At 40.9% G+C, this 72,089-nt stretch overlaps 1 protein-coding gene and 2 long non-coding RNA genes across 3 annotated transcripts in view; all 3 read right to left on the bottom strand.

The window, feature by feature from the left end:
- Positions 1-729, bottom strand: part of LOC107380401 (uncharacterized) — a 13,021-nt gene extending 12,292 nt beyond the window's left edge. Inside the window, exon 1 of the long non-coding RNA XR_001572323.3 lies at positions 1-729. This exon is cut by the window's left edge and continues 643 nt beyond it. This is a non-coding gene — a long non-coding RNA (uncharacterized lncRNA).
- A 2,798-nt stretch (positions 730-3,527) lies between these two features.
- On the bottom strand, positions 3,528-5,876 carry LOC139062576 (uncharacterized). The gene is made up of 3 exons (XR_011516137.1): positions 5,107-5,876; positions 4,788-5,016; positions 3,528-4,715 (listed from the first exon to the last, which is right to left on the bottom strand). It is a non-coding gene; the product is annotated as an uncharacterized lncRNA (long non-coding RNA).
- Positions 5,877-37,272: 31,396 nt separating this feature from the next.
- On the bottom strand, positions 37,273-51,157 carry abhd15a (abhydrolase domain containing 15a). The gene is made up of 3 exons (XM_015951643.3): positions 49,846-51,157; positions 40,341-40,693; positions 37,273-39,493 (listed from the first exon to the last, which is right to left on the bottom strand). The coding sequence occupies exons 1-3, from the start codon at positions 50,359-50,361 to the stop codon at positions 38,872-38,874; spliced, it is 1,491 nt and encodes a 496-aa protein (XP_015807129.1). The 5' UTR covers positions 50,362-51,157; the 3' UTR covers positions 37,273-38,871.
- Between the last annotated feature and the right edge of the window lie 20,932 nt (positions 51,158-72,089).

Genomic DNA, 72,089 nt, shown 5'->3' with positions numbered 1-72,089 from the left:
GTCTGACTGAATCATTCAAGCGGACCTGGCTACCGTAAAGTTGCCACGTCCGTTTTATGTCACACCAAACCAAAACGACCCGTGAAGCGGTCCAAATCCGACTCCTAAACTGCGCAGCAGTCTCATTAATCACAGCCACAGACGATGGGGGAGTTAAGTAATGAGGCACGCGGACAAACACGTCTAATTCATATTTGTTAGGCCCGTGGTGCCTAATAGTCCTTTATGAAACGACATTTCAAAAGCCCCGACACGTGTCGTCCAGTTTCCAGCCTCAAAAACTCGGTTTTGTAACAATTTCAGTCCCAGAACCTTACAAAATCCTCTGCCACACCTTAACTCTGTCATTCTGTTTCGTGTCACTCCCTGAGGTTTCGACGTGACGCAGAATTCACGTAGAATGAGACAGCGGCTTTAGCGTAGCGACCCACTCCGGCGTTAGCCTTTAAAACCTGAGAAAAGGACCGGTAAAAGCGCTCCACCGTGTGCATCCGGTTGTCCGGTCCCACCCCGTGTGTGTGTGCTCCTCGCGCACAGCTCGAGGTTCTTCCCCGGTCTCTCTCCCTTCGGTTCAACTCCGCTCTTCAAACCGGCTTCTCACTCCGATCAGCTGGCAGCGACGTGACGTAGATAATCACCGGCGTCCAATCAGAGACAAGCTTGGATAATAGTCGCTGAAACTCACGATGACGATCAGCCAAACTGGCCAATGACAATGCGCAATTCTGTCAGATGAGGGTGGGTTTTAAAAGCACTGACCAATCAAATCACAGCCGCCCTTGGGAGGCGTTGCATCCTCGGACCTATTAGGTGTTATGAGTGTAAGTGCTGGGAACTTTTCAGCAGGACACAGATGAGAATATACTTATACAAAACTAGCTAATATATTTAATTGTGCTTGATTATAGATCACTGGTGAACACTTTAAGTCACCATTGTGACCAGTTTGGTGCTCTGTTCTGTTCTGGCCACAGTTTATCGGATCTTTGGACTATTGCAATATGTTTAGCTGTTTATTCCTCACCTTTGTACAACTACAGGAAATTATATTTTCTGATTAAAAAGTAAAACAACTGCCTCGCTCCCACTCTCTAGGTTAATAATAAGCATGTCTCACCATGCTCGTTTAGTGTTTTTGAGAAAAAAGCTTGTATGAGTAAAAACAGATGACAACTTCCCTGTTAAGTGAAAAATGCATTTAATGTAAGGTTATGTGATCCAGTGTGGTAATTTACTAATCCCTGAAACAATTCAAAACAAACAAACAAAAAAGATCTGTAGGGGGGGGGGGGGGGGGGGGGGGTGCCTTTGGAAAAATTTCAAAAGGGGCCAGTTGGGGAACGCTGGTTCTCTTGAGCTGGCACCACCAAACCAAAAGCCATAGCAGAACTTTAGGAGTTTAGTCACACTTTCACACTCAGACTATAAATATTACAGTAATGTAATTAGGAAATCACATTCTCTTTCTTTAGGCGTTTGGGTTGCTGTGATGGGCATTGTTGAATTGATTTAGTCTTTTCAAGTTAATTTAAAAGGTCTCTGGTAATTTCCCTCAAATTAAATTCAATTAGGAGCTGAAATGCTGTTTTTTCTGCCCTCAGACACAATAGATTGAAAGCCAGGTCAGACAACATTCCCACTAATCAGATCAGCTCTCCTAAGGGACTCGTACAACGTCTCTATACTGAATTTAAAATGTTCATCACCAACATCTGGACAACCAAAGATCCTTAAGCATTTTTCAATTGTTTTCCAGGGTTTAACTTTGCATTTTTTTTTACCCAAAAAACAAACACAGCATTCCTGAGGTTTGGAGCAGAGAGAGTCGGATTTAACCACCACAAAAGTGATGAACTTCTCATGAGTGGAAACCTCAATTGGAGGCTTGCTCATTGAAGTCACAGTTCCATGTTTAGAAAAAAAAGACTGGAATGTGCAAAAATTTCCTTTCAATTCTGAAAAAAGCACATTTGTTCCACAGCTGTGGAAGCAGCTCTCATCATGACTGATGGTGACATGAAGATGTACATGATGTGATCCACATAACAAGGCCCAAACACACAACTGTCTGCGTTTTTTGTAACAAAGCAAAACAATTGAGGATTCAGCGTGACATGAATCCATGAGCTATGGATTTATTTCCCAAATGGATATGCTTCTGAGTTTCCTCTGGCCTCTTTAATCCAATGCCATCTTGTGCTGTTAGATCTGCTGTTTACCCACACATTGTCATCCTTCGTCTGAGGCTCGGAGCAGCGAGGAAACAAAATCAAACGCACCTAACCGTCAAACCCTTTTGTAACATACTGGATTGTGTTGTTGCTTCAACGCGGTGACACAGCTTTAATTCATTGCCTGAATATGTGTGGAAGTGTTCACAAAGCAAGGCCAGGAATGCACCATAAGCACACATCAATCAAGAAACCAGTCCTCCCTCCCCTCAGCCTGCATGCTTACGGATCCAACCGACACTGTGAAGTGGCCGTTTCCTCCTGGAGCAGACTGCTACCATCACTTTTCTTTGCCCTCTTCTTCTTCCTTGTCTGTTAAATCACCAGGGTAAGCTGCATCATTCAGATTAAAGCATGATACTCACAAATGTAAAACTGCAAGGAGAATAAACCAAGAGTTGAAAAATTCAACACATGACTCATGAGCTTAGCTAAAGTCTAAACATGTGTGCAGATAATTACAATAATGAAACTTGTTTGTGTTTTTATAAGAATACATACGTATAGGCAGAATTCACATTAGAAATGTTTACATGGAAAATAAACGCTGCAGTTTGGACAATTGTTCAGATTTGTTTAGGAAAAATACTGAATGTGGTTAAATGTGCAGTTGGACATGGTTTGATTGTACTTTTTGAAACGTGTAGATATCGGCGTAGCAAAGAAATCAAGATGTTGACTTGATGTTGATGAATTTCTCATCAGCTTCAGAGTCAATAGGGTTTAGAGGTAAAATTTTTCTTCAGTATTTAGAAATTCATTTTGCACAAACATTCAAAACTGCTATAGCGAATTTACAGAACAAGCTAGGCTTTTAACGCAAACACAGTCAACACCCACCCCTCCCCTCGGGTGTCTTCCCTGAGATGCCTCTGGCGGAACCGGAAACCTGCCTTGCCGGAGGAAACGAGATAGTGCTAAACACCAGTCACCGTTTTCTAGGTCCAAACATCTTTAGTTGTCCATGACTTCAAATGGTGTTTTTGAGACTCTGGTAGTTTGTCCTAAAGTTGAAGTGGTAGCAGCCGTCTGTTTCTCCTTCTCTGGTGTTATTGAGGGGAGAACCTGACACCAGTGGTGTTCTGTTGCTAAATACACAAGTGCGTAATGAACGGAGGACCCAGGGAAGTGCGGCAGATCGGTGAGACGGACAACCATGTGGTCCAGTAGTTGCTTTTGGTCTGAGCTGTGAGACACCCACATTATGATCATATTTCATCTTTTAAAAAGTTTCCACAATTATAGTTATACTATGTTCAAATGTTGTTAAGATGAATGAAAAATAAAGTTTTAAGCTAATTTTCCACATTTTATTTGTGTAACAAAACTTAAACTATTTGAAAATGAATCGGCGAATTTGGTGGACATGAAATGCTATAAACATGAGATGCCAAGAAAATAAAATACAGAATTTGTTGTAATAAAAAATATAATTTGCATTGTTCCAAGGTTTCCATTTTGAAGAAAAACAGTGTTTGAGATCAAAATGCATCTCATACTGGCAGTAATGTGAGGCTGTAGGTGTGAAAACGCAGAAATCCTGGCTTCTGAAACCTAACTGGCTCTATTTGGATTGTTGTGTTTATGTGAAACTTGGAGCTTAGTCTATTTTCCTCCTTTTTCTAACTACTTCTCAGGTGGCTCTGTGAAGTAAACTATTTTCAAAGTTAAATATTGCCGGGCTGTTTTGTTCAGGCATGTAGCAAATAAAGAATTTTTACCATAACTTGGCATGTTTGGACAGTCAACTGCAGTTTTTCCTCAGAAGTTTCTCAGGTGTTGTGTGACGCATCTTCATCAGCTGCTTTTTCCTCAGGGTGTGACCAACCCAGCCCACATGTCAAGTCTTCCAGGTTGGCCACGCCCACCTCCGTCAGATGCTCACTGAAGAGGGAATTCCAGTTATGTGAAAACTGGTAGATCCCATTGAGCAAGGTCGATTGTTCATAGGGAAAAACAGTTGACAAGGACATGTCATCCCTACATCTACGAGAATTCTAATGAAGACCGCGCCAAAACAGGTCAAGTGAAACTAAAATATACATATTTTCTACAAGTTAGAACAAAATAACCTGACAGCAAGTACTTGAAGAAGAGATTCTGAACTTAATCTAAGTTAGTGGACTGACCACAGGCAACCCCACATTTAGGGTTGGATGCTGTCCCTTCAAGGCCTAGTTGTCTTTGACCAAGGTGTTTCTTTAATTACCAGAAGTGAATTGATGAAAACATACAAAGACAAAATGCACATCTAATGGTGATGATAAGATTTAAGCTTGTACAGTTTGTTCTTCATCACTAAAACACAAAAACATAAAGAGAATACATTTGTCATGGTTTGGGGGATGAGTCTAACCCAAGACGTGCAGAATCACAACTCCATACACAGAATGAAGGCAAGTAAAACAGAATTTATTATTTAAGGTGAATTTAGGGCGCGCTGAGAATTCCAGCGGATCAGGGGGAGAAAACGGGAACCAGGGTCTGAGGGAGAGCAAACCAGAGGTGAGTCCAGGAGATAAACAGTCCAGGCAGGAATACTGAGAGGGGACTTACGGGAGATGATTGGGGAATGAGGGGAGGTAGAGAGCTGGGGATGATCCAGAAGGGAGATCCTCTGAGCTGGAAAGGGAGCGCAGGGTTCGAGAGTGAGAGCGGGTCGGTCGGGAGGAGGATGGTGTGAGCGGGAAGGTCTGGGAGGAGGAGGATGATGATGAACGTGGCTGAATGCGGAGTCCAGGAGTCCTATGGAGTTCGAGTGAGTAATTCCAGATGAGCGAAGAGCCTGAGGTGGGTGAGCCCCAAAATACAAAGATTACACAAGTTCCAAAAACAAACAAGAGCCAAAAATACACTGAGATTAATCATGAGAAACCTAGAGCGCTAGAGCGAGGGCCAGGCACTACCAAGTCGTAGTAATCATCCTGTGTCGAGCTGTGTTCACATCCTCCTTTAGTAGTAGACCCGCTGAATCAGCTGATGCGATGCAGCTGCCGCTCCCTCAACCCGCTAATCATCCGATGTGGTGCAGCTGCCGCTCCCTCGCCCGTGAACATACTCAGAGATAGTTTGTGAGAGCGAGTACTCACCCCGGCTCACAACAACATTTAGCTTCACCCCAACTCAGAGAACCCAACGTTACCCCTTAAAGAGCAAGTCACCCTCAAATCAACTTTTTTTGCTGATAAATACATAAATGAGTTTAATCATGCTGTAGACAATTTGGCACTTTAGTGCATCTTAGTTAAAATAAAAAAAAATCTGCCTAAAACTGTCAGTGTTGCACCATCTTCAGGTAAAATACTCTGCACTGCACTTGAATTGAAATCTGCCATTGCTATTGGCCAAGAGGTACACTATGACGTTAGCTGGTACATTAATGATGTCCCAATGTCTTTGTGAGCCTGTGTGTGTGTGTGTGTTTGTTAGCGGCTCCACCCTCTCAGTGTGCCAGGTAACAGTATTTGTTGCATTTTTCAAACAGGAAGTGGGAGTGGAATAGGACTCTGGTAGGGGGTGACTTACTCTTTAAAAACCCAATAGTGGAGCCTCTATCTACATTTCTCATGAGATGGTGTTTACCAAAGGTCCCTGTTGGCTTCACAGAATTTAAGACTGTGCAAAGTTTCACAGTGAAACAAAACAGTTTTCACCTTACATCGCTAACATAATTATAAATGCTGTCCTAGAAATCAAGACAAACTTGCAAAAGCAACTAGATCTTTCTCTGCAGGTCGGTCTAGCCACGCTCCCCTGTAGCCTCAGCAGCTCAACCACTGGCCCAAACAGGTTTGTGTGTTGCCAATCACAGTGCTCTACGTTTGTGCACCACAGTGCTCTGGTTGTGCAGCGCACCAGGCTAAAGATCAGAGGTGACAGATTATTGGCTGGCTTTTGTGTGACCTTCATCACCATCCTCTCCTTAATCTGCTCTTTCTACCGATTCTGCCTTTGCCGGGATTCACTGATTTCCCTCCTTCAAATCCATTTTCTCTTTCCCTTTCTTTATATTTTTATTCACAATTTTTTATTATTATTGTTTTTGTCATTTTAACCATATTTTTAAATGACTTAAAAGAATTTAATTTTAGAAATGTTTTGTTCTTGTGATTTTTATCTTGAGAGGCACTAAATAAAATATCGTTTTCTTTCTTTTTTTCTGTGTACCAGAGCTGCAATAGACAAAATTACAAAGATGGTGTCGGCTCACAGGTTCGGCATCAGTTTTGTACAAATAAGACATGGCCTTTTCTTTGAGATATGATCATTTAGAGATACTCGTGTCATTTATTCCGAGAAGAGATGCATTTGCTTCTTCGTGATCTGTTTTATTCTTCAGTGGTATACGCCAGACTGTCTGATTTCCAAAGGAATGAATGCGTCACTTTGTCTGTTGCTCTGATTGGTCCTGGCATTATGTGATTATGTAGATATGTCTCTGTGTAATGTAATCAAACTTTATCACCCACTTTATCATCATTTAGGAGTTGGTGATAATGTTTTTGCCTGTGTATGTGCATGTGTTCAGTTGTGTGTGTGCAATTGCAAACTATCTCACGCAACTGAGTGTATTTAATAGAAAAATTCAACATTTGGCATGTCATCTTATACATTTTGGATTTAATTTGAGTCAAGATTAATGTCTTGTCCACATCACTAAAGACAACTCAGTCTACGTAACAGATATTGTGCAAATTTATGGTATCACAATGAAAGCTCACTAGCTCCGTTTACATGGGCACACGTAATTGGAATGCGTGCCCTATCATATCAAAAATTCTTCATATAAACATATCAATCGGAATGAAATTTCATTCTGATTGAGAGAGGTGGTTGCCATATGGCTGCCACATGGTGCCCTTTGAATGCACCGTGGTGGCATGGTGAGGCAAGAATAATCATCCTCTCATGCTGCTAAGCTTGATAGTAACATTGCTGCAACGTTGGACTTTTGAATGAAGATCACACCTTCCCTGGTGGTCCTGATTTTTGGACATCTCGCCTCGGATTGGCTAACAGCAACATGACTCTACCACTGACACTGTTTGCTTTGCAACAATAATGCTTTATCTCCGCAGATAACAAAAGCCTGGAAGAGCTTTTCTGTGTGGAGTTGCAGCTTCTACTAGCCGAGATGTCCTCCACTTATTCCTGGATGTTAAACCAACAACAGCCTTCCCCGCCACGCGTCAAGATGGGTGAGTCCATGAAAGTTACGTGACAGTGTGACGTAGATCCGTCAGGCTTTCTACTCCTAGAATTTTACCGTCTATTTTCTATCAGAAGCTAATGCAGGAGATAGTTGTAGGAGACTATTTTATGTTCAGCCTGAATGGAAAAACTCAGAGTGACCAATTATGGTCAGAAATAAGATAAACAAAAGGTTTATTAGTGTTTCACACTTTTAAAATGCATGTAAACATGTAAAGTCCATTTTGCATTTAGGACACACAGAGACAAACAATCATTTGTGAACTCACAACCTAACATGTTTTTGGTCTGTGGGAAGAAGCCAGTTTGCCCAGAGAGATAACCCATGCAGGCAAATTCCATGGAGAAAAGCTGCAGCCTGGATTTGAACCTGTCACCTTCTCACTGCAAGGCCACCAACTGTCCTGTCGCACAGCCCGTGTTATTCATATTTTACGTATAATTATGATGCATTTAACAATAATCAAAAGCCTGAGAAAGCCCTTGTATATCCTTTGGTTTTTGAGTAATTCCCAAGTCAATCAGCCATGTTTAAACGATCGACAGCACATACTTTTACCCTGAATGTACAAAATACTTCTTTATGCTTTTTGTCATCTCTTAAAGCATCCCAGAAACAGCACACCCCTCAAACTGCAATCATGCTTTGAACCTCTAAATACTTCTTAGATAGATTTCGGGAAGCAATAGGTCATCTCTGCATGCAAGCAGCAAATCAGGTAAAGGAATAAATTCTCCAGGGCAGAAACACTGCTTTGTCCCACAGTCAAACAGGTGACGGCACTTTTTACTTTGAGTGAGCTAAACTGTGTCTCAGGGATGAAGCCGAGTGCCCAAGGCTGGGAGTCAGACTTGTCCAGCGACGGACTGCAGAGGATATTACCAAGACCATCTTGGTCACGCCGGATAAACGTGTTTTGGTACAAAGATGAGTGGCTCAGACAGAAAGAAGTTTTAGGTAGGATCTCATGACTTTAACAGCAACTGATAAGAATATCGCTTCAGTAAACGATCAAAGACCATATAGGATTGTTTTGTGTTGGAGAGGTGTTGAAAACACGTCTGAAAGACTCCTGAGTGTTTTTTATAAGCATCACAGTAGTCAGGCTGTTTTCGTTAAGAGGTTAGATGGGCAAACACCCAAACACACTCACTCATGTCACTGTTTTACCTTTATCAGTGATTGATTTGATACTTTTTTTCATCTTCCTGCACCATTCTGTCTCCCTTTGATGTTGCACAACACACAGTTTTTCCACATCCCAAAGAGCCAAACACCTAAGCCCCTTTTGACATTTTTGGGATCTCGTCTTCTGAAACACACAACTGCCAGACGTCAGTGACAGGGGAGCAAGGGAAGCACCTCTGGCTCTTTAAGAAATGCTTGTGGGGAAAAAAAGAAACTGATTAATAGTGCTGGCTGCCGCCTGCGTGCAGTGCCGTGTGGAGACTGAAGCCAATGAGAAGCCCTGCTGGATGGAGGTTACAAAAGCAGTCAGAACCCAGTGACTCAGCAAAGTTAGATGCATGTGAGATGACGCTTTACAGTGTTTTAAAGGGCCAGCGTACAAACTCGCTGCACTCTGAAGGAAATGCACTTTCAGAACAAGGCCAAGTGCTCATGCCCTCCCTGTAGAACTAATCAGAGTAGTGTGTGACCCTTACCGCTTTGTCAAGAAACCTTTTTGTTGTCAAAATGTCTTCTTGTGAATATTTTTGTGGTTTTTACCTAAAACTGAATGTATTCTACATGTGATTTATATCTATATATGATGCAAAACTTAAAAAATATAAATCAAAAACTATTAAACCTCATGAAAACTGGAAAATAAAGCAAACCGTGAATAAAAAAAAAAGCAAAGTTTAATATCAGTTTTAAATCATCCAGGTGTTTATTTTCCCCATAAAGAGTTAAAAAGCAGTGGTTCTTTTTGCACATTTCTATATTTTATGGTGAGTCTGGATTTGTTTCTAGCACCAACTGAATCAGACAGCAGAGTCGAACTGCTAAATGTTTCACACTATGAAAAAATTAAATTTGTTTTGCAAACCATGGAAAAGAGAAAAGAAATCAAGTCGGATTCAGCTTTAACTGAGCTTTACTTGGTTTCCACGTGTTGCATGTCTAAAGAAATTCACCCATCCTGTTTTGACCTGATTTACTATTTAATTCCATTTTCTTTAATAGGAGTCGTTTCAACCTGTTCTGCGTTTAATCTGTTCCCTAAGCATTTGTGTCATCCTCACATTGGTACATATAGATCTGCAGCTGATAATGAGGTGGCTCTTTCACATCTATTAGGGATTGAATGACCCACATTATGGTGCAGCCAGGCTCTGCTCAGCCTGCCTCTTTGTACAGTAACGGAGGGCTGCTCTCTGCAGAAGTCAGGCCTGTGAGCAGCAGTGGAAAGTTCCATTCAGCCTCCGGGGGAGTTGACTCCTGAGTATTGTTCTGGTCCTGCCTGAAACTGTAAAAAGAACATCATAGAGCCCTTCTGTATGTGTGTGTGTGTGTGTGTGTGTGTGTGTGTGTGTGTGTGTGTGTGTGTGTGTGTGTGTGTGTGTGTGTGTAGTGATCAGATATGCAGAAAAGGCAGAGAGCTCCCCAGCTTCTTCATTTGAAACATTACGATGAGTTTTATATTTTGGGAACTTCTCAAGCATTTACGAAAAAAAAAAAAAAATAAACTGACTACTAAATGTTATTTGAAAACTAATAGATATCTTCTTCCGGCTCTTGGAGGGTACAGACACTTTTCTTCTCCTCTCCTCCATATCTTATCCTCAAGGCCTTTGTCTGTCTGTGTGTGCTGGGTGCACGGCTGCTTCTGCATTTCTCTGGAAACTGGAAACTGAAATTCACTAAAATGGATCTCGTCAGTTGGTCGCTCAACGCGGTTGATACAATTTTTTCAACGATGAGAACGGGAGAAGGGGCTCCCGGATGCCCCTCCGGGACAGACCAGCTGTCTGTGGAGGACTCTGAAGATGTGTGGATATTCGTGGTGTTGGTGTCGGGTTTCCTGCTGATCGGCATTGGAAGCTACCTGGCTTACCGGAAAATTAATGAGCTGTCGAGGAATATTGGCCTGATCCCCGAGCTCAGAGATGGATTGCACCGCTCTGTGAATTCACAGACTCACACAATTGTCGAGATGAATCTTAAGCTTGGAACTTTGGCCGAGATTCATTCATTGGCACAGAAGATGGATGCCATCAAGGATAGAGTGAATGAATCAGCACGGATTGGGATAGTTTAATGTCCATTATTGGGATTTTGAGAGGTTGAGGACCAACAAACTGTAAGACAGAGAGGAAATTATCTCTGTCTGGCCCCAAAACAATTTATAATCGGAATCTGGCACCCTTGAGCCTGCAAGGCTAGAACGAAAACTCCCCCCTCAGAAGATATGGGGAATGTGCCGTCGCTATGGCAACTCAACTCTGTCTCCTATCCTAGCCTGGGCGTGACTGCGGAAAGGCCGCTGAAGCGTTCCAGGGTCACTGCAACCCTCCAACCCTCAATGCTCCTCCCTCTATCCACACTGAGGTGACATGCGCTGCTTCATCGTGGCTGCAGGAACTGAAGTAGGGATAGTCCCAACCCACCACCCCACCTAGTGGACACTTATGTTGTGTTGTCTGAAGTCTGTTGCATATCTGTTTGAGGTGTTTTTTGCAGAGCAAAGCTGCCCTCCCGGTGGAGGGTAACTCTGAAGTGCCTTTTTTTCCCTCCACCTGAACCAATCCTCATGTAACCCTCTTATCTCTATTAAGGTAGCGCGACTCAGGGTTGCGAAGGACCACAGTCACCAATTCTTGTCATGTGTCTTGCCCATGTATGTCTGATCTCTGAATTGTGTGTACTGGAACTCTAATTTCCCTCTGGGATTAATAAAGTATCTTTGATTTGATTTGGATGATAGAAACTCAAATTTTGTTTGACTACCTTAATTTACTTTAGCATTACCCCATAATCAAAAGGTTGTAGGTTTGAGCCCCACTCAGTCCGTCGCTGTCGTGTTGTTGTGTTCTTGGGCAAGACAGGAGGGACGGGTGGCGCCTCTGTCAGTGCACCCTGGGGCAGATGTGGCTACAGTAGGTCATCACCACCAATGTGCTTTTTGTACACTTCTGCTGTCAGTGAACTGTAACCACCGCCCTCTGCCTCCGTCACATCTTTACATTGAACCTGTTTGTTCCAGGAAATGTTCCCACTTAAACTCTGAACTGTCATTGTTTGTGTCTTCACAGTCAGAGCCAAAGCACATCAGCTGTTTCCTCATTGCTTCATGTGATCCAGCTGTTATGGCAGCCTCATTTATTCATGTTTCTGTAACCAGGAAACAGCACAGGGAGGGCATTTATATGCCGACTGTGCTAATCCCTGAGCTGTAGGTGTACATTTTTTTAAATAGAAATGTGATATTTGTTACTATTTCCCTAAGCAGACAATTCAGACCTGTTGGCATGTGAGGACGAAGAGGCCATGGTAATGTGCCGCCGTGCCTCTGGGATGGCCGCGTTTTCAAAAGGTTTATCTTGGTTGCCACATCCAGGGCCAAGGCCTACTTACTGATATGATTAGCCTTGCTGGTGGAAAAGGAACACATCATCCTCAGACAGTCTGATCCAGCCTCTTTCCAACTCTTCTTACTTATCCCATCCTTGGAAAAGCTAATTATGATTATAAGTAAAATCTATTCTTTTAAAATGTAACGCAAAAAAGAAGAAAACAAAACAAGGGCAGAAGTTTTGAAGCTGATGCATGTGGACATCTTGGTTGAACTGTGGAGGCTCAAAGTGATGACATCACTCCTGTTGGGAGACTAAAGATGTGTTTGTGACAAGTGGGTGCTATTAGAGCTGACAGGCCGCTCTCAGGCAGTTTCTGTTTTCCTGCATCAAAGTGCCAGAGCTTGCACTTTTTTACTTGTGCTAGTTAAAATATTAATATCATAAAAAAAACCTCGTGTCATTTAGGCTCAAAATCTTAAGCTCATTGGATCAGTTTGTGCCGGTCAGGTCACCTCCAGCAGTACCCTGACCATGTGACGTTATTGCAACAGACAGTGCAGAGAGCAGCCCCAGCCCCGACTGGCGCTCTGTTTTCCAACGCTCAAGGATCAATAACTTCTTACATAACATTCTGGTTTGGACTGGAGGCAAGATTCCAGCTGACTGGAACATGTGACAGGACTTTAACTCCGTTGACCCACATTCTCCCTCCTTTCACTCCTTTCACTCTCCATTTGCCCTACCCGCTCAGTCTGCCTTCGCACCCTTTAGGAGAGCTTTCAGGCTAGGGAGGGTCCAGCGGTTTTTTGACAAGCCCAAACGTGCACCCACAGAGACATATGATGGGGATAGTTGGTGGCTAAACAACCGAAGACCTCTTATGATGAATTATATAAATGGAAACCGTGTTCCCTCGCCTGGACGTGGGTCACCGGGGCCCCCCTCTGGAGCCAGACTTGGAGGTGGGGCACGTTGGCGAGCGCCTGGTCGCCGGGCTTTCAGCCATGGAGCCCTGCCGGGCACAGCCCGAAGAAGAAACGTGGGTCCCCCTTCCCATGGGCTCACCACTCGTGGGAGGAGTCGAAGGGGTCGGGTGCAGTGTGTGATGGGTGGTAGTCGAGGGCGGGGATCTTGGCGGTCTGATCTTCGGCTACAGAAGCTGGCTCTTGGCACATGGAATGCCGCCTCTCTGGTGAGGAAGGAGCCTGAGTTGGTGTGTGAGGTTGAGAGGTTCTGACTAGATATAGTCGGACTCACCTCAACGCATGGCTCTGGCTCTGGAACCAGTTTCCTTGAGAGGGGTTGGACTTTCTACCTCTCTGGAATTGCTCACACTGAGAGGCGCCGAGCAGGGGTGGACATACTAGTTGCCCCCCATCTTGGTGCCTGTACGTTGGGGTTTACTCCAGTGAATGAGGGTAGCCTCCCTCCGCCTACGTGTGGGGGGACGGGTTCTGACTGTGGTCTGTGCTTATGCACCAAACTACAGTTCAGACTACCCACCCTTTTTGGAGACCTTGGAGGGGTGCTGGAAAGCGCTCCTTCCGGGGACTCCCTCATTCTACTGGGGGACTTCAACGCTCACGTGGGCAACGACAGTGAGACCTGGAGAGGTGTGGTTGGGAGGAACGCCCCCCATGATCTGAAGTCGAGTGGGGTTTTGTTATTGGACTTCTGTGACAGTCATGGATTATCCATAATGAACACCATGTTCAGACATAAAGGTGTCCATATGTGCTCTTGGCACCAGAATACCTTAGGCCGCAGCTCGATGATCGACTTTGTTGTTGTTTCATCTGACCTGCGGCCGCATGTCTTGGAGACTCGGGTGAAGAGAGGGGCGGAGCTGTCAACTGACCACTACCTGGTGGTGAGTTGGCTTAGATGGTGGGGGAGGATGTCGGTCAGACCAGGCAGGCCCAAACATATTGCGAGGGTCTGCTGGGAACGTCTTGGCAGAGTCTCCTGTCAGAAGGAGCTTTAATTCCCACCTCCGACAGAACTTCCAAAATGTTCCAGGGGAAGCGGGGGACATTGAGTCTGAATAGACCCTGTTCCGTGCCTCCATTGTTGAGGCGGCCGACCGGAGCTGTGGCCGCAGGATTGTCAGTGCCTGTCGTGGTGGCAACCCCCAAACACGTTGGTGGACACCGGCGGTTAGGGATGCTGTCAAGCTGAAGAAAGAGTCCTGTCAGGTCTTTTTGGCCTGTGGGACCTCCAGAGACAGCTGACGGGTACCGGCAGTCCAAGCGGAACGTGGCTCGGGTGGTCGCCAAGGCAAAAACCCGGGCATGGGAGGAGTTCGGTGAGACCATGGAGCAAGACTTCCGTATGGCTTTGAGGAGATTCTGGTCCACCATCCGGCGCCTCGGGGGGTGGGGGTGGGGGGGAGCAGTGCTACCAACACTCAGCGCCGGATTAATGCAAAGGCAAAGTAGGCACGTGCCTAGGGCCTGATTGGTTGGATGGGGCCCAGACAGAGGGACAAAATTAAAAATAAATTAATTAAAATAAAATATACAAATGTCCTATGACAGCATTTGTGGATAGGACTCCTATCTACAATTTATTTCAATATTTATTAATTAACTAAAAATAGTGAAAATGTTTATCTTAACCATAAACTGTTACATTAGCTATGTCACATTAACGCCAGGCCATGACTGTAGTCTACAACTTGGGCACCACCCAATTAAGGACGTCAGAGAAGCAGTCAGAGTCAGAGCGGGACACAACAAAGCTAGCAGGTGTTTTGGAGTAGGCTCACTGTCACGATGCTTTCGGGTGTGGCAAGACGTAAAAAGAAAAAAATAAAGAGGAACAAAAGAAGAGACAGCGGGGGGCTTTACAGAAGTTTCTGTCGGGCTGCTTGGGCAGCCGTCCAACAGCTGTGAACCTGCTCGAGTCAGCAGAGCCAGGGGCTGAGCCCGAGCAAGACCCGGAGCAGACACGGCCCGAAGATGCAGCGGGAAATGCGATGGAAGACGCTGTGGCGCCAACGCCGTCAACATCAACGCTGTCACAGAAGGACGAACTGGAAGAACAGCAGCCAGCCAGAAGTGAGCCCAATATAGTCTTACAGCAGCCTGCTGCAAGGGTCAGCAGAGGCTGTCAGCAGGAGCCTCTAGACCCAGAAAGGGTATTAACAAGCTACCCATCTGATCCTGCAAAGTGGTACCAAATTGATGACAGGATGCATGACTACTTTGCACTAAACCATCCCTCTCAAAATATTGGATATTTCTCTGCATCACAGAGGAAATATGGAGACATAAACCGAAGCTTAACCAAGGAACATTTCTTTAGACGTGTTTCTGCTGTGACTGAGGTCTGTGATGCTGGAAGGCTGAAGATTATCCCGGAGTGGAGCATGGTAAATTGTTTCCTAGGTAAGTGTTGCCGGTTTTATTAATTATTTTTCTAATATGTTTTATTAATGGTCAAACAGCAAAACAAACAATAAGTTCACATTCAGAAAATTCACACAGAATTTCTGATTCAGCAGAGGCAATAACAGCCTGAATGATTATAAAGCAAGATCAAAACTTAAGATAATGTTTTCATTTTATTAAAATACTTTCTTTTAAGATTATAGATTGTATAAAATTTATACTGTAATAATTTAAGCTGCGTCTTTATAGTTTGTTTTTGCGCCTTTAAACATGCTTCAGTACATTCAAATTGATCTATTTCTTCTTGAATGTCTTTCAACCATTATGTGATTAATTTGTCAACATTTATAAATGTTGTACGTTATTGTATTTTGCAGAAAATGTTTTTAATTAAATGTGTTGATTAATTTAATGACAACTGGTGGTTATTTACTGGTACTACTGCCTTAACAATGACACTCCCAATAGATAAGATGAGGATAATTTATTAGCATTTAATACAGATGGATAATGACGTATAAATTATTAATATCAAAAAATAGTCTGATAGAATGTTTAACATACAACACATGACTTATTTTGGCATACAAACAAAAATATGAATGAACTTTTATTAGTAACTTTGGTAAGTTTCAGATTTCATTTCATAAAATAACATCGATGGAGGGGGGGAGGCCCAAAAAATGCAGCCTGCCTGGTGTAGTCCATTTATTTAATCCGGCTCTGCCAACACTATCTATAGTGGGGACGGTATGCTGCTGACCTCTACTCAGGACATTGTGGATCGGTGGGCAGAATACTTCGAAGACCTCCTCAATCCCACCGACATGTTCCACCGGAGTTCCTTAAGATTCTGGATGTCGTGGGGCTGTGTTGATTGACGCGGCTCTGCAATATCGCGTGGACATCGGGGGCAGTCCCACTGGACACAACATTGGCTTGTCGTGCCTTCAGTTGAGGAGAGGTGTGTGTTTGGGTGGTGCTTTATTTCTGCTACATACTGAACACACCTCCAGTCGATGCAGCAAGCCTGCACAGTGCATTGCTCTTGCAAACTGTTAGATCATAATGCCTCTAAAGTGAACACCCAGACAGTACCACAAACACTACGAGACTGAGGTTAACCTTGTGCTGGTTTTCTGTCACAATTGTCTGCCTGACTTCACGTCACAGTAAGACGATTAGTTCACCACAGGTGTCCTCTTTGAGTGCTTGTTTGACCACAACATCCTCTGGAACAGAACCGTGTTAGTTTTTCTGATTAATCATCATCAGCAGCTTTAAGTTACATAGAACTGTCTTTAATGCGGCTCCAGGAACAAAACAAGCCAGTTATGGCTTGTTTTGTTCAGCGACTCATCCTGCACAAAATTAAAATCAGGAGGGGTTCTCATTACTTGACATACAAAAACAAGAACTCATGCCGGTTTGTTTCTTGTTTCCTCTCCTTGGTATCTGCACCGATTCTCTGCTGTGAGTAACTGGAACTTTGACTTGCACAAGGCGTGCTTTCAGCTCTTTAGGTAACAGTGACTCATCAGAAACGTACTTCCTGTTTCTATAAATACCAAATTACTCACAAGCTTGAACATGTGTATTCCTGTTTTCAGTAAATCTAAACACCAGTCCGAATCTGTGGTTGGTCCGGTTCAACTAGACTTTGCTTCTCAAATTTAAAAGGATTGCAAAGTTTATTTTTATAGTTGAAAATTGGGGAATTTAAATTTAGGTTTTTGTGACATTGGGGAATTACTTGATGGTGTTTTTCAGGTTTGTTTGTACCACTTACATTTTTTCCCTTAAAAGGTTCTGAAAAATAAAAATAATAAAAATAAAAAAGAAAGAAAACATTTTATTTTACTGTAATGGAATTATAAAAGAAATAATACTCTTTTAAAAATTTTTATTAGTTAATTATAATCTAGAAAACAAAGGCAGGCGACTTGGATTCTCACTGTTATTTTACTCGCGGGGCTCAAAACAATTGCAGACTCAGCAGCTGGCCTTTGCATTTTTTCAGCCTCCACCATTTAGACGTAGATTGTTCGGTAGTTAAATTTTAAGCTGTGTGATATCACTGCATTCCATACCATTAAATGCAGCTGACGTAAGCGGCATAGTTTGTGCCATGTTAATTATGTGGAAGTTAAAAAAAAGATGGAAAAGCACAGTCAGAAAGAGAGTGCCATAAAATATAAATACTAATCATGATTTTTAAAAAAGTCTTTATGAATGAATTCTCAGCCTGTTTGCTCATAAAAGCAAATTAAGCACAGCTTCATCTATAGACTCGATGGTTTCTTGTTGACTGAGCTTAGGACTGGGTGTACCCAGGAAAAAAGGCTGGTACTTTTCCAGGGAGGCTCACGCTACACAAACTGTTCAACCACACCCCATTTTCCTGTCGGCGGTTTTTGATTTTACCTGTCATTGAATCTTTTTTTTCTCCATTTCTTTCCACAGTTTTTCTTCCTAAGTTTTTCAGTGTTTTTTCCCCAATTGAAGCCAGCGTTGTTTTCCTCAAACCTTGATGCTACAGAAACAAATGTTTCCTAAGCGATCATTTAATTTGTTGATCAATGAGGCAAAACTCTGTAGCGATGAAGCCAGGCATGTAGGCAGGACTATAAAGCTGTCATACAGGAAATAGAGGCATGGAGCATGTGTGCAACTTTCACAAAGACATTACGATGAGCATTTTGTAGACAGGTTAGGTTAGAGGTGAGGCCATGACATCATCATTTTTAAAAGGTGCTGTTTTACCTGTCTACATAAAACCACAAGAGTTGCAGTTCCGGATTTTTTTTCCTATCAGGAACTTGATTCATAATACATAATTTATAAATGGTCGATGGGTAAATTTTTCTGCATATTTTTGTAGTGCTGTCCTCATGGGGCCGGCACCTCCAGGGCTCTCAATCTCCTCAGCTGTCCTCTGCTCACATCTCTCCTCCCCTCCTTCCCTTCAGTCTGAGGCATCTATTCCAGACAGCCTCCAAGGGCAACAAAACGTCCTCTGGAGAAGCCATCCTGTTGCACACTCTACAATAACACACCAGATTGTGCAAAGAGGGAACTTTTATGTGAACAATGTATCTTGAGAGAATGTTGGAACATTTGTGTATGCATTCTTGCACATGATGCATTTTGAATCACTTGCATTGTGATGTGTTTGATTTCGTGAGTTGGTACAGATCAAAGCCTCCGTCCTTCCTGCTGCATCGAATATACAGGCTAACAACAGGTAAACAATAAAATAATGAGACTAACAGCATAAAAGAGGTAAGTCCTTTGGAAATGAAATTCCCGTGGGGTCATACAGCGGTGAACTGGAGGGCAGCAAATGAAGGGAAACATGAGTCTCACTGTGCCCCGATGACCCACTTGACCCACAATCCCAGATGTGACTCTATCAGCATGGAGAACTCAGCTGGGGGAGAAAGTAGCTTCAGACATCAGGATTTGGACTCTTTCCTGATATTTGGAGAGCTCGCATCGGATTGAAGCATAGCTACACGACTCACTACCACTGACTTGCAACGTTGAGGTTTTATAACAAAAGAAGTTCTGCTCGGTGGAGTTGCTAATGGTAACGGTTAGCTTAAACAAGTTCAAACAAATCAAACTTTATTTATATAGCACTTAATGATACAATGCATGTAACTCAAATTGATGCCTTAGTTCATCATGTTAATTCCTCTTTACGTGTGGCTTTAGATGATGTTGCCCCTTTAAAAAAGAAGGTAATTAGGGACAGGAAGTTGGCTCCCTGGTTTAATTCTCATTTACGAGCCTTAAAACAAAACTCTAGGAAATTGGAGAGAACATGGCGCTCTACGCACCACGAGGAGGCCTACCTATCCTGGAAAAATAGTCTTGTGCTTTATAAAAATAAGCTTCGACAAACTAGAACTGCTTATTTCTCAGCATTAATTGAGGAGAATAAGCATAATCCTAAATTTATTTTCAGTACAGTTGCTAAACTTACACAGAATCATAGCTCTGAGCCATCTATTCCCTTAGCCCTCAGCAGCAATGACTTCATGGGATTTTTTACAAGTAAAATTAATTCTATTAGAAACAAAATCATTAGCATCCTCCCTAATGCGATTTCTTCTTCCTCAGTAAGTAAGGCCGCATCAGAGGTGACTGTAGAACCTCATCTGTGCTTGAACCATTTTGATACAGTTGAGCTTTCAGAGTTCAAAAATATTAGCTTCATCTAAACCTTCCACTTGCATTTTGGATCCAGTCCCAACCAAATTATTTAAAGAAGCATTTCCTTTGGTTACTGCCCCCATTCTAGATATAATCAATCTATATTTACTAAATGGATATGTACTACAGGATTTTAAGGTTGCTGTAATCAAACCTTCCCTTAAGAAGCCTTCTCTGGATCCAGATGACCCAATGAATTATAGACCAATATCTAACCTTCCATTTTTATCCAAAGTCCTGGAGAAAATAGTGGCCATCCAAGTATGTGAGCATTTAAACTCTAATGCTCTGTTTGAGGAATTTCAGTCTGGTTTTAGAGAGTATCACAGCACTGAAACTGTGTTAGTGAGAGTTACAAATGATATTCTCATGGCCTCAGATAAGAATCTTGTGTCTGTTCTAGTCTTGTTAGATCTCAGTGCTGCCTTTGACAAGGTTTGATCACAATGTTCTTTTAGAAAGAGTTGAACATGTTGTAGGGATCAAAGGAACAGCGCTAGGCTGGTTTAAATCCTACCTTTCTGACAGATTTCATTTTGTAAATGTACATGAAAAATCGCCTTCATACTCCAGGGTTACTTGTGGAGTACCACAGGGTTCAGTGCTTGGACCAATTCTTTTTACTATATATATATGCTCCCAATTGGTAAAATCCTTAGACAGCATGGGATAAACTTCCACTGTTATGCTGACGATACTCAGTTATATTTATCCATTAACCCTGATGAACCTAATCGGTTGGGTAGATTACAGGCTTGTCTTGAGGACATAAAAAATTGGATGACTCTAAACTTTTTGCTTTTAAATCAAGACAAGACGGAAGTTCTTGTCTTTGGACCAGAAATCCAGAAAAGGAAATTGCTTAGTCAATCACCTGACCTGAATGGCATTACACTAATCTCCGAGAACAAAGTAAGGAACCTTGGTGTTATCTTTGACCAGGACATGTCATTCAAATCCCAGGTTAAACAGGTTTGTAGGATTTCCTTTTTCCACCTTTGAAATATTGCTAAGATTAGAAGCATCCTTTCCAGGAGTGATGCTGAAAAACTAGTTCATGCATTTATTACATCAAGACTGGATTACTGTAATTCATTACTCTCAGGAAGTCTACAGAATGTAGTTAAAAGTCTTCAGCTTGTCCAAAATTCTGCAGCTAGAGTTCTGATGATAATTGAAAAGAGAGATCATATCTCTCCTGTCTTAGCTTCCCTACATTGGCTACCTGTTAAATTCAGAATAGATTTTAAGATCCTTCTCACATATAAAGCTCTTAATAATCAAGCTCCATCATACATCAGTGATCTGATTGTTCCATATGTTCCTAACCGAGCACTTCGCTCTCAGACTGCAGGTTTACTGGTGGTTCCCAGAATATTTAAAATTAGGATGGAAGGCAGATCTTTAAGCTATCAGGCTCCTCTCCTGTGGAACCAGCTCCCAGCTTTAGTCCGTGAGGCAGACACCTTGTCTAATTTTAAGACTATGCTTAAAACATTTTTATTTGATAGGGCCTATAATTAAAATCTGATGTTAGCCTAAATCTGGACAAGTGGGGGAGTAGAGGGAGGTGGAGTGTACAGTCGGTAAAGATGGCTCTCCCTTGCCCTGCCTACAACATGCCTCCATCTAAATAGGATAGATTATCCAGAGTTATCTCTGTAGTTATGCTGCTATAGGCTTAGACTGCTGGAGGTTACACTGACCACTTCTACTCACTCTACTGCTTTCTTCTACAATCTGCTCTTTAACTGTATTATTTTTCTGCAATTTCAGCTGTTAACTTTATTTTCTCTGTGTGTTTTTCTCCCCAGAAGAAGCTACAACGATGTTCTGCTGAGCTGTGGTGGCCTCATGGAGGGGGCCATCGTCTAGAACACTGCTGCTAACCCTAACCCACTTAAACATTCTCACTCTCCTGATAATAACTTTTTGCTTTCCTTGACTTTTGATGTGCTACTACTAGTTTATCCGTTTAATTATAGATCCACTAGGATAAATACAATAAAGTTTATCTCTCACCAAATAGAATACTTACTAAGAAATCACAGTGTAACTATAGACACATTACTTTGTCTTTGTGTGTGTGTGTGTGTGTGTGTGTGTGTGTGTGTGTGTGTGTGTGTGTGTGTGTGTGTCTGCTCTGTCTTCACGATCCCCAGTGAGTCGTGGAGGATGGCTGCTTATACTGAGCCAGGATCCTCTGGAGGTTTCTTCCTGTTAAAAGGGAGTTTTCCTCTCCACTGTCACTTTATTGTGCTTGCTTAGTATGAGGATTGCTGTAAAGTCACTGACACTAGTCAGTGACTTGATGCAATTTGCTGGGTTCCTTATATAGGAAACATTATTTCTGATTGGCTTAATGAACTGACCTGAATTGGAATGTTTATTATGTGAAGTGCCTTGAGATGACTCTTGTCGTGATTTGGCGCTATATAAATAAAATTGAATTGAACTGAATTGAATTCACAAATTAAAAAGGCCCTGCATACCCACATTCCCATCCCCAGAATTTTAAAAACAGCCTGAGAATAAAAACCCCTTCACAACACCCATCCTCCGGCACACACACACACACACACACACACACACACACACACACACACACACACACACACACACACACACACACACACACGCGCGCGCGCACACACACACACACACACACACACACACACACACACACACACACACACACACACACACATAATAAAAACTGTTTAAAAATAGGACGTATAAAAGAGAATCATAAAATAAATAAACAAATAAATATATAAATAAATAAATAACCAAATTAATTAATGAATTTATTTAAAAAGTGACTTTAAGATAGTAAGTTGAGACGTTCTCTGCCATTTTCTTGACGTTAAACCAGCAAAAGCCTTTCCTGTCATGAGTCAAGATAGGTGAGTCCATGAATGTTAAGTGACAGTGTGATGTAGATCTGTCAGGTTTTTCTAATCCTAGATTTTCACTGTCTTTTTTCTATCAGAAGCTAAAGCAGGAGATAGGTGTAGGAAACCATTTTCATTTTTAGCCTGCATGAAAAATTCAGAGTAACCGATTATAACCAGAAATAATAAAAAAAATATATATATTTTTTCAGTGTCCCACAACTTTAAAAGATGTTTTAAAACTGCAATAATCTACTTTAAAACTGGCCTCACTATGATGGCCATTCCAGTTTTTATTTTTTATTTTAAAGCTAGTCACTGTTTCTACAAACTGATGTTTAAAAAGCTATCCTTCATTGGTAAAAATTCATTTTCATATATGAAACTCACATCAAAAGACCTGAATTATGTTTTTAAGCTTAGAAAACTCAACAGTAGCCTTTTGGTGACACTTGTCCTGTAATCCTGTCAGGACGCTTTGCTTTTAGTCACTAAGGTAGTCTAGACAGTGTGTAGAAACAGTTGGTTGGGCAGACAAGCCTGACTGTCACGTTGCATCAGATATCCGAGCATTAGCTGACTCCAGTTTAGCCTAAAGGTGAGGTGGTTACCTAAAGCAGCACATAATTGCACAAAGACAGGCATGCACATGCAACATGTACAGAAACTCAAACAGCAGTACAAAAAATTAATGCAGCGTCCCTTTTCCCTCTCTGCTTCACCTAATTGTCTTTTTAATGCTTCTGTGTTTCATGTTCCTGTCAGGCTCTCAAAGCCTGAAGTTGCACATATTAGCAAGAACATGTTTTAAACTTCACTGTTCTTGCCAACAGAGCGTGACCACGCCCGGGGTGACCCAGGTAACCATGACAGGTGAGGAATTCAGCTGCAGGCGTGTTTTAAATACTTTCAAGCTGAGTCTCAGCTACGTGTACGTAACTGCTGTGACTCGGAACACGGGAATGTTAGAAACATCTTTTAGCATGTTGGCTTCTGTAGGATTTGTGCAGATTCTTGACATTCTTGACATAAGAATTCATGAGAACTGAGAAAGTTCAAAGAAGAGAACAGAGTTTGCCTTCTTCTGAACAAAGACAAAACCCAAGAGATGACGAATTTACTTTTAATTCATCTTCAGCTTTCAGATTTTAATGTTTTTACTTTTATACAAATGTAAGCATTGGAATCATGCAGGTTAGTTTGAAAGAACTCCATGCCACAATATTTGTAATTAAAAAAAATCTGAATTAATCATTTTTATTTAATCTATCTTCAACCAAAATGCAACCAATTAGTATTTTAGTGAAAAGAAAAACTTATTCAGAATTTTCTGATTTTGGTCAAAGGAAGATTTGTTGATCCTTATAGATCCTGTAATATGCTTCAGTGGGAGCACGGGCATATCATCCGGCCCTCCAGCCAGAACCCGAAAACAGTACCAGCAGGCCATCCAAAAAGAGCCTCCATTTACACTGGCAATAATAAAACAATCACAATCAACAATAAAACACCAGTCCTTCACCTTAAAAGCCAGCTGATCAGCACAAAGAAAAGCAAGCAGAGGTACCCAGCTGTCCCAGCCATCGACATATAAATATTGGACAATGGGTTTCCCTAGACTCCATTAATATGTTTTTGAGCTAAAATGGGAGGTGGCCACCACCGCCATTTTGACCGTGTCACAGGTTCCGTCAAGCCCAGACAATTCCACAAAAGGGAAGAGAGGTGGAGCTGAGGGTGGGGCTGTAAGGCTGGGATCAACTGACGACACCTGGTCGAAGTAGCTACAAGCTAACCTGAAGCTAACCCAAAGCTTGTTTTATTCAGGATTAAATATACATGAAGTAACTCAAGTGATAAACAGTGAATTGATTAAAGTTAAAAAATGGTTTGATATAATTAGACTGTCACTGAACCTGAACAAAACAAACTTTATACTGTTTAATAACAGAAGAAGCTGTGATGCATCTTTAATGATAGATAGAATGGAAATTCAAAGAGTAAAAGAAACCAAATTTCTTGGAGTCATGTTCGATGAGAGTCTCACGTGGAAATCACATGTAGGTTATATAAAGGGGAAAATCGCCAAGGCCATAGGTGTATTATATAGAGTCAAGTTTCTACTAAATTTGTCGGGGTTGTTAACATTGTATCACTCACTGATTGAACCATATTTATTTTATTGTTTAGAAATTTGGGGAGCCACTTGCAAAACTTTTACACAACCGTTGTTCATTTTGCAAAAAAGAGCATTGAGAATCAGTAACAACAGTAACTATAGAGATCACACTAATCAATTATTTATTAGATACAAAATACTGAAATTTCCTGACTTGGTAGAGTGGAAAATATTGCAAATAATGTACAGAGCGAATACGAGTAATCTACCAACTAATATTCAGAAAATGTTTCATAAGAGAGTAAGTGGGTACATGTTAAAAGGAACTGATGTCTTTGAGAAACCTAGATTCAGAACCAAAGCGAGGGAATGTAACATTTCTGTAAAGGGTGTAAGATTGTGGAATGCCATTAACAAGGAATTTAAAGAATCAACTACACTTGCTACATTTAAAAAATGTATCAAATTTAATGCATTTAGTAATTATGAAAAGGTGAATTATAATGACAAAGATTAGACATGAAAATATTAGAAAGTGACTGAGGTTATATTGTGTTTGTTTGACGGATAATTTTATTTCGTAAAAAGCGGCAGAAATCATAAGTTTTTTCTTCTGTCTGCTCCTTTTCATTCAAAAGTTTTTTTTCAATATGTTAATGTATGCTGTATTTGTTTGTGTTTATTTTATACATTGTGAATGAAAAAAAAAAACTAAGCTAACGGAGGTAGCAACCTAGCTACAACCGGAGTTAACTGTGCACAACACCAGAGCTTCTGAGTCAGAGATACGCCGGGCTGACCACTGGGTAAAACCGGGTGGAACACAGAGGTCTCCCGAGAGCTCCACAAGCCGGCAGCCGCACAGCAGACAAGCGCCGCTGCGATCTGAGATGCGCAGAGCTGCCGCTGGGGAGAACCGGGTGGAAAGGTTTCCATCCCAGAGCTCCACAAGCCAGCAGCCCGCGCAGCAGACAGAAGCCGCGATCAGACAGAGATGCGCTGAGGGAATAAGGATGGAAAACATCGGTCTCCCGAGAGCTCCACAAGCCGATAGTCGGAACCCAGCTCCACCAACATGTTATATTTCAACCCATTTTCTAAAGTGCAGCATTATGTTAAATGCACTGGGTTTTACCCTGTTACATTTAAATTTCATGGTTAAACAGTACATGTTAAAACCTAAGCTCAGCTCGGCAGTGACCTAAAATACATAAATATAATTTTACTTACCGAAAAAAAATGAAGTGGAGACTCCTTGGATGCTCTATTAGTGCAATTAATGCCACATCAAGTCATTTTGTCCAACAATTGCACAAATAATATCCAAAAAAGAACGCACAAACGCTACAACTAATGGTCTAAGTTGAGAGACTGAAAATGGCGGAACAGTTTTCAGGCTCAGACTAAGGCCTTTCCCCGGAGCTAGCTCTGTGGTCAGGTGGGTCAGATGCTCATTAATTATACAGCATTTTAGGCTTTTAATACACTTAAACAGAAGAGTGAGAAAAAAATTCACCCCCCTCAGAGTTGTCATGAGTGTAAACTAGATCATTTAAACAAAAAACATGTTTTGGTACCAGGCTGTAAACATGTTTATTTCTGCTGTGAAATTGGTATTTTTTACATGGGAGCCAATGAGGATTTGCTCGCTTCTGACACCAGCCCCCAGCGGATGAGGGTGGAAATGCAATTTATTTCACTTCAGCATTGGCCTCAATTTTTCACTCGCATTGTGGGGGCTTGGTCCCAGCCGATGCGACCCCCTCCCTGCGGTCCGAGCCTCCGACGCCGCCCAACGCCCCAGGGCTCAGCCCGCGAGGACGGCGGGCAAATACACAACCCAGGTCCGGCTGCCAGAGTCCGCGGCGGCAGATGTCGGCGTGGTCTCGACACCCAACTACTCCCAGCCCTCGCTACCTAAAGAAGGTGTTGAGCCTTCTCTCCCATCTCTGGAACACTGCCACCTGCCCAACTATCTTCATCGCCGGCAGTCTCAAACGACTGCGAACGATCCCACCCCCCAGGATCTGGCGCCACAATGACAGGTCGAACACACACACCACCTTGGTAGATCTGCCACCCTTTTGTTCTCTCTTGCCTCATTACCCATAACAAGGACCAGCCGGCATCCAATCACCACACCCTCAGAATCCGGCAACTCCCGTCTTCTGTCTTTCGCAATCCGAAACGTGGAACAAGTCTAACGCGTTTGCTTCTTATGTGCAAAACAAGCACATGTGATCCCATGTGGAAAAACATGTGACCACATGGAATCATGGGCAAGAAGTTTCAAAATCACTCAGAAGACAGGTGGAGAACACACACGTTCAGCAACCTGTGCATGTTTATTTAACATGTTTTCACTTGTCTTTCACATCATATAACATGGCATTTGTTCACATGTGAAGTTCAAGTGGCACAAAATCACTGAGGGCCACAAATGGCCCACAGGCCACACTTTGAACATAGTTTTGGGTTAAGATTTGGAAATGTCCATCAAACAATAAACCCAAGAGCAGCAGATGTAAATAAAATATGCATTTCCCCAAGTTTCAACAGCAAAAACTAAACGTCTTATGTTTGAAAAACAACCAAATGTATAAAAATTACAGTTCTGATTTCCTCTTGATCAGCTTCTAATGCAGTCTTTTCATTACTGTATTGCTAACTTTTCACCCCACCATCATGGCATTTTTGGTAATTTAATCGTAGTTATGGATTTCCTCTGCCATGCTGACTGACAGGTTCATGTGTCTTACTGTCATCAGCCCATCAGCCATGGACGTAATTTTCACTTTAGAAGTGTGTGTGTGTGTGTGTGTGTGTGTGGGGGGGGGGGGGATCTTTACAGTATGCTCTAATGGGAAACAGACTTCAACACAAACGGTTGTTTTCCGCTTGGTCCTAGAGCTCAACCAGTGTCAATTTAATATAGCGCAATATTGTTTTTGGATGGTAAAAAGTGCAGGGGTCAAAACTTGACTTTGGAAAAAGTGTGTGTGTGTGTGTGTGTGGGGGGGGGGGGGGCATGTCCCCCCATCCCCCCCAAAATTACGTCCATGCCATCAGCTATCTATTGATTTGTGGATAAAATGGAAAAAATAGTGACTGATGACTGCCACATTTTTGAACTCCACGGAACTCATCTGTCCTGGACAACAGTAAAAATATAGCTGTCATTTTAGTATTAGGAAAACAAGTTAAAATAACACAAAGTGGTTTCCTGTTCCTCCGCCCTACTGGTTAAAAGAGGAATTACAACTACCGGAAACAATCCCGCTGCAGCCTGCTGCAGCTAGCGCTAATGAGCTAACACTAACATGAGCCAACTAATACTAAAATAAACCACAAAGTAAGAAGATCCACACTGTTGGACAAAAATATTATTACTTACAAGTCCAGGAGCAACAAAACCAGGTCACCATCAGTCCATGATTTTGTAGCCTCATTTAACTCCCTCAAAGTAGTGTAGGCCTGGCTGATGTTCATTTCGGTTTTAGCTCTTTGCTTTGTTTCAAATTCATTACTCTCTTACTTTTACTTCCAGTCTCCACCATGATGCACATCATCTTTTTCTTCTTCTGCTTTTTACTGACAATCAGCAAGCTGAAAATACTAACAACTAGCATAACACCTAACAACCACAACACAGGTAAAGAGTATCCCCTAGGACATCTACCCGCTTCACTAAACTGTTAGTGTGGTTTTTGGTCAGTAAAGGGCTGCAGAGTGGTATCAGATGTGTTAAAACTTTAGCTCAAAGTTTACAAAACTACCTGTTTTAACTTTAACACTAAACCATTACCTAAAACTAAGTGGTTTGTGATTTTTTTGCTTAGAATATGTTAACCTTAGAAGTGAAACATCAGTGCACAAGAATACTTGTTTTCTACGACAAATGATCATTAGAGCAAAGCATACACAGCCAGCTAATGTCCCTGGTTTTCCTTTTAATGTTACCTTACACTTCTTACCCTTTGTCAAAAAAAATCATCTCAACATAATCAGTAATAAACTCAATCTTATAATGTACTCATCATTGCAGGATATACCACTGAAACAATGGAAATAACCTCTCATTTTGTTTTTATTTTTTAATTTTCTGACATGAATTTACCGTTACCAAGCGTTTCACAAAACACATTTACTGTTGAAGACATCCCATTGTTTGCTCACAAGCACTACCAAGCGTCTGTGCAGAAATAGCAACAAATTGAAAACTTGTTCTCACACTTTTACATTCAGGCTTCCCAAGTCGACTCCTCTTTTTGCTTGTCACGGACGCACTTTATTAAGGCTGTGTCCAACTTGTGTGACTCAGCAGACATCTATTTAAAATTATGGCTAAATATATTCCCCCGTGTGGTGAGCTCCTTTAAACAAGGTGCTAAATATACAGAGAGTTTCCAAGCCAAATGCAGAGATAGCTGCATCATTGTATCTGTCAGAGCCGAGTCTACCCCCGAACAAGTTGTAGCGTGGAACATTCCTGGAGGTAAACTTAAGGATGCTGCCATCTGCTGGCTACTGTAGCAACAAGGGAAGAGGGAGCTGGGTCTCCATGGTGACATCACAGAGCTAATGGCTCATCATTTTGAAATCAGGTCACAGGGAGGAACGTAAACCTGTTTAAAGGGTTGAGAATTTAAAGCTGCGCTACATGATAGTGATGATGACGTCAGTTTCAGTCGGACTAATCTTAATGAAAGCCTTGTTTTCAAATATGATTATGTTGTGAAATGCAAGAATGTCTTAAAAGTAAGAAAATAATTACTTCATTGCACACTTAAAATATCTTTATGTTTGCAACAATTAACATGATACAAACCCTCCTTATGCGTAACTTCTAGATTATATGTTAAAGACATGTGAGTAAAAATGTGACAATATCACAAAAGCAAAGATTAAAGCACTCAAACCTTCATGTTAGAAATCTAGTCGTTCTTAAGCAAACATCCACAAGATGGCACCCCTGCTCAACACAAAACTTTACAACACAAGTGTTTTCTAATTTCTAGACATATTCAACAACATGGAAAATATTATGAAACAATGAATTAAACGTGTTTTTAAATAATCAGTTCATTTAAATTAGTTGTTTAGGAAAATGTCTACCATTTTGGGTTATTTTCTACTTTTTAATGCCAGGTTTAAATGTTTCACATTTGCTAAACCTAACATGATACCAAGGATTATCCTGAGCAACCGTTCAGCTATGCTAGTGATGTTTTCTTTTGAACGATTGACGACAACTTTTAGGCTCACAAAGTCGGAATGTTTTACAGTCTAACTGTGTTGCTGCTCATCCTGTGAGACATTTATCTACCTGATGACATTTGAAATGTTCTGGTCACATGATTCAAAGAGGACTCCAGGCTGCTGTTATTGATTTTAGATGGCTTCCTTCACTTCCCTCTCAAATCATCTGTCTTTCTTGTCCAGATTGGGTGAATTTCTGTCCTCAGAGGACTGTTTTCCTTATCTTTGAAAGGCAGGTGGACTGGTGAGTCATCACCCAAGGAGCAGGCTCTCCTGTGCTTCATGTTTCAAGAATGCCCTCCTCGTGTAATGGTCCACCTGACCTGAGGGTCATCTTCTATTCTTTAGAGGGTGGATGTTGTGTTTGAAGATGACTGATTTTTAGATTATTTGTGTTTGATTTATTTTTCCATTTGTTTAGCTGCATTTTTCTGTTTTCCAGATTTTTTAGAAGACCTGACAAAGTCTCACTCTGGGCTCAGGGCTGAGTAAAACATCTTTATGAGCAAAGTGACAAAATACAACTTTATTCATTCAGTTCAATGCAGTTAAATTGGACATACTTTAGCAGCTAATTTAGTTTATTTTGGACCTGAAATAGTTCAAGGTTTAAATTGTTGTTATTTTTGTTGTGATGTTTGTTATGTTTAAGTCTGACTTCGAAATTTGCTGTTTTCATGACGAGGTCAGAAAATAATTTCTGGATTAGCTGTATCAGTGAAATCTTTTTAACTCAGATTAAAGTCTTGTGTCTGCTTGATGTTGTGCCTCTGATTTGTGAGGATGCATTTGGGTCCCAAACCACGACAATTCTAAAAATACTTTTAGCAGTAACATACCAGTGGGCGTGTCCTCCTGTTTCCCAGGCAACAGTCAGATGTGGCTGGAATCTGTTCTCACATCATCAGTCTGTCCTCTCCAGACTCCTCTGCAGTGACTGCCAGATGAAGATAAAACAACTTAGACTGGGATGGTGCTGTTGGTCTGACTGTCTCCTGTCCAGATTTTAGTCTGATGACATCCCAGTGCAGCTGTGCAGGTAGGAGGAGGAGGAGGAGGCAATGCACTGATATTCGTCTGCAGAGTCAGCTTTCTGGGACAAAATAGCAACAGCTGTCACACTTCCTCCCTTAAAAGAAAGAAAAAATTAACACAAGTTCAACCACAATTTTTTTTCTTTCACCTTTGTCCTCCATGGCTTTTAATCAAACACTGCCAGGCCTTTTGTCCAACAAGAATTCCCTCTAGCTTAATCTGAGGAGTCCTAGCTGATCTCCACCCTAGTCTTCATGGAGCGTAGAGGTGGGCCGATTAAGCACAAATGGACCAGCGGACAGGAGAGCCCATCTCTCCAAATTCCTGAGGTGCTCTCGAGATGGTAGAATTTCCACCAACGCTAACCTCCATAACCCCAACTCTAGAAAAACAAAAACCAGAACGCATCCTAAAGAGGGTGCGCTCCTAGAGCCTATAGAGCTCCAGGAGTTTATGTCACTTCTCCCGGCATGCAACAGTTCAAATCGAAACGGCGCCATATTGGCAGGTAGAAGCCGGCAGCTGGGCTATTTGTTATTGTCAGAAAACTCAATCAGACAGGAAATATGGTAGATTCCTGTTGTGCCCCAGGACGCAGAACAGACACGGACGACATAAGGAATGAGCCATCTACAGGATTCCCCAAGATCCGGAGCGCCGCAAACGTTGGATCATTGTAATAAAACGCGCTAGTGACCGGGCTGAAATGAAACTGTGGGATCCCGAGAGTAAAGGTTTTCGCTTATGCAGCGACCGCTTCATATCAGGTACTTAAACCAACGTTTCCTCAACTGTGTATGGTATTTATTTTAAATGCTTTCATTACGATTCTTAGTGGGCTTCCTAAACTTATTTTGGCGTGGCTTTTTCTGTCTTATTACTCATAGCAACAAGTAAACATCACGTAAAATGTTGCCTCATGAGTTCTGCGTGCTGCCGTTTCTGTGTTTTATGATCACAGCAATTAACCGGCTAAGCTGTATTTAATTTTTAAGCAATGGTTGATCAATTGTCAGATCACACATAAAAAGCACTTTGGATTGCTATTATCTGTCTCACCGAGACAGATCTCAGACAGATCCTGAGACGCTCCTGCCTGACATATTTATTTTATTCACGGAAAAAAATCAAACTAGTGATTTCTCTAGGTGTTCAGTTTATACATTCAAACAGCACAGCACTCTATTTAAACTACTTACGTGTAAATCTGTTATTTGTCCATCCATCCATCCATCCATTTTCATCCGCTTATCTGGAGTTGGGTTGCGGGGGCAGTAGCGTCGAGAGGCCCAGACTTCCCTCTCCCCAGCCGCCTGAGCCAGCTCCTCCGGGCAAATCCCAAGGGGTTCCCCGGCCAGGTCCGGTAAGAAGTGCGCTCCGACAGCTTCTGGCGTTTTTAAAAAGTATCCCATTGGCACGGTAAGGGTCGGAGATGTTTAGTCTATTTAATTTCTGACTATATGAAACGATTTCTTCGGTTTTAAAGTGTGAAGTAAACTCCGACGAAGTAAAATCCAAGCCGATCCTGTTCACGTTCATGGTTAAGATCCGTGTTTGTTTAGCTTCTTTTACCTGCCAATATGGCGTCTACTAACTGAGAGTCACGTGGGGTCCGGAAATCTATAGGGAATTCACTCGTTTCACTCTAAACTTTCACAAGCACAACAGAATAAAACAAAAAGGACATACTCACAATACCTGAGAGGACACAGCTGACCACACATATTAAAATCCTCTGAAAACCTGTTTGCAAAAAGCACATGCCATTAAAAGTCCTTCATGGTATGGTTGATAATCCCGGACGAGCCCCCATTGTGTTAAGTCCTCATAAACCCATAATGATCCTTTGAACATATTAGTTTGCAATGCATATATTTGTCTGAAAATTTGTGTGAGGCTTTTACATTCTCCAGGGGCCACAATGTAACAAAAAGTGTCTCATGAGATTAAACTATGAAGACTCTGCATTACCCTATTTTTCTTTTGATGAGCCATAGTCTCAGAATACTGCAAACAAGGCTATTTAATCTCCCAGAGGAGTAAGAGCAAGCAATTGAAGATTTATTTGACTTATTTATTTTCCCTGATAAGACAAGTAGATAGACACAAAACTGACCCGGATCTTTACAAAATGAAAGCTAGTAATACTCCATCTTGACTCCCAGCTGTCTTATTCACACATGTAAACACAGGAGAGACAGGAAGTCCTCCACACAGCCCTGCTGTATGTCTCTTTTGGGTTTTTTGCAGAGACTCAGAACCAATAAGAGGATAAAACGAGACTCTCATTCCTTTCTTCTTCGTTACATCCAATCTAAGTAAATAAACATCTGCCGCATGTTCCTGTTGGCTCATATCAGCCAGATCACATTTGACTGTCTTGGCTTCAGAGAAGCTCTGATAACGTAATACTTGTAGCTGAAACAGATTGAAACCATTCCGACCTCAAGCTTGGGCATAGGTGCTATTTTCTTTTAAAACTAGGAAAACCTAGCACCTAGACGTTATTAGTGTTCCAAACATTTTCTTATTTTAATAAAATCATGTTGATTCTGATGTGATCGGTCAGTTTTAATGTCCTATAATCATCTGCCTTGTTAGTATAATTGTGTAGGAGTTGATAAATTGAGTGCTTTAAGAGCTTAATATATTACTTTTACTTATGACCAATAAGCTGTGATACTCTATAGAATATCAACCTGCTTGGTCTTTGGATGTTTAATCAGAAGATTCTAGGATTCTTTGTTTATTCAGGGATTGTAAACACTTCGTCTTGATTCAGGAAAGAGTCAGGTTTACAAAAGTAAGAATTTATTTTCCAAACAACTAAAACATGACAAGTTAACTAATATGTACTGGATCTAGGTGGATGGAATGTGATGTATGGTGCCTATGTGTGAATATGATGTTATCAGAACTTTTGTATCTAGTAGAACTCAGTTCTGGGTGTAAAAGGGAAAAAAATTGGTTTGCGTTAAGCTATGAGGTTGATTCTTATCAAAAATGCATCAGAGACTATCTACATTTCTACCTCTCCCTTTGGAAGACCCTCTTCGTGGATCCGAAGGTCAGAGAGGTCGGATGACCTCTGGCACCGAGGTTGTAGAATACCGTAGCACCAACCATTCAGTCCAGGGATGTTTTCCGGGTCACAACAGATGGATGGAACCGTGGCGTCTAGATGGACTCTTAAGGAGTCTGAACAATATAAGCTTTGTTCTGCCGTGTCAGCGGTAGGCAGCTTTTAGCAGGGTTTTGGTGGCTTGCCAAAAATGCTCAGGGTTAAATCGTTTTTGCTCCGGACGGCCGTTCTGGAGCCGTTTCTCTAGAACTGAATGCTGAGTGATGAAAGCTTGAATGCGACCCAGACTGCTGAATCACAGTAAGTGAGTCTGTTTTAATATTATCATATTATGATTTACTTGGCCAATTGGAGCGTGCCATGTTAAGGGATATTACCAAGACCACCTCAGAAAACACGCCTTCTTGAGATACCGGATGCTCTGATCTGGGGTAAAGAAATATCTATGTCATGAGCTTAACTTAACTTTAATTTGTCCTTGTGTCTGGTGCAGGTATATCACAGATTACCGATTACCATATATACATAAATCAGTGTAATACTTCATTTAATTTCTTTCAGTAACTCAAGCACAGATCACTCAACCTTATTGATTTAAGCACACATTAATCAAAACATTATTAATATTATTATATGAATGATTAACTCACATAAGCTGAAAACAGCCACTTTTATAACAGTCCAGTCCGGCCTAGATAACCAGGCAGGCTTGGCATAGAATGGCCTTGAGAAGGGAACGCTATTGTTGATACTTTATCATGTGTTCCGAGCTGTAGAGAGGACCCAGCTGATGGAATAGCAGGACCTGGTATATTAAAGGCAACACATGCAGACTCCTGTCTCCATGTCGATCAGATGCTGAAGGGGTCAAACTGAACATGAAAACTGACCATTTCTGGACAATACAATTGCTTTATTCAGTTTCTGATATTTAATTCACTTTGCTTCACCTTCCTTTTAATGCTTATTTTATGAACTCAGAGACTTTTGTTTGGTTGCTTGAGTTTTTGTCGTATTCTGATGACGCTGCCCTGAATATATATATATATATATATATATATATATATATATATATATATATATATATATATATATATATATATATATATATATATATATATATACATATATATATGTATATATATATTTTTTTATATAAATAAACTTGTTGTTAAACTCTTCTACAAATTGAGCTTTAGGCAAGAAAAATTTGTTTTTCTAAATACACTTTTAAAAACGCACCCATCAAAGGTCAAACTACCCAGGTAACCAGTCCAGGAGGGAAGCTCAGACCCCCCCTTACCCCAGCAGCACTCTAGAACTCCTCCTGTGGGATCCCAATGTGTTACCATGCAAAATGCATAAGCATAATAACATCTAAGAAGTATCATAAAAGATAATTCTGTTATGGGGAAATCGCTCTATGTCTGAGTCCTGAAACGTAATGCTATTGAATGCACCACCACCATCATCTCTGCAAAGCAAAACTGTAATATCAATACTTCACGTGCATCAAGTCGTGTGTGAGGTTATATTTTGGCAGGAAAGCAGTAACTTTGAGGATGTTGCTAGGCAACCAGCAAAGTCCCAAAATGTTACTGTATGTAATGGTGACAGTCCTGCACCTGAGCACAAAATAGCCAGTTTAGACTCCACCTGTCAGTGAAAAAAAAGGTGCACAAACATACATACATATATACATACAAATGACCTCTTAACAATATTAGTTTGTCCTTCTAAATGAATGTTTAACGCTCATAAAATAAAAATTAAAGCCATACGTTAACTTGTGCATACATTTGGGTGAAAAAAAATTGTCTTCAACGACTAAAGCAAGAACGTTCACTAAATAAAAGAGCTGAGCATCTTCTTGTCTCTGTAATGTTCAGCCCAGCTGTTTCGAGTTAAACCCCTAGCACTGCCTTCTTCCCTGGTCGGTGTATCGAAGCCCCTTTGGTTCAGTTCTCCAGAGTCAGTTTCAGCTTTGTTTTGCTTCTGCTAGCATCCACCTTTCTTTCAGTCGTATCCCTGTTGTGTTTGACCTAGTTATGTTTCTGGATTTCAGCTTCAGTCACCTGTTTCAGATTCCTTTGCTTCTTTACCTTTGACCCTTGCTGCCTGGATCTGCCTTTTTCCTGTTTAGCTGACCATCTGTGCATCCTACCATGCTACCCCTCTTCTGTAATGAAGGGTTAAACTGATTCTTGTTCCCATGTCTTTTTATTACATTTTGTGAGACATGACTTAGTTTCAGCATATGTTGTAGATGACTCTTGCAGCTTTCAGGCTTAATGAACTTCTCTCAAAGATGCTTAAGATCTGAAAAGCCTGTTTTCCCAGGACTACTGCACCAAGAGATGGTGCAAAAGTGTATGTATAGATGTTTCACTTACTTTCAAGACACAGAATGTTCTTAATGAGAATACAAACAGAATATCTGCATTAGAAAATTTGATCTTTTCCTACCCTATTAGATCTATGGATCTTTCTTAATTAAGTATCAGTCATTCTAATTAAATCAGTCTCTGATCAATGAGGACAATCAGGTCTGGATTGAATAAGCAGGAGAAAGGGCAAATCAACCTCAAGGGTTTCATTTTGTGGCCGATGGAAACAATCATTTATCGAGGGGAAAATGTGTCTGATCTCAGCAATCAATTCTGAGCCGAACTGTCAGTAAGAATAAACTATTGTACCCTTGTTAGTTTGCTCTTAGGACGGGAAGTTGACTCTTTTATTCATATTAAACATGAACATAAATGTTCCTGATGATGATATCTGAGACACATTAAAATTAAAATGTTACAATATAATTGTTTCATGCATACACACACACAGCAGTTTTTTTTTATTTTTTTATAGTTTTGCAACAATGATGAAAACACAAGTCAGACGCATCCTTTAACAGGATGTTATCATCACGCCAGCCTTTGTTCTCATTTAAGGAAACACCAATTCTCTTTTTTAAACAATCAGTCAAAACTTTTCTCTCCAGCATGGATGGAGTTTCTTCAATATTAACGGCAGGGAAGGTCGTCTGTAGACCCAGATTTTCCAAAAAAAAAAAAAAAAAAAAACCTTTCAAAGCAGAGTTATTCTGGATGAGGTCAAAACTTTTGTGTGAATAAAAAAAAGGATGTTGTGTGTGTGTGTGTATGTGTGTGTGTGTGTGTGTGTATGTGTGTGTGTGTACATAGCCATGTTCCAGCTGTCTGAGTGGATAAGGCTCAGTGGATGGATAAACACTGCAGTGAATAACACACACACACACACACACACACACACACACACACACACACACACACACACACACACACACACACACACACACACACACACACACACACACACACACACACAGCACGGAATGGCTGTGGGGTCTGTGCTATAATAAGGAGCCCCTGACCGAGACGAGGTCTGACACAACCACTGATCTCAGCCACAGTGACGGCTGTTTTTCTGGTTTTCTGGTTTTCCTCACTCAGCTAAATAAAACAGAAATCACAGCTTCTGGAAGCTTGAAACATCATGAGATGTTATCCCCAAATACGCAAATTTTGTAACATCTTTGTTACGTTCGTTCTGTGTTTTCCATCCGATTTCCTTTTTTGTGGTTCATCATATACAGAGTAAACAAAGCTTGCTTATACCTTTGCTGACATGTTTTGCCGTCCACTGCCGTCAGAGCACCGCCCGAAACATGTCAGCAAAGATAAAAATAAGCTTTGTTTACTCTGTGTATGACGAAGATCCACAAAAAATGAAATTAGTAACAAAGCATAGCAATAACACTGAGCAGTTGTGCTTTTTCACAGCTACTTGAATAAGAATATATGAAAAAGAAACAATAAATATCAAGTTTTTGAATCATTATCCTTTGTAACTTTTTCTAATGTGCTCCTTGTTGATATTTTCATGTGAATGGGTAGCTTTATGATTAGATGCATTGCCCACCCTTCCTTCATAACAACTCTTGTCAGTTTGAGTTTGTGTGTACAGTGATTGTCCATCTGGACTTTGTGTCTTTAGCACTGACTCTTCCAGTGTTTCAAATAGAAATATTAAAAATGATTTATTAAATAATTTTCCAAACATTGGTTGTAAAAATACAACCATTCATCATTTGACAGTTTTTTGGTCAGAATTGAAACTTTTTATTACAATAAATGACAGTACAGCTGAGAATCTTATTCACTGATAAACCATTAAGCTCTTTCAGTATTTCCTGAACTTTTTGGTTTCACAATTTACTTTTCTAATTCACAGGGAGTGAAATAAATTATTTAACATTACATTTCCCAGGGGATACAATATACAATTTTATGAGTAAATAAACAAAAATATTAAGCTAAATTTGTCTTGCTTTATCCAAAAATGCTTTTGATTGAATGATTAATGCAAAAAAGCAAATCAAAATTGACCTCATCACAGTAAAGAAGCATGAAAAAGTAAAACATTGTCAAATGTAAGAAACAAACTAAAGGAAAAAAAATAACACTTTTTTTGTGAGAAACTAAAAAGCTGCACAGATTTCTCAAAATCAGAATTTGAACATGAAAACATAATTTCTCCCTTAGCTTAGCACTTTTCATATTCTGGTTGCAATATTCCAGCTGAGTTAGATTTTTAAGTCCTTGTCAATTACACACAGTGACATGGGCCGAGAATGGTGCCCTGCGGAGCTCCTGACTCCTGAAAGTGTTTGAACAATGCATGCATGTGTGTAACATGGAAACCGAAACAATGATGCTACTCTGTTTATTTAATATTCAGGCAGTTGTGATGCTTCAGGCATAAAACCACAATCCTACCTGCTACTAAACAGTGATAAAAACACAACACAGGGTTATAAAGAGCCAGGCGTTTGCTGAGGATGGAATGCTTTAAAAAAACATCCATTAATCAACTCTCAGCGTGTGTAGGACCTCTGCCAATTATAAATGGCATGAATGTTATGGGAACAAGTTGGCACGCGTTTACATGTGCTCACACTCCGATTACGGAAAGCCCTCCCTCCAGCACCTCCTCCGAGCCCCCTCCTCCGCGCAGCGAGCTGCTTTGCTCTCTCTTCAGCATTAAAAAAGTCTGTGTTGGCCCTGAAGAACTCCAGAACCACTTTGTGGCTCCAGTTAATGTTGCTGCCCTCTAATGTGCTGTTTGATGGAACCGCAGAGAAAGCTCTCCTCTCTGACTGGGTGGCAAAGCCACAATGACCTCCACGGTCAGTTAGAAGGAGGAAAAAGTGTGGGTTAGTCTCGAACAGCTCCAGGGGTATAGTGGACTGGGCATCTCCTCTGACTGGGTCGTCCTTAGCGCACAGGCTCAGGACAGGAATGGCCACTTCATCCACATCTCTCAAGGGTTCATTTCGTTCCCAGTAAGCATCCCAGACAACAGAAGTCCCTGACGGCGCTGCTGTGATAGAACCAGCAGGTCTGGACTGACAGAACAGAGCTTCTTCTACACCACGCAAGGAACAGCTAGAAAACACAGCATCTGTTTGCATGATCTCCCCCAGTGCTGTCCTGTACCTACAGTACACACACACACACACACACACACACACACACACACACACACACACACACACACACACACACACACACACACACACACACACACACACACACACACACACACACACACACACGCGCGCACACACACACACACACACACACACACACACACACACACACACACACACACACACACACACACACACACACACACACACACACACACACACACACACACACACAAAGACAATGAAAAACAAGTGAAAAATAGTAAATCAATTTTAAAGAGCTGTACAGGTCTCAGATTTCCCAGTGGCTCTGATCTGAAAAACCTAACTCAGGTCACGATGTCCCTCAAAAATCACTAAACTGACAACAAGTTGACCATTTGTTGCTATGGTAACCTAATTGCTTCTTCAGTAGCCTGTGCTTTTTCAATGAACTGTATATTGGTGCTTGCATCCGTTGGTCTTGTAAGCCACAGTTTTCCTCGCTGGTAACCTGATTATGTTAAAATGTGTGAGTACTGAAACACACACACACACTGGCCACTTCATTAGGTACACCCATTCAAATGCTTCCTAACACAATAGCTTTTTATATAAAAGCAACTCAGTGGACATCTAGATGTGGTAAAGATTACTTTGTAAACTTTAAACTGAGCAATGGCGAAGATGGAAGATTCAAATTACTTTGAACATAGAATCATAGTTGGCATTTCAGTAAACACAGATAAACTGAGGTTTTCACCTAAAACCATCAATATGGTTGACAGAGACGAATTAATTATCACCAAATAAAATCCAGCAAGTTATTACCACCATTTTCCCCATCCTCCCATGGCCCAGGGGTCTCTACTTACCTGCTTAGACTTATCTTCTGGTACAGAGCCAGCACCCACTGCAGAGGTTGACACAGTCCAGACTCAAACCAGCTCTGGCAGCGGAACACAGGCGACAGACATACAGCTGCCGTCATGTAACTTGATGATCCGCACTCGCCCAGGTAGGACAGGAGAAGACCCGACCCAGAGCTCTCGCTTACCGCATACAGTCTCCCTGCTGGCTGGCGGTAGCGGATGTAGCGCACGGCCTCACGCAGGTCAGATGGGTCACCGAACTGCTGCAGCTTGAGGGTGGAGAGCGGAGTGCCGTTGTGGCTGCGGCGGTTGAAGACTACAGGAAGGTAGCCATGGGACAGTGCTGTTTCACATAACTGTAGAAGAGAGAGAGGCACATAAATAAATAACTTTATTAAATCTTCTTCTATCAGAATTCTTTATTTCACTTGATCATGTGACCCCTTCAAATTATCCACTGCACTCCTTATTTGCATAATGTTATTGATCTTTCAACCAATTTCTTGGCTTTAAATATCCTTAATTGATTATAGTTCAAGAACACTCATAAAAGGTTTATTTAGACACATCCTACAAGGTGTTATGACTCAGGATGACGTAATGAGGCCTTTTATTTGGAGAACGTCTCAGTACTTGTGGCATTATTCCCACTCAGTAATGACCTTGATGAGTACAGTCTCAGCTAAGATGATTACCATGAAGCAAACCAGCGAGACTGTGAGCAGAACCACATGAATAACTTGGATCTTCGATCTCTCACGGGAAGTCTGCCCCTATTCTCAGCTGCTAAAACAGATTTTTGGACATATTAGTATTATTTTAACTAACCTGTTTTATTCAGAAATGCAAATGTGACATTATGAGAAAATTTGGAGTGGAGCTTTTGGAGGGGAGTAATGTTAATGAGAGAATACATGTTTTAGTGAATAAGTAGTGATTTTTCATCTTCTAAAAATCCAAATAAGATTTACACCTTGGTAGCACTTTCAGCATATAGTATTTTTTTCTCATTTAAATGTTGCACACAAACAGAACCACTTTTCAATACATCACATTCTTTTGATGTTGTATTTGCTTCATTTAAAATTGTAAACCCTACTCCGTTTATTCACCCATGTACCTCTCTCGCCCATGGTGTCCCACAAGTTTCTGTATTGGAGCCTCTACTGTTCCTCCTTAATCTACTCCCTCTCTAGCACACCCTGAGCTCTTTTAAAGGAACCTCACGGGTGTTTTTAGCCCATTTTTGAATCAACTCCCAGCACCCCTAAAATTTGAGAATCTAAAATGTTTATTTTCACTATGTGTTTTTTTTAAAGACTCTTGTAAAAGATAAAAAAGCATACAGCGCTTTGTTGAAATGTTATATTTTAACAACAAAAAGGCATCAAACCTCCCCTGTCTCATAAGTGGTTTGATCCAACACACCTTTCTCAGAGTCGGGCTCTGAGCCTCTGCGTGCCACCTTCCTGTGTGGCAAATATGCCGATAATTAAGGGAGACCGAATTACCGGCACCCTGAAACACTGTCCTGCGTTGCTGACAGTTTTCTGTTTCATGTTTAATCTTACATAAACTGTTTGTGAGGAGAAAGCAATGGCTGTCAATCCAGCAAGGAGGCGGGACTTTACTCAGATATGGAGCGCGCTGAGCATGAACCACTACAAAAAAGGACACAAGAACGAGAAAGAGAGAGAGAGAGAGAGAGAGAGAGAGAGAGAGAGAGAGCGAGAGAGAGAGAGCGAGAGAGAGAGAGAGAGGAGGTATGACAGATGAAGACCGTTGAGAAAACTGTTTCAATAAAGACTGAAAGCTTTCCAGGGCGACTCTGACAGTCTGTGTGAACTTTGTCATTTTTCCCAGTCTCACAGTAACATAAGATGTTGACCCAATAACAGTTATAATTTATTTTAATCCTTGATGACTTATTTTTAAACAATTCTGAGAAAAAATGTCAGAACTCCAACACTGTATCTGATTTTTTTCAGAGAGAGAGAGTGATCCCTTTTTTTCCCCTTATCCCTAAAAATCTACTAAATGAGATTAGCTGTCTATTTAGAAAAAAACATAATTTTGGTTCATTTTACTTTTAAATTAGGAGAAGACAAACTTGCAATATTTTTTTCTACAGGATTTTTATTAGTAGAAAATTAAGTAAAAAAATAAAAAATAAAACAACACACATAAATAAACCCAAAAATATGACTGGTATGTTTAGTGGCAATTCTAACCAATGTTTCACTCCCCGAGCATCTTTAATCTGCTCTTATTATAAACTAAAACAACATGGACTAGCTAATTTCCCATTAATGGCAGAGTCCTTTTGAATTTTTTTTCCCCCTTAAAACATACGTTTGCGATTTGTGGAACCTTTATCTGATTTGTGAAAGTAAAAACGTGTATTTCAGCATTTTATTTATTTACTTGTTTTGCACCTGGGACACATAGAAACTGGTCCAGCTCAACACCGTTGTTTCGGAGAACTGATTGACCATAGTTCAGCTCATTGTATGATATATATATATATATATATATATATTTTAATTGAACTGTAGTCTCTTGCATACTTTTGTGCTATTTAAAGAAGGTGTTGTTTGCACTATGGTTTATTTGGATGTTGTTGATGCTGGAATTCAAGACTTTTCAGCAAACACAAACACAACCTACTAATTATTTTCAAACCCAGGGATGTCTGTTAGCTAATCTATGTCATGGGCAGGTGAATACATGGACTCTAATGCAAAATGAAGGCAGATTAACAAAGTAAAGTATAATTTTAATAAATAAACCCAAAACTAACAAAAACAAACTAGCAAAATGCAATAAATGAACATCTAATAAGATAATGAGATGAAAAAATAAGTAGCATAAATGTGTATTAGCAAGAATCTGGTGATATGATACAAATCACAATATAGGGGAGATGATACGATATATCACAATACAAAAAGTTTGACGATATTTCTAATTTTTAAGAATCTCATTGTAAAACCCAGGCCAAAACACATCCAAGACACATCCAGTGAAATCCAGGAGAAAAAATAATGCAAATTAGACATTATGCTGAAATCTTTGCATAAACTACCCATTACAGGAAGATAAAGTCTACACACAAGAAGATTAATTCCCCACGTTGAAATGAAGAATCTCAGCATAAAATATTTACCAGCTGAAAAAGCCTGCAGGAACATTAGACGGTTTGTGTTTATCTTCCTGAAGCAGAACAGAGAACTAAGAGCACCTGACCGTCACTCACTGATTCACTCGTTAGCTCTTTCCTCAAAACACGATGTTTTGAATCAAATGGATCACATGGGTCCTTTATAAAGGAGGTCTTTATAAATACAAATAACTTCGGCGTGGAACGTAATTCCCAAAGATGTTGAGCTACAGTATTAAATGTTCTGAGCAAGCTGAGGCTGCGTGGGGAATCCAGGGGCTGGGATTAAGTGAGGTGATGTGACTGTTAAGGGTTTTTCTCATCTTGCCAGATGAGGGAATAATCCAGCCACACAAGGAAGCATCAGACACCAACACAGCAGGAAAGGTGTGCAAAAACAACTCAACAACAGATGCATTCGGAGAACAACATGGGTCACATTGGCACTTTTCCAATCCAATCCAATTTTATTTATAAAGCGCATTCAATAAGGCATTACAACCAAACAAGGTGCTGTACACTAAAAATGTTAGTTAATGAAACCAGCAAAAAATCATACAATCATGTTGAACACAGAAAAAAGATAAAAAGGAAATACAACAAAATTCCCAGAACTAACAGGTAGAAATCAATAAAACACAGGGAGAATAAAAAATAAGAAAAACATTTTAAAAAAAGAACCAGAATAATGCGGAAGTTGATATTGTGAATTCCATTTTTTAACAATGCAGTTGTGACTGAGGTTCATAATTATGTGGTATACGCTAGGTTGAAGTAGTGAGTTTTCAAGCGTGATTTAAAAATGCTAGCTGTTGGTGCTTGCCTCACTAGCAGTGGTAATGTGTTCCACAGCTTCGGTGCACAGACAGAGAAAGCCCTTTCTCCACGGCTTTTTAAACGTGCATTCGGAACAGCTAGGAGGAGTTTTTCTTCAGACCTGAGAGCATGCGGCGGGTTGTAGTAATGGACAAGTTCACACAGATATGGAGGAGCTTGACGGTTCAAGGATTTGTAAGTCAGAAGCATAATTTTGAAATTTATCCTAAACTGCAAGGGCAACCAGTGGAGAGATTTCAGAATTGGTGAAATGTGTTGTCTTCTGTCAGCTCCAGTCAGCAACCTAGCTGCAGAATTCTGGACCAGCTGAAGTCTAGAAAGAGCTGCTTTACTGATGCCATATAAGCAGGAGTTAGAGTAATCCAGCCTTGAAGTGATGAAAGTGTGGACCACAGATTTCAGAAGACGGACACTCAGGATGTGCTTTAGTTTCGAGATGCGTCTTAGTTGGTAAAAACATGATTTAACTGTGTTAGTGACCTGGGCATCCATCTTCAGAGCCTGGTCCATTTTTACTCTAAGGTTGGAGATTACAGAGGATACATTAGGCGAGAGATAGTTGAGGTCAGGTTGATGAGTAGCCTTAGTACTGTAAGGACTGAAAACGATTAAGTCAGTTTTGGAGTCATTGAGATGGAGGAAGTTATCAGCTAGCCATTGCTTGACCTCAAGGATACAATCAGACAGAACTTTCGTTGACTGAGTTGGCTTAAATGAAAAATAGATTTGACAGATTCGCGTCATTCTAGATTTACGTTCAAGATTTAATCAAATTTTCGCAGTTTTTGTCAGAAAGTAATAGACTCACTGGCCACTTTATTGGGTACACCTGCCCAACGGCTCGTTAACGCAAATTACTAATCAGCCAATCCCATGTTGGCAACTCAGTGCATTTAGGAATGTTGATTTGGTTGAGACCATCTGCTGGAGCTCAAATCAAGCTTCAGAAAGGGGAAGAAAGGTGATTTAGAGGCCTTTAACATGGCATGGTTGTTGGTGCCAGATGGGCTGGTCTGAGTATTTCAGAAACTGCTGATCTGGGATTTTCACACACAACCATCTCTAGGGTTTACAGAGAACAGTCTGAAAAAGGAAAACATCCAGTGAGCGGCAGTTCTGTGGGGTCTTGTTGATGCTAGAGGTCAGAGGAATGGCCAGACTTGTCAGAGCTGATGGCGAGTGGCATCAACAAGTCATCTCCATGCTGTGTTTTTCTTCAGCAACTAAACCAGGTGATCTCACTCAACACACTAAATGAACCTTGTTCAGTTACTGAGCAGAACAAAATAACATCATGGAGTGGACTTGCTGATGCCACAATTCCCATCTCTGGAAAGGCAACAGTAACTTAGTTAACCACTCTTTACAACCAAGGTATGCAGAAGAGCATCTCTGAACCTACAACACGTCCAACCTTGAGGTAGATGGGCTACAGCAGCAGAAGACCACAGCAGGTGCCACTCCTGTCAGCTAAGAACAGGAAACTGAGGCTACAATTCACACAGGCTCACCATATTTGGACAATAGAAGATTGGAAAAATGCTGCCTGGTATGATGAGTCTCGATTTCTGCTGCAATGTTCAGATGGTAGGGTCAGGATTTGGTGTCAACAACATAAAAGCATGGATCCGTCCTGTGGTTCAGGCTGGTGGTATAGTGGTGTGGGGACATATTCTTGGCACATTTTGGGCCCCTTGGTACAAATTGATCATTGTTGCTGACCATGTCCATCCCTTTATGACTGCAGTGTACCCATCTTCTGATATACTTCCATCAGGATAATGCACCATGCCATAAAGCTCCATTCATCTCAGACTGGTTTCTTGAACATGATAATGAGTTCACTGTACTCAAATGGCCTCCACAGTCACCAGATCTCAGTCCAATAAAGCATCTTTGGGATTTGGTGGAACGGGAGATTCACATCATCGATGTGCAGCCGACAAATCTGCAGCAACTGTGTGATGCTATCATGTCAATGTGGACCAAAACCTCTGAGGAATGTTTCCAGTACCTTGTTGAATCAATGCCACAAAGTATTAAGGCAGTTTTGAAGGCAAAAGGGGGTCCAACCCAGTACTAGCAAAGTATACCCAATAATGTGGCCAGTGAGTGTATATTGTCAGTTATCTGTCATTTATTCCAAGTGTTTTGTTTTCATTATAGAGGAAGTAAACAACAAACAGCAGCTTCAGTGATTTTCCAACTGAGTTGATTAAATGTCAGCTTGGTGACAAATTCCTTCAGCAGACTCCACACAGGACCAGACTCCTGGCTCTGACATGACTAGCCCACACTTTGGTAAAAATCTCCTTCAGTTCTGACTGAATACTTAGAAGCTGAGTCACAGCAGGTTAAACTAGGACACCGTTTGGTTTAAAGAAAAACGTGATATGATTTTTATCGTATGACTCACGGTTTTGGACGATTGCAAGATAGTAAACTGAATTTATGTCGGAACATATGAGGGTTTCTAAGATTAAACAAAAGCAAATTAATATACAAACATGACCTCTTCACTTAAATGAACATTTAATTCACACAAAACAGTCAACGTCAAATGTCTTCAACCATTTTCCAAGATTTGATCTCTGTTATAAATCTATGCCAAGACACAGTATCACTCTTTCTGACCCTGGCTGTTAACAGTAAATATCCTCCACTTTTACAGGAGTATTACAGGAGTAAGGCTGTAATGGAATCCTGCTGCAAATTTAATCAGTCAAAGCAGCTCTCTCTGCAGTTAGATTGAGACAGAACAAGGCGTTGATAGTAATAACATCACATAAAAATGACCATGCTGAAAAAACATCATGCATCAAGTCTTTAGGCGGTAAAAATACCTAAAATTAAGCAACAAAAGCAAATATTTTGAGCAGATTACTTCAGAATTACTGAACCCATGATGCTCAATAAATCTCTGTCAGGAAAATTGGAATGGAGTTAATGACAAAAGGTGCAATGGGTTTCTGCTTGTAGAAATATTTATTATATTTAAAACATCTGTGAGCAGAGAGGACAGGCTTGTTCCTGCATGTTTTTACACAACTGCATCATCTCAGTTACCTCAGTGATGCCTTTAAAGATAAGAATGGAAAAAGGTAAAAGAAAATGTATAGTTTGACATATCTGGAAGAAATAAGCTGCTTTTCTTTGGAGCCAGAGGTTATTAGAAGACTGATGTTCTCCAGTTTTGCCTGAGGAAACAGAATTATGAGGATATTGTGAATCCAATGTGGTAGCATGAGCTTGATGTTTGTGATTGTGAAATCTTGAACCAGGAGGAGGTTGTGTGGTTGTCATTGAGTCATTAGACTGATCAGGTATGACACCAAACACAAATGTTCTTTTAACTTCTGAGCTGCTCTACACAAAAAGGTTTACTTTTTATCCAATCCAAACACTGAAAGAATTAATCCTGCTAAAAGTTTCTCCTGGAATATATGCTTCGAAACTTTGCAAAGTAGGGGAAAATTAAACAAGGAGCATAAATAGCATTAACATAAACTGGGCAAACTGGGCATTTGTCATAACTTCTCAGAGCATTTCCAACTAATTCTAGTGAAACTGTGAAATCCTGCTGTTTTGTTTCTGGAGCCAGACACCCAGGATGTGAGGCTTATAGTCCCGCCTACCAAGCTGCGCACAATCATGGGGATTTCTGAGCATCATATTACTAGTTACAGCTTAATGTGTTATGAGACCTGACATAAGTCAGCATCTGTAAAATCAACTAAAGATGTCATCATCATCACGCCTCCTGCAAGGGGTCAGGTGTCGTCCCGCTCTGGTGCGTCGAGCCTACAGGTGAACAGTTGTTTCCATTGCTGGGGGTCTTGTGCTAACTAAGGATTAGCTAGATCCCATTTGTTTACATGGCAAGGGCGGGACTTGAAATTTAAAAACCCAGCCACACGAGGGCGCATGCTTTCTTTTAGCTTCAACTTTGATGTTTAAAATAAAATTCCTAAAAAACATTGAAGTAGATTAAGGTTAGAATCAGGGGCGGGTCTAGAGGGGGTCCAGGATGGGCCGGTGCCACCCTGACAGCAAGCTTGTCAGCATGTACCTGTTTTTTTTCATAATCCAGGCAAAACATAAAGCTGTTTTCACACACACTGGATGTTCACGATGTTTAGGAGCACGTGTGGAACGTTATTTGGTAAAAAATTCTCACAGCAGAGATTCAAACAACGTAGCAAAACGACAGAAGATTTTCAGCTGGAGATGCAATTTCACACCTAAGGGGAAGTGTCTGTCTGGTGATACTGGTGTGTTTTCTTTACAACACTGTGAGAATGACGGATGAGATGATGAAGTTTCTCGTGTTTATGTCACAACCATGTTTTGTTCATCAGAGAACATGAATCAAGCCAGACAGTGTGAAGCAAAAGAGCAACAGAAATTCTGAGTGTGCAAATATGAATAATTTAGGCACAGCTGGGTCATTTAAGAATAATAAACTCCTGAAACAGGTCACACCAAAGGGAGGGCAAGAGGGAGCACATGGAGACATTAAAATCTCAGCTTCTTTTGGGTCACAGACTCAAATAAGTGTGTGTGTGTGTGTGTGTGCATGCAATAGGATCTCTTTCACTCTCTTGCACGCTTGCTCACACTGTGACTACATGGTAAATCTCACTAGCCATAGGAGCTATCTTAATTTTAGTGCCTCCGCTTCCCGGCTCCTCCAGCACGGCAGACTGACTGCATCGCTCAGAACAGAAAGTGCAACAAACGAGGGAGCACAAATCTGTCTGGCTGAGACGTTTCTATTTCTCGCCTCCATAATTTTCCTCAGCTTTGTTTCACTTCCATCTCCTACATTCTTCATTTCTGCACCGTGACTTACAGATAGAACAAGCAAATCTTGTTTTGTTGTTATAGAGACGTATTTTGGAGCTGAAAGTGAGCCGGTGACAAATTTGCACGCAGAGGTGAACAGCACCAGGTTCATGTGTTGAGGCGATGCAGTCCAAGGCTTCACAAGCCAAGGGATGCTTTAGCTCCTCATTCAATTACCTCCATCAGTCTGTTGAAGGAGCTGTTGAAAAACTGCTGCTGCATCTTTTCCACTCACTTTTCCTCCAATTGGCTTAAACTCAAGAAGCTACTCTAACTCAAATTAGGATTATCGAACCACTTCTGCTGATTAGTGAACAGCAGTAATGATGGTGATCCTTTCAATTATCTTAATATGAAAATCAGTTGCTCCTCTGTTGGTGCACATTTGATCACAACATTATTTGAAAGTGCAGAAATGCTGCTAATGTGTACACGAGGAAAACAGTTGTCATGAAGCCACTGTGCTTTTGAGCAACACAGTGTTCTGGTTTCTAGCATACTACATGAGATGTTGACATTTGTTAGTGAAATAAAGACAAAGGGATTCATTTAGCTTTAAAACAGAAGTAGGACCTTTAAGCCTGATCATGTCTAAGTTCGGGTGTTTTTTGCTCTCCAACTCCTTCACATGAGAAAAACTGTATTTTATAGTAAGTAACAAATTACCTTTAAGACATTTCTAGTGATCTTCCCAAAGGAGTTTGGGATGATGAGCAGAACCGGACTGGTGGAGTGACTTGAAGTCCTGCGTCTTCTATGGTAGGATGCCACTGCCCAGTCCAGCGCCACCAGCCCGTCGTCGCTCAGCTGTAAGTTGTCCCGCACGAACTGGATCGGACTTTCGTAGGGCCAGCACGCCTCGTACACGGTCTGGAGACAGGCGCTGGCTCGCCACGTCCAGCCCACGCAGGGACAGTAGTTGCTGAAAGTCCTGCAGTGTTTCTGGAGGTACTTGGCGAGAGCGGACGGTTTGCACACAAGCGCAACGGCGCGTGTTTTCTCCCCGGCTTCCGCGCAGACTGAGCGGGCATCCTCGGTTTCGTGTCTGGGTGCCGGCTGTGACATCCCGAGTCTTTGGAGCGTGGCATCCGCCTGGTACTCGGTACCAAACAGATACTTGGTGCCTGGCCAAATAAGGACCACCAGGATCACAAAACAAAAAGCCACGAGCCATTCCAGCATTTGGCACGGTTGGAGGAAAACGTCTACTGTTTAATTTTAAATAGATATTTATATCGATCTATCTGACGGTGGGCTAATGCTGGTATTTTCATTCTTTTAATTTCTGGTTTTCTCTAAACTGGAGCTCAGCTCGTGTAACAGAGATGTTTTATTTCCTCTCCGCAGGTGCCAAACGCGCAGCGCGCAGTCCAGATCGTCAGGCGTCCTTTTTACGCAGTGCTGCTGTCATCCAGCTCTATCCCAGTCCGACTATATGTTTCCATCTCTGTGTGTACTTTCAGACACATCCACCCAAAGACTGGGAGCGCCAGAAATATGTGTCAACGACGCGCAGCTCGGACTGGAAACGCCCCACTCCCATCGTGCCCACCCCCTCTGATTGAGCGGATACTCTAAGGACGCTCTGCATTTAATTAGACTAGAAGCAACTTCTCAGTTCAAAGATAAGTAGAAAGCAGCTACCTCTTAGCAGATCTAGAGGTTTATCATGTCTAAACTCCTTCTGAATTAATTTGGCACCACACTCTAAATCATGACCTTGTGGCCTTGATCCAGCTCAGTAAAGTGTTTTCCTGGGGCTCTGGACAGCAGCACGTGCAAAATATAATGACCTGTTGAGCCACTCTTATGCAACAGCAGCATTTTGCACCCAGTGACTCTTTTGTTATGACTTTTTCCTGGAAAAAAGTAAGAATATAGGTCAAAGTCAGATTTTTTTTTCCTGTGGCATATTTGTTGTCTTCTGTAGCATCAAAAACAACCCACAACTAGAAAAGGACAGAAAGACCTAAAAGTTATATAAATGCCTAAAATGTAAGTATATTTACACATTTACTGAAATTAAAAAGTGACAAAAGAAGTGTGTCGTAACGGAATTGTCATGTTCTGGTTAGTTTCCTGACCCCGGACATTCAGAATCATACACGGAGATTGGATTGGGTTAAACAATATTTATTAGAAAGGGTACCGTCAACGCGAGGTGAGGGTCCGAGGGAGGTTGAAGGTGTGGAGGTGAGCTAGGGAATTTAGCGGAAGATGAGGAGGGTGGTCAGGCCTGAGGTGAGGGCCGAGCTTGAGAGCAGAATCCAGATGAGCGAAGGTGGGTGAAGAAGAAAGAAGAAGAAGAAAGTATAATTTCTATAGCGCCTCTCAAGAAAAAAATCAGAGGCGCATCACAAAAGCAAAAAATGTAAAAATATAAAAAAGCATTTAGAAATGTTTAAAAATATATTTAAAATGAACAAAAATAGGCAATTGTGATTTAAAAATGTTAAGAAAGAGAGAGAGTGTGAACAGGAAAGAGGGAAATCAGTGGATCCTGAGGAAGGTGGAATAGGTGGGGAGAGCAGAATAAAGAGAGAGTGGTGAAGAAGGTCATACAAAAGCCATCTTGAACAGGTGAGTCTTCAGCTGCTTTTTAAAGGAGACCGCTGATCTCAGGCTTAGGGTGAGAGAGTTCCAGAGTCTGGAGGCCACAGCAGCAAATGATCTGTCACCTTTGGTCTTTAGCCCGGTGCGCTGCAGGGTGAATAGCTGAGAGCGGGTCAGCCAGGTTGGGTGGGGAGATGTGGTCCGGTGAGATAATCTGTGCTTATGGCTGATGAGGTGGTGATGGTGAGGATACCTGAAGACAGGGAACAGGATTTACAAATATGCCAAAGCTCTAGACAAGTACAAGATTTTTAAACTCGAGGGTTGGCTTTATGATCTCAGATTGGAGTGTACCAAAGTGAGCAATCGTCCGGCGAGGTGATGTCGTCTCCCTGCTCCTTTCATACACTAACTGGTAGATGACAGATTGGCTGCAGCTGCCCGCTCCTCAGTGCCACTCACCTGCAATTAAGCACTCAGAGGTCATGAATGAACCACTCACCTCAGACCATGACAGAAATACTCTGATGAAGAGGCATAGCATCCCATAATAAAGGAGTGTCACCTGTTGGATAATTTGAAAGTAAGCAAAAGCAGCTGAGATATTGACCTCTGTCTGGTAAGGCAGCATAGCGCTGCCACCCACACAAAATAAAATAGGAGCAACGTGACATTAGAACATTTTAACTGTTGTTCTAACAATATCATTTTCACATTTGTACAATATTATATCACATTTACCTATGAATATATTTAGTTAAACTTACATGGCATTAAGGACTAATTTCGTACGTTTAACAAATTATATTTATAGGTATCAAGTTGTAACTGAAAACTTTATTGTTCAAACAATATAATTTTCACGTTTGTACAATATAATACTTATATTGTGTGTAAAATTATCATCCTCGTCAGGGATGATAAATGATAATGATATATGACCTACATTGTTTAGCGCCTTTCAGAGTCAGAGGACTCCAAAGCGCTTTAAATTACAGCGTGTCATTCATCAATTCACACACAAACAAAACAAAACAGGGCCTAGAATGTAACTCTGAGGGACGCCATAATATAATGTAATAGGTACTGACTGGATAGAGGTAGTCCTGCTAACTCGACATGGTTTAAACTATATATTTGTGTATTCTGATGCACTTAGAAACAATTAAATTCAGACTTAGAACAATAGTGTGAAACAAGAACTTTGGTTGGTGAAAGCTAACCAACCTAACATTGTGGTAATTGACAGCCTACTGAGGAAGGATGTAGTGGTATTTTTAGCAATCTCAAGTGATCACAACACCATGAAGTGTTGATGCACAAATTTATTTAAGATGAAGCCTGTCATGATGCCCATGGACAAAGTGTCCCTACTTTGTCCATCTCTGCTTATTAATGTAGCTGTTGGTGATTGTTGCACAAACCACCATCGACCTTCAGTGTCCTGCCAGTTATGACAGTGTTCGGATTGTTAGTCTTTTCATGTTTCGCCACCTGGAGGTGTTGTCATGTGTAGATTTAAAAAAAACATGTTCTGAAACAGGATCTCAAGGTGTTAGAAGGGTGTCTGGTTATGGAATTTCAGATCAGCATGTGGTGAGAGTTAAAGTCAGCTCCTTTAACCCTCTCAGGCTCAAAATAAGTTTTGATAAAAGGACGAACAACTAAGTCCTTCAGGGGAACTTCTGAGTTAAAACATGCTCATGAAATACGTACGTGGAGTAACCAGGTAGGTAGGTTTTAACTGTTGCAAACCTGAAACGCCTGTCTCCAGAGGGTTAAACCTGAGGCCTTGGATCTTGACCAGATAAAGGGTGAATGTTCGTCTGCTTTGGGGGCTGAGCCTCTGCCTAGAGTAGAGAAGTTTGAGTATCTTGGTGTCCTTTTTGTGAGTGATGAAGAAGACCAGATGGCTCAGTCTGTGGCAATGAAGGAGTTGAGCAGAAATATAAAGCCCCCAGTCTTCATGTCCATCTACATGTCGATCCATATGGTCAGGAAATTTGACCTATAACTAAAAGAATTAGATCTCTGATGTGAGTAAAGAAAGTAAGTTTCCTTCGGAGAGAGTTCAAGGTTAATCTCAGAGCCACTGCTTTCCTGCATCAATGTTAACCAGCTGGGCTGTGTATCATTTCTGGTTGCCTCCCTTCTGAGGTTCTCCTGGGTGCATCTACAGAGAGGACACGCTGGAGAGCTTATTCTTGCTGTGTAGCAGGATACCTGAAACTCCTTCTAGGATCTGTTGCCTCCACAACCCAAAAAATGGATGAACAGACTGGGATGACTTTATCCCAGTTGGATGAGCTTCTGCTTGGACTTTGACTTCTCCACCTATTTTGTATTCAAAGTTCAAAGAAACTTTAATGGAAATAATCTTTTTTCATTTCATCTGGTTCCTGACAGATCTGCATTTCATATTTGCAATTTCAGAGTGGCAGGCCACTCCCTTTGACTTAGTAAGTGGAGTTTACTGCACTACAGTCTGCTTCCAGCATGTTTCCTGCATGTTTAAGATCATGAACAAAGCTGATTTGTGTAATTTTGTGATTGTTAGGGATTTTATCAATCACCTAATACATGCAGAACAGTGATGAACTGCATTGTAGACTAATGAAGGCTGAGAAGACATTTCAGCTGTTAGATTAAGGTGTTAAAAAGACCAACTTTCAGCGAGGGGATACGTTTCACTTTTGGTTCGACTAATGGACACAAGGGGGTGCTAAAAGCAAGTCAAAACCACCTAGTATTTCTTTAAAGAGTTTAGGTGGATATTTTGTTGACTTTATTTATATGTAGAAGATTTTCACATAACCCAGTGCAAAGTCCACCTTGATAATCCTGCATAGATACCTCCTTTGCCCATCCCCATGTAAAATTGTCTAGTTCCACTAATTTTTTTAAACATTTTTCAGTTTTGTGCACATTTCTGACTTCCCTCAAACATCTGTGAGAAATGGTTAAAAGAGGAAATAATGTTAGAGGATGTTGAAATGATCCAGATCCAGCCTCCACTCGGGCACGGTCAATAAATGCAAAAGCGAACAAGCGTACAAGAGAGATCTCAGTCAGAGGCACCAGAAAAAAAAAGAGCCATCTGGAGAGCAATAATACAGTTTATATTGATGGAACAAGAACAACAACAAATCATTTGTAATTTCTGGAGAAGATAGCAGATTTAATTTGATTAGATAATGTTTGGACTGCATGTAATAAGGGTGTTACGAACATCTTGTCATGTAAAACATGAGTGAGAAACCACAAAGCCAGTGTTAAAGAACATATTTTAATTATCTGAGCCAAGGCAGAAAAAACAGATCAGTGCAACAAAGACTATATATTACTTACTGAGTGCAGTAACTTTACTCAATTTTAGGGTTTTGGCACCATGAAAACTTCCTTAGTCTTGTAACAATTGTACAATTAGACAAGCACATATGCATACATGGTTTTCTAGTGTAAATGAGTAGATTTTGCATGTATTTTCAGTGGCGAGTTATAAGAATGAACAGCGAGATAGAGATGGAGAATGTACAGACACAGATTTCTAATGTGCAATCAAAAACGCAGAATGGAAATGTTTTCCCCAGGGTGCAGATAGAAGAGGGAAAGTAGGCTACTAGGTCAAATAGAAGGTTGCACTGAGCACACTAGCTGAGATTCTGCTGTCTTTTCTACATATTTTAATGTGAAAGAATGAGTTTGACAAATAAACAAAGCTGTAAATAAAACAACACAATTATTACATCAACAGCTGAAATAAAATAAATGTATTAAGATGAAAACAACATGTAATGACGCTAAACCGACTCTCAATAACAATTGTCAGAGTCATGAATGTCTGATGTCAGCCTGGTTCTGTTTATAGAAGCTTCTGCTTATCACAGCTCTAAAGGTCACAGAATGGTTGTAGGAGAATTTTCATTAGGATGCAAATAAACCAAATAATTTTTTACAAAATGTAAAAAAAGAAAACAACTTTAAATAAAACATTAAAATACTGATTTTACTTGTTTTTCAATGAATTTTAATAATTTAAGGTAATTTTGCAGGTTTTTCATCAAGTGAATCTGCTTATTGATTTTTTGAAAACAAAACGCTCCTCTTCTCTTTCGACCTGATACAGTGTCCTCACTCATTCCATCCTCCGTTGGTTCCTGCAGAGTCTCCATAGCCCTGCTGCAGCCTTTTACATGGAAACAAACGGTTGCTGCACTGTGGCTTCACACAGATGACAGTAGTTCAGGGGTAATGGAGCAACATCTTGGTTCCCACATGGTTTACTTTTCTTTGACTAAAGAAATTGTCAGCTGGAGAAACGTCACCTCATCCTCCTTAAGTGCAACCAGGTGCAGACCTTGTGTTTAAGTGAACTTTTTCCAAACGCAAGATATTCTTTATGCGGCGATGCCGCATCTGGCCGTGCCTTGAACCTCGACTGTGACGTAAATCTCGAGTTGACTCACACACATCAAACAAACCTGGTGAAAATTTAATGCACTGTTTTTTCTGGAGGCTACTGGACAGACCAGTCCAAACAGACATCCTCACATTTATAGAATACTTTAGATAACAACAGTAAATCACAGGAATTCACAGAATAGAAAATCCTAATAAATGTTTGGCAAAGAGAAATAAAGTCAAGTGCCGGCAGTCCTGCAGCTCTGTTGGTGGCTCATCCACTCACACACGTTTGCGTACGACCACATCCTCTTCTGCAGCCTTCCTGCCCCATTTAGACTTCCTGTCATTCAAAAATTAGCATTTTACCAAATGCATACAAATTTTATAATCTTGTGAAAGAAATGCTTCTGGCTGAAATTTTTGAACTGCTTAACCTAAAGATTTCAGCCGGATTTTCTTTGCAAATCAGCTCAAAAATGGCGCAGAAACATAACCGAACCATAACGCTCCATTCTCATTTTAAAGCCTCAACAGGAAATCGCATCGGAACCTATCTTCTTAGAAATAGAAACCTCTGCAAAGAGACAGACTTCAAACTAAAGGAAAAACGACAAATTAATTTGAGAAAGAACTGAAACTGTAGTGGAAATTCAAAGGAGGAGAAGGGAAGGGCGACTGAGCATATTACAAACAAAAAGGAGGAAAAAGCAGGAGGAACAACACAAAAGTGATACACAAAGAGACAGTTCATGTGGCAGCAAATTATGCTGGCTTATGCAGATGTGTCTTGACTGTTTTTTTATCCTTTGACCTCCTTAGATGTGGTGAGCAAGCCGTCTCATGAAAAATAGATCAGATGGAGATAAGCAAGCGTTTCATGTGGTTCTGTCTTTTCAGAGAAAAGTGCAAGGATAATAAACTAGGTCAAGTTTAATTGGGAGAAAATTCTCCAATCTCAGCAACTGTTATACACTTAACACGGAAAAACAACAATGTCATTATGCATACACATGGTGGGATTTTGTTGGTAGCTCTCGGCTTAAAAAACACATTTGAGATCGAATCAAAAATGATTTGAATGTCTGCAGCAAAAAATATAAAAGCTCTGTCAGCAGCAGAAGACAATAAAGGTTAGAAGTAGTTTGTTTTTGCTGCAATACATGCCCATGTGTGTGTGTGTGTGTGTGTGTGTGTGTGTGTGTGTGTGTGTGTGTGTGTGTGTGTGTGTGTGTGTGTGTGTGTGTGCGCGTACTTAGCTACTTAGGACCAAAACTGGTATACTCACTAATCTTCTGAAGACTGATGGGCCAAATTAAGACCAAAGTCCAGTCCTAATACAGTACACCTCCTGTTTACGGCTTAAGGTGAGGTTCAGAGGTAAGATGTGAACTGAGTTTTTGTTACAGTCAGGTTTAGGAATGCACTGGTTATGGTTAGGGTAAGGGTTTTGGTTAAATGCAGTTTCTAAAACGAATGGTAGTCAATACAAAGTCCTAATATGGATAGAAAAACAAACTTGTGTGCATGTGTGTGCCCGTGTGAGTGTGTGTGTGTGTGCACGTGCATGCGTGTGTGTTGAGTGGTCGCATATGCATTGAGAGACGGGCTAATCTTATCCATGCTTTCGTTCTTTTTTAAACACAGAAACAGTTTTGTTTACCTGTTTGTAGCTACGGTTTCGCCGACAGCTGCCGGCTTCTTCAGGCTGACGCTGATGGTGGCGCGTCACTTCCTTCTCCGTTTATCTGCGGGCAGCAGAGGACGTTGTCGCCCTCTACTGCCCGCTCTCCCCTCTCCGACGATGCAGTCCCATGCGTGGTCCAGCGTGTAAACTCCGTCGTCCCTGTTCATGGTCCCACATCCACGTCTCCTTATCTCTATTGCTTCCTTGATCCATCTTTTGTATTTTGCGACAACGTCCTCTGCTGCCCGCAGATAAACGGAGAAGGAAGTGACGCGCCACCATCAGCGTCAGCCTGAAGAAGCCGGCAGCTGTCGGCGAAACCGTAGCTACAAACAGGTAAACAAAACTGTTTCTGTGTTTAAAAAAGAACGAAAGCATGGATTTACAAAGACACAGCAAGAACACACCTAAGATGGGCTAATCTTATGTTTCCTTCCCAATGTAAGCTAGTATCTATACTAGAATTTTCTCCCTCTTAAAGGTCTTATTGTAGGTTTCAAAATGTGACTGCCACACACACACACACACACACACACACACACACACACACACACACACACACACACACACACACACACACACACACACACACACACACACACACACACACACACACACAACTGTTGCCAGTTGTTGTAACCAGGTGAGTTAGTTAAATAAAGCTTGTGCATGAACACTAAACAGGACCTCTGTTATTTTTTGAAAATAAATGTAATTTTGAAGGTTTCATGTAAGTCATCAGATCCATTCAGTGAAACAATCCACTCATGTTTTATAGACTCAGCGGCTCTGCCGATAACTAGAACAGGGGAGAAGATGAAACCATTTTTATTTGACCCAAAGGTCAGATCATACTCTTTTTTTTAGTTCCTTCTGTATCTGACCGAGAATATTTGTAGTGACCAGAGATTCCATCAGTCCTGAAAAACTAAACACAGAAACAATATTTGATTATTGGCTAAAGACGTTTGAGTCAGGATAGGCGTGTTTTTATTCAGTCAAGTGGTTATATAATGTGTTATGTGACAAATTGTTTATAAAACAATTAAATAAGTGCTGATTGTCAAATGATGTACTCACCAGGAAGCATTAAGCACCAAAACCAACTTGAAGTTAGATTCAGTCTAGTAAGTGATGTAAAGTCACGGTTCTGAAGGAAATTTAGTTTCCCAGAGTTCAGAGATTATTGCCTCCTATCAGATATCTCTCCCTGAGCAAAAACAACTTCAGCCATTGTTTAGACAGCCAGGAAAGATAATACCTGAGGACTTTCTCAAAATCTCTGAAAACATGATTAAGCTGCTTGGTTAATCTGGATCAGTAAAAGCATTGGAGGAGGAAATACCAGAAAGAGTGAGATGCAGACGTAACAAAAGGCCCTCAGAGCTTTTATTCATAGCAGATCTGTGAGAGTATTATCACAGGATTTCTTTATGCACAACCTTCTCATAGCTTCTTATATAAGCCTCACACCACAAATTCCCCAAAAGTCTATGTCAGGTTAATCCTCAGAGGTCATTATACTAAAATATGTATACTTTAAGGTTTGTGTTTTATGTTATGAACAGAATTTGTTTCAAATTCCAAATGAAATAATTGTTTCCCTTCTTTATAAGAGAACTAGAGGGTTAGTAACAGCAGCTGAGTCAAACTGAAAATTAAAGGTGCAATATGTAAGAATGAAGCAAGAATGACATCTTGTGGTCAAATTTTGTCTTCCTTTTCTCAACACTGTTCTGTGATTTTAATGGCTGTTGCCAGTTATGGATCAGCACAAGAAGATTCTAGATAACAAACAGACAAATCTCTCTAGGTTTTTGAAAGGAGAAATTCTGACAACTCCTCCAGCATGTGGGTTACCATAGTGATGCAGCAGCCTGCTATAGACGCAGAAATTATAGAGGAACGACAGGTGCATCAGGTGAATGATTGTCTAAATCAGCATCAAAGTTGTTGTTTGAGTCTTGTGTTGTGGTCTGATCCATTCACAGTTCTCATCTCCTCTGTTGTTTTTACAGATAAAATCAACAAAGTCCACTGAACAACTCCCATCGTAGAACAAGTAGTGTTTTTTTTTACTTACTAATTTTGCTCGATTTTAAATGAATTTCTGCAGACTTTAAACATCCAGTTATTCAGATTTTACTGTGGTCCATGCAATATAATAAACTTTTATATTAAACTGTCAGTAATATACATCACACAATTATTTTGGTAGAAATGTTACCAAAAACCCATTCAGACTCAACCCTTGGATGAACCACATTGGATTTCTGGTGGTAATAATTTTAAAAGCCATCCATGTAATAAACCATGAAATGATAAACTAAAATGAACTATTTTGCATTTATAGAGCATTTCCTAGTTTGTCATGTGATGGTGAAATTTAAATTAAACCATCAACCTTCTGATCAGCGAATGAACGCTCTAGCCACTCGGTCCATAAACGGATCAAATTCATTATCTTTTGTGTCATAACTAAACTACAAATGTTTCAACAATTTTCACAAAATGTTTGAATTTTACACTCAGTTTTCCTTCTTTTCACCTCCAGTCTCAGGCTCAAAGCTCGTATAATCCAAAAGGGTTCAAAAACCCCTTTGGATTACCATGACCTGGATGACTGAGAAGCTTCACCAGCACAAAGCCTGTATAAATGGTTGAAATACCACTCTGGCTTAATTGAGTCCAGAAAAGAAAACGTTGCTTTTGCCGAAGTATCATAAGATATTTACATAAAAGCTGTAAAGAGAGCCGTGTGTGTGAGCCCTGACCTTCATCCCATGGTACCGTAATTTCCGGACCATAGTGTCATGTTCTGTGTCCCTTTGTTCCCCAGCCCCTCCAGTTCCCACTCCAGGTTTTCCTCTTGTGTCCCATTATTCTCCTCAGCCCTCACCCCTCTAGTTATTGGTTCTTTATATTGGCCCTCAGTCCCTAAGTTTAGTTATCCGTGTTTTATAGTTTTAGGTTTATCTGCCCTCCTCTGGTTTTGTTCCCAATTTAGATAATTGTATGCACCTGCATTCCCTCCAGCCTTCACTCCACACATCTGCTGCCTGTTTCCCTAATTGCTCCTCTCTGTGTATATGAGGCCTAGTCCGCACGTAGCCGTTTTTTTTTAAAAACGAATATCCGCCCCTCCAAAAACTTGCATCTACACCACCTCGTTAAAAAAAAAACTCTGTCCACACGTACCCGGATAAATACGTTGTTAAGGACATGCCAGACCTGTAGGCGGCAGTACTTCCCCCGTTCTTAACCTCGTCCTTCGTCTGTGGTCTTCCGCAAGGAGCTTGCAAAAACAAACAAACAAAAAGCGCTTGACAATTGATAAAGCGAGCGCAGCTCTGAGGGCATCCATGCTGTCGGCTAGTGTAAACACAGGTCGCACACGTGATGTCAGCATTTTTTTGTCGCGGAAAGTGACGTCGCGGACCTTAAAACTCCGGTTTTGTCTGTCCACACGCAGACACCCAAAACGGAGAAAACGCAGATCTTCACTTTGGCCGGAGTTTTTAAAAAGATCCGTTTTCGTGTGGATGACAGGCCAAAACGTAGAAAAATGTCTACGTTTTGGCAGATCCCCAGCTACGTGTGGACAGGGCCTGAGTCTTGTCTTGTCCTTCAGTGTTTGTTGGTCCATTGTATATGCCTGAGCTGTTCTGTGTCCTCCCGTGTTCTTGCCTGATTCCTTGTTCCTGTTTTCGAAACTTCAGTTTTTGTGTTTTTAACCACTGGATTTAGCCTCACCTTAAGAAATAAAGAATTTATTTCTTTACCTCTGCTCCTGTCTGCGTCATCTGGTGTTCTGCATATTGGGTTTAAATCTGCTGCCCGTCCTCGTGACGCATAGAGCGCACCTCAATATAAGCCGCACCAGCAAAAAAAAAAAAAAAGATTTTCTACACACACACACGCCGCACTCGAATACAAGCCACATGCAGGTCTCCGGCGCACAGCGCATGTATGGCCATAACATAAGATAATTAGACAGAAAGATGCTACACGGAGGTTTTTCGTTTTTTTAATTCAACAAAACGAATTTTAAACACGGGTGAACGTGTCTGCAAGTTTAGAAAATGACACTGTAGCATTCATATTTCTGGATGGTTATAAAATAAAAACAACTGACCCGTTATTACCGGTAATTTGCATGTTTAGAAGAAAAGAACAGCGCTGACACAGCATTAATAAGCCCTGGATGATTAGAAAATAAAAACTGCACACAAAACATGCCTGGTTAGTAAATAAAACACTTGCCTACCAGAAAAAGTCATTCGTTCTCATCTTCCTCTTGCGCACTAAAGCCATTAAAGTCCTCTTCTTCAGTGTCGGAGTTGAACAGCCCCAGAAGAGCTTCGTCACATACCTTTTCTGTGGCGATGTCAGTGTCGCTGTCTGTGTTGCTGTCATCATCCCCGGGTGAAGCTGGCTTGAATGAGTTCTTCCCGCTGCCGTCTCCAGCGCCGAACCATGGATTCATTCATGCCAGGCTTACGTGCGGCAGCTCTGTTTCCCTCCTTTACTGCCAGATCGATGGCCTTCAACTTAAATGTGGCAACTTATGAACTCATACGTGTGGTTACCACGATGGGGGTATGGATTTGAAAAAAATTCTTCGTCGTGCCGGCTGCTTGCATGTGCTAAATTAAAATGAGCACTTTCTTCAATTTCCACTTTTGACTTCCACCTGTTTCACTTTCTGCTAAAGTGCCCCCTGGCAGGTGAAGGAAAATCTTCAGTAAAGGTGCACCTCATTATAAGCTGCATGGTTCAAAGCGTGGGAAAAAAGTAGCGGCTTGTAGTCCGGAAAATACGGTATTTATTTGGTGTAAGCTTGACCAATGGTTTGGAACTGAGCAAGCAGTAAATTCCCAGCTGCTTCATGAATGTCTTCAGCACAAGAAAACAAGATTTATTGCCAAGTATCATCAATTTAAAAGAATTATTAACCCCCCTAAAACAATTGTTCCTTCTTTTTGTGCTAAGATTGTAAGTCTATGTGAATATTCGCTGTTTGTTATTTTTGCCATTACTAAATGTACGATAAACAGTACACGACCCCTCAGCTCCAGGAAGCTGGAGAAAGTTGTTTTGGGATCAGAAGTTTCAATTGAGGCTTCCTGGATTTCCCAATACATTGAAAAGACTGCATGAATACAGAAAACATCAGAATGGAGCACTAAGAGTTTCTCGTGAAAGCCTTTATCTAGTTAGTTTTTTTTCCTAGAAACTGCTCAGACTGTGACACATACACGTTATCAGAGCTTCACTTCCTGTTATAAAAACATAAACATTGTAGCACTTCTGCAGTAAATCTCCAGTAACCAGACAGATGTGTTCCAAATCTCCATCTAAAAATGAAACACACCCTCAAAATGTTAAATACATTCAATAAATGCTGTGTCTCATTTCTAATTCCATTTTTAGTTCTTTTTTTAAAACACAGAAAAGTTATTATTTTTTTACCTTGCTAACCTTTTCTGTGTTTTAAAAAAGAATATTCAATAAATTTATGACCACAATTCTTGATTTATTGCAGAATTGAAAGTGAAGAAGCAACATTCATCCATAGATGCTGCAGCTCAGCTCAAGTTCCGACAACCCCAGACAAACCACACACTGCTCGGTTCAGTGGCCTCCCACACACACAAACACACAGATAGTATGTCACACCATTCTCTGTTTAATTAAGGAGAGGTCACGTAGATGCTTTTGTGGTGAGATCCAACTCCGGTCTGTGCACATAACTCTTAATTGCAGTCTCTGAGCCGTGCTCTGGCCCAAGAACGACTGAAATATTCTTTCACAATCTTAACATACTTTAGACTTATTCACATTTACTCCTTTTTCTTTGAGATTGAATCATTCTACTTAAAATTCAAAGGTAATGTCCCATTAGTCATCACACTCTGGTGAAATTACATCTCTGCATTTGACCCATCCTCGTGGGGAGCGGAGAGCTGCAGCTGTGGCCACGCTCAGGAACTATTTGGTGGTTTAACCCCAACCCAACCCCTCGATGCTGAGTGTCAAGCAGGGAGGCAGTGGGTCCCATTTTTAAAGTCTTTGGAATGACCTAACCAGGACTTGATTCCTCATCTCCCAGGTCCAGGGTGGGCACTCTACCACTAGACCACTGAGAAAGTTAAAAAATAGACATTTGAAATTGCAGCTGCGTTTCAAACCATCTAACTTATTGTAGTGAGATTGGGAGGTTCAATTATGGCCAATAAGATGTGATGATTCTATATAAATATAGAATATCAAGCTGATTGATCTTTGAATGTTTTACCAGAAGAATTTAGGATTCTTTGCTTATTCAGGGACCATAAACACACTTCATATTAATTCAGACAGAGTCAAGTATATAATTAAAAATAAACTTTATTTTCTAGACTAATTATAATAAATGACAAGCTATAAACTATGATATGGGATGAGTGTATAATGGTATAAAGTAAACATATATCAGAACCTTTGTATCTGGAAGAAACTGTGGGTTCTGGGTGTAAAAGAATTTGGTCTGCTATAAACTAGAGAGCTGATTATTAATAAAACAGCATCAGACACAATCTTGTTGTGTCTACGCACCCTGATGGAGACCCTCTTTGGGATCTGAGATGTTGGGGGGGGGGGGGGGGGGGTCGGGTGACCCCAAGGCATCGAAGTTCGTAGATTAACCGCAATGCGACCAGGTCAGTCTAGAGTCGTCTCCAGGATCACAGCCAGTGTTGGGAACGTTACTTTAAAAAAGTAATTAGTTATAGTTACTGATTACTTTGTCAAAAAAGTAACTCAGTTACTAACTGAGTTGCGAGATTATACAAGTAACTAATTACCAAGAAAAATAGCTACTTAGTTACTTTTTTCATTAGAGAATGCTAGAAAAATGGGTTCCCCTCTTATTTGAACTTACTTAATTTACTATAAATTACTACAATAGTGAAATATAAGTGACTAATGACTGGAAAATAATAAAATGTAAGTTCAAATGTTTTTATAAGCCTGCATAATTTAAATAAATAAGCACTTAACAGGAGGAACTACTAACAGGAACATTACACTTATCTAGACTGTTAAAAGGTCACTGTGTGACCCCAATCAGCTAAAATTTAAAATTGCAAATAGAAACACCTGTAAAGGTTCCTGAGCCTTTAAATGGTCTCTCAGTCTAGTTAAATTACAGAAATAAATGTAATTTTGCACAGTATTTTAATTTTTCCAGCTTCACATAATTGTGTGTTTTTAGTAGCATTTCTGTTGCTGGTAATCTAGTAACGGTTAAATAAATAAATAAAATCCTTTAAAATGACTCTAGAAGAGGCACAAGCCTGATGGAGGACTTAAATGTACTAACTTGGTTCAGACCCAACCACAGAAGAGCTGAAGCTGGGTGGTAAACACACACATGGTAGTTCTAATAACACCTGAGCTCCATGACGTCTGAGAGTGATGCATCAGTGTTACAGCGGGGCTAAAGAAATGATCAGAAACAGGTTATAGCTGGATGATCTAGGAAGGTAGAAGATCAGGACGTCTGAGAGGTGAGCAGGTGGGCGGACCTTCGGGACGTCCCGCTGTCACTCTAAGAAGGGCACGGCTGCAGATTCCCACCTGCAGCAGCGAATCTGCGGGTCTGCAGCCGTAGACTATTCATCACGTCTTCTTCGTTCTTCACGGGCCATGATGTGCTTGGATGAAAACATCTGCCTCTTTAGCTCCTGATCAGCTGATGACAGCTTCAACACACCACGCTGCTTAACAGAAACAACGTTTTGATAAAAGAAGACAGCAGTTAATTAGTTTGCTTGTTACAGAAAAAATTATTAACGCGGTTATTTTAAATGGCGTTATTCCCATCACTGCTCTGTTGTGTCCAAAGCATGCAGTGATGGAGACAGTGAGAACACTGAGGGTCTCCGCCCACCCGGCCAATCATCATCGTGTTTGTAAGTGCGTTACTGACACCTCTCTCCCAGGCTGCAGCTGAAGTGTGGCGGTCAGAAAGCCTCACACTGTTGCTCAACGTTCGACAAGCACATAGTAACGCACAACCTTCCATCCCCAGTAACGGTAACGGCGTTGCAACAGTGGGAAAAGTAATTTATTAGATTATTCCATTACCTAATGAAGAACACCGTCAGTAACGCCGTTATACTACTTAAACGGTGTTACTCCCAACACTGATCACAACAGGCATGAAGGTTGTTGCGTCTAAGACGGATGGACTCTTAAGGAGTCGCATGACTGTGTCAGCTTGCAGTGTGCAAACAGGTTTTGACTGTATGTCAAGAGATGTTTCAAAAGAAGCTGGTTCTGAATTGGCCACTGTGGAGTGTCAGCTGGAAACGGAGTAACTCGGGCAGTCACTCTAGTTCTAAATCTAGAGTTATCATTTCTGCGAATCAGAATTTGACATGTTTGTCGACGTTACCAAACATCCCTGAGAAACCCACACCTTCCAGATACAAGATGTTATTTTTCTGTGGATAAAGAATCTTTAAACTTATGTGAGATGGCCTTAACCTGAATTTGCATCTAATGAACATTGTGTATGAGTGTAGATAATGATTCACTTGTTAAATCAAACATGACTGATCATAACATATGGATCATTTTAAGCACAACAATATTAATTTCAACTTCACTGAATCAGGCACAGACTATTCAAACACTATTATTATTATTCATATAACATCTGATTATTTAAACATATGAGTTTTAAATGTTCATTTTTTATTCAGAGGGAGGAATCCTGCAGTCTTATCAGAGGAAAGCTTTGGCTGGAAACATAAGCTGACAATCTTGTCTTCATGGAATGTCAACAAGCACTGCAGAATCTTCTGGGTGTTAGAAGATAGAGTATAAAATCCACCTAGAAAATGGAATTGTTTCTCTAGATGGCCGGTCACTACGTAGGTCAATATGTAGGTCAAAATTGACCCTTTCTGGATGTTACATTATTAAATTAGTATTTCTCAAACAAGTGCAGAGACTGAACTTTATAGAAAACAAAATTAATTCACAAAACACTGAAAATCAAGTGCACTTGTTTTATGATTTGCCTCTGCACACTGAGCCTGGGTATCTGTTTTGCATGGGAAGTGGTTGTTTAGTTTTCCAGCATGACATTTGGTTTGACTCAATCTAACATTTACCTTTAAGTCAGAACAACGAGCTGCAAAAAAAGAACTGCTGCAATTTACACTTCAATTCAACGTTTCTGAATCAGAACCTTCCAGAGGTTACAGGGAAATAGGTCATGTTTAGACTGTGTTTGTCTTTTATACGGTTTTTCTATTTGTTCACAAACAGTTAATCAGCAGAGCCATCACAGGGTTTCCATAATTCGCCACACAGCTCACTCAAAATCTTGATATCAGTAACACAATACAGACGGTTTGGGATGTGCTCCTGAAATAGCCCCAGTGACATCAACAATGAATCACAGGAAGGAAGTTCTAACGTGAAAGGATGAATGCACTTTAGAAAATGGCCTTTGAGCAAACCCAACACAACAAAAGTCCTACAGCCCTGGCCCAAACACACAAAGATAGAGGAAAAGAAAACAAGGAACAACAAAAAGCCACAGGAAGGACGTGATTCAAAGTCATGTTATGATTAATAGAATGTTTATTTTTAACACTTTCTAACTTACGTTTTAACTTACTAACTAATCATTTTCTCTTATAGGCTGTCAATTTGCTCGAGGCTCACGCAACACAACTGGATTATTACAGTGTAGAAAAGGTTACAGTGTTGTGTGAAAACAAATGTAAAATCAGAAGTTCTAGACGCTGGATACTTTTGACAACAGCAACAAGATAAACTCATTCAACAAAGACATTCTTTCATGAGAACTATAATTTGAGCTGTATATATTTAGTCCATTGCAATAAAAATGATCATATCATCTTCTGGTGGCTGCATGCTATATTTGATATTTGTAATGTCTGGTTTTGGAGTCCTCTAACACTGAAACGCGCTATACAAGTGCAGGTCCTTCAGTCACTTAACTCATTCACTGCCATTGACGACAAAAGTCGTCATTTGTATTATTTTACTGTGTGGGTGTCAGAACGAGCCCCCACACCGTGAGAACAAACATCCCAGCTCTAAAGCCGATCTTCAGCCACGTATGTCACACGTCACGTGATCAGGAGGCAGAAAATCCATGTGTTAGGAGATCGTTTTGGGCCGCTGCTGTTAAAAAAGTGAGACGCAAACCGGAAAAGCTTCTGCCGATCAGAATTCGACAACGGCTTATGAAAGAAAGGATAACGCTAAAAACGCGCAGAATCCTCCTGATGTAAGAGGTGAGTCTGCTATTTGTTTTGGTAGTTTTGGCGTTCATATCATCCTAGCGTGCAACGTTCTCTGACTCTTACAAAAACTGTGAAAATCCTGAAAAACGCTGGCAGTGAAGGGCTTTTCTGATCGGGAAAGGGCTGGCAGTGAATGAGTTAAACGGGACACACTTTATGCAAAACGGACTTTTTGCATACTTTTGTGCTACCGTGTGGGTCTCTACGGTCTCTCTAAACCCTCCAAATGGGGGAAAAATAAGCCCAAAAAACTTGCCCATGTGGTTTTTTTTGTCAGTGTTGGTTTTAGGAATTAAGCACCTAAAATAAAAAATCCCCAATTGTGATGTCACAAGCCCCTTCCACATTTGGGAGCTTCTCAGCTTATAGCAGCGTAAGTGGGGGTGTGTGGGTGTGGCCAGCTCCAGCTTGTACTCCTAAAGTGACAGAGCCTTGAAATAGCTCATTCTGGAAGGTGTTGAAACTGTCAAAAATAAACATGTTTTGTGTTGACCAACTATTAATGAATGTCTTCTTTAACGTTCTGCAGCATGACCAAAAAAAAAAAGCAAATGCAGTCTCAAATTCTTGTGAATTTCATGTGAATACATGCAAATTACAGTCCCTTCATTAAAAAGAAAAAAAGGTAACAATTTACAATAAGTCTCTTTCTTAATGTTACTTAGTGCATTATTAAGCATCAATAAAATATTAAATAACGTATTAACAACTGCTTAACCCTATTATGTTATATCATTAAGTGGACACACACCTCCACCAGCCCTTTGTCCTATCTTTAAAGACACTTAACTGTTAACAATTACTGTAACGTTAATAAAAGCACACTTTGTTTATTAATGCTTAATAATGCACTTAGTAATGTTAATAAAATCCCCCTTGTTGTAAAGGGTTATCAAACAATCTGTTATGCCAAAGTAAAGAATAATCAGGCTTTAAGATACACGCTTGACTTTACTTGTCTTAGTTAAACTGGATGAACCGCTTACGTCATGAACATCCTTTACACTTCAGCCCGCTACAGACCAACACACAGACATCACACAAATCAGTCAAGGGCAAATGAGGGATAATTAACTTGTTATGGTCACGTAATTGTTAATTTTATGCCAAAGTGATCAATAGTGCAACATTGCATTAAACCGTATGAGATGACAGGAGATCTGTGTGCTGCAGTCTTCAGTTTTAAACAACCACAAAAGCATTTGCACACAAACCTTCAGGATGAAAAGATGATCAGTTCATGGGTAAAAATTGTTGTCAAGTAAATAAAGTTTGCAATTTGCAATATTAAGAAAATACTGAAAACTCAAAGATAAAACAAGGAAGATGCCAGGAGTTGCTTTGACTAAAGAATGCGGCCACACACTGAACTCAAATTGATTTTTAACATGTGTCTCAGTGTGGTCGCTAATTGTTAAATATAGAAATAAAAACCTGCCAGACAAAAATGCTTAGAGTCCTTCTGTTTCTTTAATTTACTATACTGATTATGAGCGCAGATCATACAGGTGCTGGCCAGTAAATTAGAATATCATCAAAAGGTTGAAAATATTTCAGTAATTCCATTCAAAACGTGAAACTTGTACATTATATTCATGCAATGCACACAGACCAATGTATTTCCGATGTTTATTACGTTTAATTTTGATATTTATAGGTGACAACCAATGAAAACATCAAATCTGGTATCTCAGAAAATTAGAATATTCTAAAGGCCAATGAAAAAATGTTTGTTTCTCTAATGTTGGCCAACTGAAAAGAATGAACATGAAAAGAATGTGCATGTATAGCACTCAATACTTAGTCGGGGCTCCTTTTGCCTCAATAACTGCAGTAATGCGGCGTGGCATGGACTCGATCAGTCTGTGGCACTGCTCAGGTGTTATGAGAGCCCAGGTTGCTCTGATAGTCGTCTTCAGCTCCTCTGCATTGTTGGGTCTAGCGTATTGCATCCTCCGCTTCACAATACCCCATAGATTTTCTATGGGGTTAAGGTCAGGCGAGTTTGCTGGCCAATCAAGGACAGGGATACCATGGTCCTTGAACCAGGTGCTGGTGGTTTTGGCACTGTGTGCAGGTGCCAAGTCCTGTTGAAAGGTGAAGTCTGCATCCCCATAAAGTTGGTCAGCAGCAGGAAGCATGAAGTGCTCTAAAACTTCCTGGTAGACGGCTGCATTGACCCTGGACCTCAGGAAACAGAGTGGGCCAACACCGGCAGATGACATGGCACCCCACACCATCACTGACGGTGGAAACTTTACACTGGACCTCATGCAACGTGGATTCTGTGCTTCTCCGCTCTTCCTCCAGACTCTGGGTCCTTGATTTCCAAAGGAAATGCAGAACTTGCTTTCATCAGAAAACATAACTTTGGACCACTCAGCATCAGTCCAGTCCTTTTTGTCCTTGGCCCAGGCGAGACGCTTCTTGCGCTGTTTCTTGTTCAAGAGTGGCTTGACACACGGAATGCGACACCTGAATCCCATGTCTTTCATGAGTCTCCTCGTGGTGGTTCTTGAAGCGCTGACTCCAGCTGCAGTCCACTCTTTGTGGATCTCCCCCACATTTTTGAATGGGTTTGTCGTCACAATTCTCTGCAGGGTGCGGTTATCCCTAGAGCTTGTACACTTTTTTCTACCACATTTTTTCCGTCCCTTCGCCTGTCTGTTAATGTGCTTGGACACAGAGCTCTGCGAACAGCCAGCTTCTTTAGCAATCACCTTTTGTGTCTTGCCCTCCTTGTGCAAGGTGTCAATGATTGTCTTTTGGACAGCTGTTAAGTCAGAAGTCTTCCCCATGATTGTGGTGCCTTCAAAACAAGACTGAGGGACCTTTTAAAGGCCTTTGCAGGTGTTTTGAGTAAATCAGCTGATTAGAGTGGCAGCAGGTGTCTTCTATATTCAGCCTTTTCAGAATATTCTAATTTTTTGAGATACCAAATTTGGAGTTTTCATTAGTTGTCACTTATGAATATCAAATTTAAATGTAATGAACATTGGAAATACATTGGTCTGTGTGCATTGCATGAATATAATGTACAAGTTTCACGTTTTGAATGGAATTACTGAAATATTTTCAACCTTTTGATGATATTCTAATTTACTGGCCAGCACCTGTATGCTTGGCTGAGTTACAGTAGGACGAATAAAACACAGTAAACAATGTAAACTTTTTGTGAGTTGTATCTGTTTCAGCAGACACCACATAATTTACTAATCTTGCAAATGGACATTTATTTCTATAGGTTGTGTTTTTCTTAGTTACATTTGTGTTACACTCCCCGCATCATTTGCTGTAGTTTTATCAGATCTTCTTTTTGTTTTTTTCAACTATTCAACTGCTAATATTGTCACCTGCCTGTCATCTCTCACAATTGACAGCTTATAAATTCAGAAAATACTTAGTTTTCTATTATAGAATATAAGGCTGCGCAGTGGTTAGAGCTGTTGCCTTGCAGCAAGGAGGTCCTGGGTTCGCTTCCCGGCCTGGGATCTTTCTGCATGGAGTTTGCATGTTCTCCCTGTGCATGCGTGGGTTCTCTCCGGGTACTCCGGCTTCCTCCCACAGTCCAAAACATGGCTGTTAGGTTAATTGGTCTGTCTAAATTGTCCTTAGGTGTGTGTGTGTGTGTGTGTGTGTGTGTGTGTGTGTGTGTGTGTGTGTGTGTGCATGATTGTTTGTCCTGTGTGTCTCTGTGTTGCCCTGCAATGGACTGGTTCTCTGTCCATGGTGTACCCCGCCTGATAGCCCATTGACCGCTGGAGATAGGCACCAGCCCACCCCCCCAACCTAACCCTAACCCTGAGCGGCTAGAATCTCCGTTTCTGGGCTTCAATGTCAGAAAATAGCTGAGTGAACTCGGCGCTGAGTGAGAAGAGTGTAGTTTGTCCGAGACAGCGGAGCTGCAGATACCTGCAGCAGGCGCTGGAAAAAACACA

The sequence above is a fragment of the Nothobranchius furzeri genome, chromosome 13, assembly GCF_043380555.1.
Source record: "Nothobranchius furzeri strain GRZ-AD chromosome 13, NfurGRZ-RIMD1, whole genome shotgun sequence".
In the NCBI taxonomy this organism is placed as follows: Eukaryota; Metazoa; Chordata; class Actinopteri; order Cyprinodontiformes; family Nothobranchiidae; genus Nothobranchius; species Nothobranchius furzeri.
Note: the sequence above shows the minus strand (reverse complement) of the source record. Positions and strands in the feature narration are given on the sequence as shown.

Bases quoted from the DNA above. Each gene is read 5' to 3' on its own strand.
- abhd15a (XM_015951643.3), bottom strand. From the start codon at position 50,361: ATGCTGGAATGGCTCGTGGCTTTTTGTTTTGTGATCCTGGTGGTCCTT. The intron at 40,694-49,845 runs GTAATTTGTTAC...TCTCTTCTACAG, and splicing joins TCACTAGAAATGTCTTAAAG to TTATGTGAAACAGCACTGTC. The intron at 39,494-40,340 runs GTAAGTAGAGAC...TGTGTACTGTAG, and splicing joins CAGAAGATAAGTCTAAGCAG to GTACAGGACAGCACTGGGGG.